Here is a 72089-nt window from a genome sequence, read left to right on the forward strand (position 1 = left end):
AAATCATTTAAGGCATGACAGGCCGCTGAATTTCCTACAGCAGTTGGACTTAATGCACAATACACCATCAAGGCATGCAAAATTTGACACCATTAAAGCGGTGCAAAAGCATTTGGCCAGCTCTAAAGTGTCACGCACACACGCCTCTTGTTTTGTCTCCAGATAGCCAACGACACCTAGCAGTAGGATTATATGTATAAAATCAACTGAAGGAGATTAAAGCATCCTAAGGTCTGTCTTCCTGCCCTCTGATCATGCATGTGGCTCTTCTCTGCACCCTCTCAAGCTTCTCCACATCCTTTTGAATTGTGGAACCCAAAACTGGATGCAGTACTCCACCTGCGGCCTCACCGAGGCCGAGTACAACCGGAGAATGACATCCCGGGATCTGCTTGAGAAGCATCTATGTATGCAAGCCAGTGTTTTGCTCGCTTTACTAGCTGCAGCATCACACTGACATCAACCATGACCCCCAAGTCCCTTTCATCTGCAGAGCTAACCAGCGTAGCACAACCGAGCCTATATGCATGGTGCAGCTTTTTCCTCCCAAGGTGGAGAACCTTGCATTTTTTGGTGTTGAACACCATCAGGTTCTCATCCACCCATTTCATGAGTCTGTCCAGATCCCCCTGGATCACCCCCCTGTCCTCAGGTGTGGATGCTTTACCCCAAAGTTTGGTGTCGTCGGCGAACTTGGTACTCCAGTTCTGACACCAACGTCCACCTCATTGATGTAGATGTTAAACAGTATAGACCCTAGGACAGAGCCTTGTGGGACCCCACTGGTCACAGCACACCAAAACGATTGGCTCCTGTCAACCACCACCCTGCCGGGTCCTACCACGGAGCCAGTTCCCCAGCCAGCGGATCATGGTGACGTCAAGGCCACAGTTAGCCAATTTAACCAAGAGGTGATCATGGGATACCAGATTGAAGGCTTTTTTAAAGTCAAGGTATATGATGTCGATCTCTTCCCCTTTGTCCAGATGATAAGTCACCTGGTCATAAAAGGAAATGAGATTGGTCAAGCAAGACCTACCCGCAACAAACCTGTGCTGGGTACCCCTCCGGATATTGCCTTCAGCTAGTCTGTTAAGGATGGCCTCCTTGATAATCTTTTCCAAGACTTTCCCCAGGATAGAGGTCAGGCTGATGGGTCTGTAATTTGCCGAATCTACTTTCCTCCCTTTTTTGAAGATAGGCATGACATTGGCCCTCTTCCAATCATCAGGCACTTCACCAGAGCACCAAGAACTCTCATAGATCCGTGTCAGGGGCTAAGCTATGATGCTTACCAGCTCCCTGAGTACCCTTGGGTGTAAGCTATCAGGGCTGGGTGACTTGAAGGTATCCAGCCTGTCAAGGTGTTCCTTCATGAGGTCAGCTTCAATGGAGGGCAAGGAATCTCCCTCACTCGGGCCTCCCTGACCCATAGTGGGCAGGGCCATCCCATGTGGCTAATGGAAAACTGATGCAAAGTACCCATTTAGCAAGTTAGTTTTTTCCTGGATGTCAGTTGTCAGTTGCCCCATCTGGTTTAGCAGGGGTCCAATGTTGCCCTTGGTTTTCCTCTAGCTCCCCACGTATCTAAAAAATGAATTTTTTATTTCCTTGATATTTGTAGCTAGCTGGAGTTCCATCGCAGCCTTGGTTTTCCTGATTTGCTCTCTGCAAGTCCGGACTAATGAAGAGTATTCTTCCTTGGTGGTGGTTCCAGTCCTCCATCCTTTATAGGTCCTCCTTTTAAGATGCAGAAGGTCTGCCAGTTCCCTGGAGACCTTATGATGAGAGGCTGAGAGCAATGGGGCTATTCAACCTGGAAAAGTGCAAGCTCAGGGGTGATCTGGTGGCCACCTATAAGCTTATCAGGGGTGCTCATCAGGATCCGGGGAACAAATGTTCACCAGAGCCCCCCAAAGGATGACAAGATTGAACAGTCACAAACTCCACTGTGATCGGTTCAAGCTGGACATAAGAAAGAACTTCACTGTCCAAGCCCTCAAGGTTTGGAACAGACTGCCACCTGAGGTGGTTCAAGTGCCCACTTTGAACAACTTCAAAACACATTTGGATGCTTATCTTGCTGAGATCCTATGATCCCTGCTAACTTCCTGCCCCTGGGGTGGGGGGCTGGACTCCATGATCCTCCGGGGTCCCTTCCAGCCTGAATGTCTGTGAAATCTATGATATGAAATCTATGAAAGATATTCCCCACCCTTTTTTCATTATTTTTACAATGTAATTTGCTAACCCCTTGTCTAGTCACCTTTGCTGTTTTGTTAATGGTGCTCACCCTTCCTGGCACCTTGAAAGAGGCTTGCCAATAGCAGCAGCAAAGCTGAAATGGAAAGTGAGCTGGCAGCAAACACCACTCCAGTGTCTGCACAGAAAGAAGCAAGTTTTTTTTTTTCCCAAAAGACTTCAAAACCTTTTCCAACCATAATTAGGGCATCCAGACGAGTATGGACGTGTAGTGTGCAGCACTGTAGACTCGTTTGCGGTGCTACAGGTTGCACAAGCTGAACACACAGGCATTCCACGTGCTGCTACTTTGCTGTGGAGGTGGGGGGCTGGGTGGGGGTGAGGGTTGACTGGGAAAACCTGAGGTCAAAAAAGCCCACACCTAAAAAAAGCAAGGCGGTGCATGTGGTAGCAGCACACGCCACACAAACCCAGAGCCTGGCTGGCAGGAGCCACACTTCAGCTTCTGGCCAGGCTCCATGCTGCAGGAGTGATGTGGCTGTAGCTCCCCGAGGCCCCTAGAGCCCCATGTAAGGCTGCTGGGGCCAGCACTGTTGCTGGCTTCAGCCTTCCCTGTCCCATTCCGGGCAACATGCCATACAGCAGAGCATGTGTGGCATGGGTGTTTCCCAAGGAAAAGTAGCTTTTGTCCCCAGGGAAATGCACATTCCCACTCATGCGGACATACCCACTGGGTCCATCTACTTCAGCAATTAAGGTGAAGAAATAAACTCTGGCACAGTTTCTACCCATGTCAGCTGCTCCTGACATGCATCTGCATGTGTGCCCAGGACTGCTGCAGTTTAAGCCAGGGGGGAGGAGCACCTGACTGGCAGCAGGCTTAGGGGATCAGCACTGGGTTCTGGGTGGTTATGTTGGAGGCAGAGGAGCTGGTTGGGCCATGAGAATACTAAAGTGCAGATCTGTGTGGCAGGCAACCTTCATACTTTAGCACCCTTGTGCCCCAGTCAGCCTCTGTCACCGTCTACACATGCATTTTATCAGAGTAAGTAACTGCCATAGGATAGAACTGGGACAAAACTATCCTACGATAGAGTTAATTAATTTACTGCACCCTAATACCCATGCACGAGTAGACAGCAGTGCTTTACAGTGGAACTAATTATTCAGCTCCTCAGTAAAGCACATGTATAAGTGAACTAACTGTGGTTGTGATTAATTTGATGAGAGCTTTCTGACTGTTTTCAGTAGATTCAGTAGGTTCATATTCATGTTCACAAAAATTGTATCACAGAATTCACATCCTTAGATTAGAAATGCTTGCAAATGCTGCCTGTGAAATTGTCTGGGGGCATTTTGTGGTGCATGGCCTTGGATTTTAGTTTGTGCAAACAGATAGCATGCAAGATTAATGTTAAGGATTTAAATGCCACAAAATAATAATCATATCTGCTAATGATATCCAAACTGCATATTGAAAAATGCTTTACTCTTACAATTGCTTTTTCTCAGTAGCAACCTAAAAAAAACCCTCAAAAAACCCACAACCCATGACACAAAAGCTATACAATTCTTACAGAGATGATATAACACCTAAGGTTCATGTATTTTAGGGGAAAAAACATATAATCTCTTATTCACCTACATACAATTTAGAAATTTAAACTCTCCCTCTGATCAAATAATGTCTTTATGAACCATGTATATAGATGTAAGTAATCAATTTTTGTTCTCTTGGTATTTTTGTAAAGAAATTCTCCTGAAATGGTTTAAAATCAGTTTTCTTCTTCTTCCATTAAACTTTTGTACCCACTTTTACTGAGATAACAACCTCTGCTCCTCTGCCTCTCCTACAGTATATTTAATCAACCCCTAGCCCACGGAATACAGACATATACCTCATTTGTTTAAATGAAAAGAAGTATTTCATTCCCGTTCCTTTTGGCATTAACCTTACATATATATGCACCAGTATGAATTCCTATAACAGGTGGCATTTCATTGCAATCATTGGACTCTGTGTGACATAAAGAGCTGCACTGGCACATCTGTTTGCAGAACTGGGAGCTATGAGAGAAAGAATGCATGACTTCAGCCTCATATTAACCAAGGTAGCTGGAGAGCTCTTCATCAGCCTATTGAAAGTGTCATGTAGCAGCTAGCTTGTATGTGTCAAAGGCAGACTGAACCTTTTTGTTAACCTAAACAAGGATCACTTAGTAAAGAATGATTCTCAAATTCTCATGTATTCTTGCTAGGCTATTGAACTTTGGTATCCACAACATTCACTGTGGCATAGTTAATATATTCTGCTTGGATATGACTGCCCTGACTAAAAGAAACAATCATTAAATACAGAATTCCACCATTAGTTATTTGTTTTGTAATGTAAATTCACTATAACATAATTTCCGCAAACACTCAGTTTCCCCATTCTCTGCCCTGTAGTTTACATATCATTCCTACAGACAGTGGTATGTATCAAACTGCACAATTTTAATTACAGTAAGTGGCTGGCTAGCCTAAGTTTATCAGGTTAGGAATACTATAAGGCTATATAAGAAGCTGACAAGTTTAATTGATGAATATATTACTCATATAATCAAGTACTGTAGCCTTAAGCAACTATATAATAATGTAGGAACAAATCTCTAAGGAGAGTATTACCAGGCTAATATATCATAAATAGAGATTTGTTGACAGAGTGGATCTGACCTAATAGACCTGAACTCCAGCAAAAAGAGCAATGTAACATAAAACAGGGGCTGGAGTTACTCTGGTAAGACTGCCAGACAAATTCTACTGAAAATATAGAGATCAAGGGGGAAATCCTGGCCAGGATGTAGTAAATATCCAAACTATGGATTTCAGTGGGGCTGGCATTTCACTCTAAATAGTCAGAGCTCCATTACAGTTTTGCAACAAAACTGAAAATATTCTAGCCTGTATGTTCAAAACAACAGAAAACAGTAATACAGGACATGTTTATCCTGTGAAAAAGCTATGCTTCTGGGGATTCCCTGATAGAGATTTCTGTCTTCAGTGGTGCTATAGAACCTCTAGTCACATGGTATTTGGTTTTTCCAGAAGTATTTCACTCACTGAAGGCTCAGATAACAGCAGTGGGCCCAGATACCACCATCAAGTGGCAAGAAAGTAGAAATGAAGATTAATTAAGGGCACTGACAGAAATGATATTTGTCATGCAATCAGCCCCTTGAATGCACTCTGCAGCCATGCCCTGACAGAAGTACACAGCTGCAGAGAACTTTAAAAGTCCCCAGTAGCATGACAAATAAACCCTTATTTAATGAAGGTTCAGATGAAGGCACTCCAAAGCAGAGCAACTTGATTAACTTTTGTTTTGTCCCTGTGTGTGACAACCTTCTGTTTTGGCCCTGGGCTGATGCAGCCCAGCCACGCCATGAGCGCTCTGTGCAGGATAGAAGGTGGGATGAGGGAAGGGAGGGAGCTCTGGTTTGGGATTTACCCAGCCAGGCCCCTCCCATCCTGCAGACAACACTGGAGCTGGAAGAAGGGGCTACAGATACGCAATCCCTCTCCCCTGGATCGGCTTCAAAGTTGAGCTCAATTCCTCCCCCCCAACCAAATAGCAGATAAGTTGTGGGGGAGGACGGGGGTTGCTGTAACTCTTGGCACTTTCTGTGAAGCTCCAGGAGATACAGCAGGGAGCTGCAATTCTGTCACCAACCTAAGTGAACTTGTGTGAAATCACAAAAAACCCCAACAAAGATTCAGGTTTCCTAAAAGGGATAGAAAGATTGGATTGTTCTTCTAATTCACTCAGCTGGATTGAAAATTCACCTATTAATAGGCAGTGTTTGTCCTAACTTAGACAAGTTCTAAGGTTCACTATATGCCCATGCAAGTGCCCCCACTGCTATGCCACCTACCTATGCCCCCTGCTTCCTACCCTACTGCTGCACTGCATTCCTGAGCACCTCCAGGCTTACCCTCAGCTTCTCACACTGCCCGAACCCCAGGGATGAGGGCAGGAAGTGGAATCTAGAGGAGGGAAGGGGAGCCTGGACTTCAGCTGCCTTTGCAGCCAGAGTGATGTGGGATCCAGCTGGGCAGGATCCCCAGGGCTGGAGCCTAACCTCTTGCAAACTGCATAAGGTGCATGGACTGCCACTTGGACAGCCCTGTCTAATTCATAATGAAAGGCCAGTAATGGAGATTCCACTGCATTTGGCCAGTGAGTTATAGACATTTTCAATGAATGTATTAACTGCAAACAGTAGTTTATCCACTAAGCCAAACAAAACAAAACAAAACAGAAAGAGAATAGCTGGCTGGGAGCTGAAATTTTCATGAAAAATGTTGAGTTTTTTAAATCTGTTTTTCATCCCAAATTGGGAAAAACAGGAGGAACCTGAGCCAGAAGACCAGGCTTTCTCTGCAACCTGCCAAGTGGGCTGCTAGAGAGACTTTCACAGTTTCACAAATTCACAGAAGTTTAGGGATGGAAGGGACTTCGACTTCATTGGGTCCAGCCCCCTTTTTCTGGGCAGGAAAGACTGTTGGCGTCAAATAACCCCAGCAAGGTATGCATCCAATCTCCTTTTGAAGATCTCCAGGATAGGTGCCTGCACCACCTCCACTGGCAGTCTATTCCAGAGTCTGGTAAACCAAACTGTGAAGAAGCTTTTCCTTAAAAAAAAACTTTCTTCCCTACAGAGGCATGGGAATCACAAGTCTTAACACAGCCCACATGGCAAGCTGCTAAGAAACTGGGGAACTTTGGAGCCAGGGCTCCTAGGCCTACATGGAACCTGAGAAGCCATTTCTCCTTGACATTGCACTTGTGAAACTATTCAGAAACCCTGGAAGCAGAGATGTGTGCTGACAGGTAGCCCATAGCATAACTAACAGGGGCTCTTAAGAGGGTGACCAAGTTAGAAGTTCTAGACACCACCTTTTGGAGGGACTGCAAAAATAGTTGCTGCCCCAACTGGCAGCTGGTTGAACTAGCATCCGTCACTAGCAATGGGGCAGCCAGTGCTGCTCCAAGTGCTGCCATTGCCCAGGGCACAGAACTGCCCTATTATACCTATGAAGAAATGATTACTGCCCATCAAAAGACCTATCAGAAGTCACCTTATTTGTGCTGAAGGTGTCAGTTGTAATGAATCAGTACTTTCCAATGAAACGCAGCTGCACGGTAAAATTTACAGCTATCTCTACCCTGACATCATGATGCAAAGTGAAGCACCTATGGTCTTTCTGTGTTCTCTGTTTCTCTCTCCCCCTTTCCTTCCTCTCTCTCATCCCACAATCATTGGCTATGGATCTTAATAAAAAGTACTAATATCCTAGATTCTTCCTCTTGTTCACAGTTTTGATTGTTCATTAACAGGCATCAAAGTGATGCTTTCTATGCTTCCTTTCATTTCAGTATTTTTTCCTAAATAAGGGCCTTGTTAAAAGGTAATTTTAGGTGGCTCCTGGAGCCCTTAATACCTGTGTCGTCTGCATATTAACATCTGAAATTGGTTTTAAGCATTTGTTATGCGGCTCAAAATTATGCCACTCCAGGGTAGGATTATCTCTGATCCACGCTATCCAGATCACGTTGCATTAAGATATAATCACTCCTTATACCTTAGTGTAAACACTGCACCAGACCTCCCCCCCTTCTGGACCAGATCAGGCTGACTGCCCCCACCCCCAAAACCTCAGATCCCTGTTCACTGCTCCCACCTTCCACCCCCTTACTTGCTTTTAGCTGCCCCTGTCTTTTGGGAGCAAGCAGGGAAAGGTTAACCTGCTTGCCCAGCCACTGCCACTGCTACTCTCTAGACCAGCTCAGCTCAGAGAAGAGCGACAGCCAGGCAACAGCGGCTGGGCAGGCAGGTTAACCCTTCCTTGCCTGCTTCCCTGGGACAGACAGCCAGGAAGCTACAAGTAGGTGGGGACAGGGCAGGACCAGGGGAGAACCTGGCTTCTTGGTTGTTGTAGCAAGCTCTGTGCTAATGCATTGGTATTATTTGGAGAGAAGAATTATTGTTTGGTAGTTAAGGAACTAAAATTAGATTCAAGAATCCTGAATTCACTTTCTTACATGCCTTTTGGCCTGATGACTTTGAACAAGTCTTTAAGTTTCCTGGCCTCTGTTTTTCCTTATGTAAACTGAATAAACTGTGAAATAATGAAATCTACCCTTCTTTGTTCTATAAATAAAAAATCCTAAAAGTTTATTTAATCTGATCATAGCTAGAAGAAGAAATTATCAAACTTAAAAATTAGGTTTAATTATGATCTAAGTGAATCATACACTTAATTAAACCAAATATATCCAGTAAAAACAATGTTATGAGACAAATTTGAACTATAGAAGCCAATTAATTTTTGCATGGTATTCTGTTGATGACATTCCTATTAAAGTCATAAAGTCAAATATCTCAAATTTTGTTAAACCATATAAAAATGAAGAGCAAAACTTTCAAATGTGGGATCATAGTTATGTTTCTAAATCAGTTTTCAGGGACCTAAGTTAATATGGCCTTGTTTTTCACAAATATTGAAGTCCAGTAAACCCTAGAGACCTTAAAAGGGATTGGATGTACCAAGAACCTCAGTAGCGTACAAAAATTTTACTTTGGTGCCTACCTATGAATGTGAACATTTTGGCTACCTGATTTTACTGTGAATAGGTATTTTCATATGCTTAGGTGAAAATGGCAATATTTAAGAAGATCATGTTATGTCTGTGGTAGAACTTTCAAAAAATATCTTCTGGAGTTTTTACTTTTAGTTTATTCAAGTTTTACAACAGAAGTTGGTATATGTATGCTCACATATATATTTTGATCTCCTTTTCTTTTCCCAGTGACAGTTAAAATTATTTGTATATTGAGAAAAAAGATGCTCCGAAGTATTTTATAATCCCCAGATTGTAGTGATGGAAAATCAAAATGTTGCAACCAACTGCCTTACCTGTAAGGCTCCATAGGACTCCTGGCCCTGTTCAATATTTATATGCAAGCCCTAGGAAAAATGGTGAGATTTAATGGACTCAGATATTTCCAGATGCTATAGTATTCTACAAACTATAATAGCAGCACTGTCATCCTCTTATTCCAATGCCTAGTCGAGACCAGCGCATGAGTGAAAAAGATCTGGCTGGAGATAAACCCAGGAGCACTGACATTTTCTAATGCTGGAATAAAGAATGTAGGACAAAATTTTCTTGAGGACTAGCCCACCTCTAGAACTAATTCCCACAAATCTTCACAACTTCCCAGTCCAAATGTGAAGTACATTTTTGTGGCCCTATGTTTCCATAAAGCAACACCTAGACATCCATTTCTGGCTATAGGACAAACATTCTCACAGTTTTTTTCTACTGGAAGAAGAAACAGAAGGAAAGCTGTTTTGAGAGGCCTTGATCTTTTTGAAGTTTTATTTTGGTTTGATTTGTTTTGTTCTGTTTTGAAAAGATGCTTAGATACCCAGGAGAAGCATGTGGTATAAGATTTGTCTAGAAAAGAATGGAAAGAAGAATTTGCCTTACTGTAGACTGTGGTGGGTGTGGAGAGATTTAATTCCAGCACTTTTATTTGTCCAATCTGAGCGCTGTACAAACACATAAAGTAATGTAAGGAATGCAGCCTTCTGCCATGATTTATGATTAGTGCTGTCATCACCTCTTGCCAGAGAAGCAGGAGCCAGAATTCAGGTATTGACAGGTAAAATACCATTCAGATTACTTTTAAGATGTGATGTTGCTTCTAATCTGATTTTACTTAGATCTGTCTGTAGTCTGGGAGACAGCAACCCCTTCTCACTGTTACCATCCTAGGCAAGAACCTAACTTGAAGCAGCTACTAGTCCTGCAAAAATAAGCAATATCTTATCTTCTTGTACTTTAAGATGGTATCAGGTAAGAAGCAGCAGTTTTTCATAACACAAATCTTGTAACGGAAGTACCTGTATAAACAAACTTGTCTTCCCATCCCTTTGCAACTGGCTTGGTCACTTGACACGCAAAGTACAGCTACACTTTGAAACATTTCAGCTGTTATATCTGTCCTACTGTTAGTCTCTAACAGATACTCACCAAGCCCATGGTGCGCCTGACAGTAGGTATATTGCACCCATGCTGCCATGGCATTTACAAGTGGGAGGGTGTAACAGAATTTATCCTATGCTCTTCATTCACATGATGCTATGAAAACTGGCATATTCAAAGCATCAATTTTACAAGCCAAAAATTGAATAGTGGCAAATACACATGATAAACTATGGCTATTAAACAACCCCTCCAGGAACATGTGCAAGGAAGTGTGGGATATGTGTGACAATCTACAAACCAGACAAATCTTGGGTACATGTCACCTGAATGTTCTTGCAGATTTCTGAAGATATGAAGACACCTAAGTGCTATTGATTAATGGTAACTAGATGCCTAAGGGCCTTTTTACACATTGCACTGTAATATGCTCAAATGTGCTAGTTTCTCTGGATAGGACTGCATAGAAAAGCTGTTTTCATGGAATGCTGACTATAGTTAAATTTCCATGAGGACTTTCTTCTCATTGCAGAGCATCTGGACAAAAACAGGGTGAATAATCAGACCAAAATCAGCTACACCTTGTTGTATATTGAGAACAGTCAGGACTCTGTAACTTTGGACTGGAAGGATTTCTAAAGCAAAGAGCACACTGGGGCATGAAATGTGCAGACAGCAGGTTAAGTAACTAGGTGTGACAGAAGTTGCATCTTGATTATGACACAGGTTCTCTCCACACTTTATCTTAACTGGGAGATTTTCTTACACAGTCTAATAATGCAAATTTAAATCCTGGTTCCAGATGGACCAGGAAGAAGAGTTGGAAATGGCATCTTAGCCAGAGATTTTTTATGTAGTTCCACACTTGTTTCTATAGTGACTTTAACAAGAGATCCTCATGTTAAAACAGGGCTGTCCAACATATGAGCCCCCCAAAGGCCACATGCACTGGGGGCCACACAAGTCAGGCCTGCACCTGCAGCAGCCACAGACCACGTGGGCAGCTGCAAGTGTGTCATGTGAGGTGCCCTCCTTGCTCCTGACTACTGCAGTCCAAGCTCATGAGAACATCCCTCCCCAACACTGCAATCCCCATGGCACACAGCCCCAGTTCCTTTCCTGCCCCCTATCACCTGGTGCAGCCCTAGACTCCCCAGCATCCTATCCTGCCACCTTGCCATGCCCCCTAAGGTGAATACATGAAGCAGCAGCTAGAAGAGGGAGCCTGGAGTCTCCAGCTGCTATTACAGCTGGAGAAATTGGGGGAGTGACAACTTGGTGAGAGCCCAAGGGCCACACATTAGCCCCTTTCAGGCCACCAGTTGGACAGCACTGCGTTAAAAGTGAAGCCTAGAAAATTGTAATCTGCTCAAATGTTGATGGGTGTTAGTGCTAGCTTGGGTTTGGAGCAGTCACATGTTCAGGCCAGCAGTGGCCTGGAGAACTGAAAGGTAAAAATCCCCATGCCCCAATCACAGTCTCAGCTTTCTGCCTGCCCTCTGTCCCCCAGGGATCCCCCAGTCAGTCTCTGTGGAAATTTATACACATACCGTTTCATCCCATGACATGCCGGAGATCCGTCGCTTCGGATTAATTAATTCTGCTCTGCATGTGAGCCAATGTAAAATGCACTGCACAAGGCATCAGCACTGAGAAAATGGCAGTGGTGTGCTTTTGAACTAAAGCACCTCCAATGTGTTTTATTTCAAAAGCACACTGCCACTATTTTCTCAGCGCTGATGTGCATTTCACTACTTGTACAACTGCATGCGTCACAGTGTTGGGCACTTTTCAAAGAGCCCTCCACTGCAGCATGTGCATGTGTATAAATGACTTATAAATGATGGAATATACTAATACCAGAAAACACCTTCTTTGCTCTGTATATGCCAATCAATTCACAAGCCAAGTGAGTTCCACCTTCCATCTTATCCACCCAACTTAATTACTTCCATTAAGAAGAGTGAATGTGATTAAATGCATCCAACTTCATAAGCCCCTTAGGGCTAATTCTGACCCAATGGCAGTTGGCCAATGTAAGGCTCTCTCTTTTCTGTAAGCTCCATGACGAAACATGCTTTCACACTTGCATGGCAGGAAATTAATGATTCCCCATGCAGGCTGAAAAATAGTTTCACAATAGTGGAGAAGAATGCTGGTGCTGCCTATATAAAAGGTAGAATGCGACATCCCATTTTATAATTTGGAATTTAAAGCTTTGTAATTTGGTCACATATATCGGGTGGATTCTGCTAGTCATGTGCTTCCTGTTTAGACACTTATATGAAATATATTTGTCTGAGCTTTATCCAGAAAAGATTGAATGTGACTTTTAGTCCAAACCTGTTTTGAAGTGGTTAGGATCCTGTTATTCAGAAAAAAAGGTGAAATGATTTATTAGTTGGTCTATGGCTTTCTACAAAACACCATGCTGTCAATACATATCAGAGATCATTTCTGCCAAAATCTTATCTTTGACACATGAAGATATTTAGGTTTTAAAGCATGTAAAATTTACAGTGAAATTCTATGGACATACCTATAATTCAAAAGTCAAGCTTACTTTAGTTGAAATCATGTATAAAATAATAAATGCTCCTAAATCTTTATATTCCAAATTATATCTGGGAACCAATTTTTATAATTAAATTCTAAACTCTGATAAGGGTTTATAATACAAACCATTACTAAAGTCAGGCCATTCCTACAACACCATTAATTGAACTTAGGGTTAGGATGGGGCTCCCACCCTCAGGGGTGCAATTAGGAGCCCCATCAACTAATCCAGGCTCCCAGCCCTGGGGACATGTCATGCAACCCCCAGGCTGGGAACCATCAGCTGATCTAGATGTACCCCCATCAGGGCTCCTAGCCTTGGGGCTCCTGCAGCTGGGAACCCAGATCAGATGATAGAAGTGCATAATGCACTCCAGTAGCTGGGAGTCCCATCAGCTGACAGCTTCTTGTCAATACAGACAGAGTCCAGGATCATGATCCTGAGCTCCTCCTATACCCACAATAAGGTGTGATGGGATCTGGTTCTCAATCCCACCATCACACCTCCTGCCATGCAGATGTGGCATGGAACAGGAAGTGTGATTGTAGGATTGCTCATTAGATCTGATCACACCTTTAATTGCACATCTGCCAGGGGCCCATACACATATCTCTACTCAGCTCTTCAGGACTGCAGATGAGCTCCAGTAGACAAGTATCACCCTTCACAGCAAAATCTGTCACAAACAGCTAAGCAGCTCACTTTAATTTAGCAACTCACTGTGGATTAAGCAGGATATGAATGACTTCAATATATGTGATTCAGGTTCTACTCAGTTATAGCACCTCTCCATTAGTTTGGGGGAAAGAAGTAATAACCTATTTGCTGTGAGCTAAAAATCTACCCTGGGATGAGCATGGACAAAGTATACTTTCTTTGGTGTCATTTTCCCCCCACGGTAATTCTATACAAACTTGAGTGAATTATGCTGGTTAGAATTGTACACTGTTGTCTATCCCCCTTTCTTTATACCAGTGTAAAGGCTAATTACACAATGATATATATGTGACAAGGCCCTGACAGAATAAGGGATCCAGGCACTACAGTAAACTAAAGAAATCATTGGCAATCCCTTGATGTTAAGGATGATTGTCTTCCATGATTACTTTATCTGCGGGTCCAAAGATGGCTGATAAGGCCAATCTGGGATCAACAGATTACATTACAACTCAGGCATCTATGTCCATGTGGGGTGGGTGGCTCTGAGTTCTTGATTTGGTTCATGAGATGCTGTTTCTGCCTCTCCTGGTTTTCCATGTCTTTATGTCATAAGGTTTCAAAATACCGAGTCCTTGCAACAGACTCTTCCTCCATTCGGGTTTGTCCTGGGCTACTGTCACCCACAAGTTGATGTTTATATCACATTTTTTCAAGTTGGCCTTAAAGATGTCCTTGAAGTGCTTTCTTTGCCCTTCTCTTGAGTGTATGCTTTGACTGAGCTGGAAGAATAAAACTTGCTTTGGGAGTCTGGAGTCAGACATCCAGATGATGTGGCTGGTGCAGCGAAGTTGACGTTGGATGATCATTGCCTTGATGCTTGTGGTGTTTGTTTGAGAGAGGATGCTAATGTTGGTATATCTGTCTTCCCACTCTGTTCAAAGGAACTTCTATAGGCAGCATGGATGGTACTTCTCCAGTGACTTGAGATGTCCCCTATATATATATATATGTTGTCCATGTCGCAGCTGTGTACAGTAAGGTAGGGATCACGACTGCTTGGTAAACAATTAGCTTGATTTTGGATCTGATGTTACAATATTTGAACACCCGGTTCCTCAGGGGTCTGAAGGCTGCACTTGCACTTTTAAGACAATGTTGGAGTTCTTTGTCGATGTAAGCCTTCTGCAAGAGATTGCTTCTGAGGTATAGGAAATAATGTTCTCCAGAGAGTCTCACCATAAATCTGAATTACCAGAGCTGGAGACTGCTCATTAAGAGCTTGTTGATGGAAGACATTAGTCTTAAGCATCAGTTCCATTTTCTTGTATGCTTCAGTAAAGACATTGATGATTACCTGATGGTCTGTTTCTGAGTGAGCACACACTGCAGCAGTTTCAGTGTAGTGGAGCTGAATGATTGGTGTTAGGGTGGTCTTGATTGTGGCTTGGAGTTTTCTGAGATTAAACATTTTACCACCTGTTTGGTAGTTTAACTCCTGTCTAACTGGAACCTTGTTGATTGTCAGATATAACATTGCAGTAGGGAATATCAAGAAAAGTGTTGGATGCTCTCAAATGTTGGATGCCTTGCTTAACTCCTGTCTTAACCTCTAAGGGATCTGTGATACTGAAAACCACCACTCTCATACTGTCATGGAGCAGGTAAAGAACAATGACAAATTTCACTACACATCTGTACTTCAAAAGGATCCTCCATACAACTTCTTGGTTGACAGAGTCAAAGGCTTTTGTGAGGTCAAAGAAAGCCATGTAGAGATGTTTATGTTTCTCCTGGAACTATGCCTGCAGCTGGTCAGCTGTGAAGATCCTATCAGTTGTGCCTCTTGATGTCCTCACTGATATTCTAGGATGAGCACTTCAGCAAGTAGAGGGAGATGGTTCAGGAGGGTTCTCACAGTGATCTTTCCTGTGGTGGACAGCAACATGTTCCCTCTGTAATTTCCAGTCTGACCCATCTCCTTTCTTGAAGTTTGTCATGACTATTAGAATTTTCCATGAGAGTATGTTCCAGATCCTGAAATGGATTGCGTATCTTTGTTATTTTGACTGCAGTAAAGGTGACCCCACTGGATGTGGTTATCTAGTTAGGAAAAAGGTAGGCAGACTTTGTTTAGGGCACCTTTTCTAGCCCTGTCTTTATGTGGGGTGAGCAGAGTGGATCCTAAAGAAGGCTCACCATTTCCCACATCTTTGACTGAGATTATGTGTACGCGAATAGTTACAGTCAGTCTTAGTCACCCTTAATCCTGTACCTGTCAGCCATCCATGCTGTAAGGCTCTTTAGTCACAATTACCATTGCCTAATCATACTCCTGCCTCATCCAAGTGGTAGATGACTTTCTATTAACTGCCACCTTTGTGCCTGTTTGTGGCTAGGAGCTTCCAGGCTTCACAATCCTGCTCCCATCACCACTACCTGTTCACTAAAGGGCTTGAAAAATATGCTGAAAAGGCCATGATCATGGAAGATGCCTCTGCATGATTTCTTTTATCATGGAGAAGCTACTATACATCAACTTCCACATAGTTCTTGATGGAATGGGACCTTGATCCAGTGGCAAGGCAGCCTAGACAAAGAGAGCTCATTCTGCTGCAGCCTTCATCTGCTAGGACAGCTGTTAAGATTCTTACATCTTCTTATACCTGCTCTGTCATTGAGGACTTGTAGATGCATGGCTGGGGGATGGACAGGCTAACTATAATGGTGACCTGTATTCACTATGCCACTGCACCGTAAAAGGATATATCTGGCTTTTCAGGTGGGAAAGCATTGCCATCTGCTGTCCTCACCACATCCTGATGGTGCTGCTGCTGCTTGGTCCACAGCTGCTTATTTGTCATAGTTACCCATGCTTATTTTGCCGATAACCTTCCCTAAAGGTCATTCCACTATCTGCCACCTGTGGATATGCTGCGTAGCAGTACAACTCTGCTGCTAGTGAACAAATATCTCTTGGTGGATCTGGCTACTTCAGACTGCTACAAATCTTCTTGGGTTTTTTCCCCTCATTAGCTGAACAACTGAATTATGTCTTGAATCACTGATCAAGATGGGGTTTTTTTCTGAGGAAAATAAATATGGTATAGTTCTCTTATATTTGTCACAGTATTTTTGCATCATTATTAAAGGAAAGGTTTTAACTTTTTGACTTATTCTTTAGTTAGTTTACGAGAAAAAAATGGCTTTGCTAAATTTTTTTAGGTGCAGGGTCACATAAAATGCCAATCTGTTGTTTCCATGTTACTGTTACAGGAAAATGTCTGATTCAGTCCCAGTAAACTGGTAGACTGGAGGACTAAGTGTGTACGTAGTTGGCACACTACCCTTCTGAGCACTATTTCACTGGAGAAAGAAATAGTGAGAAAAAGATAGGGAAAAAGTTCTAGATAAACCATTTCCCACATCTTTGACTGAGATTATGTGTACGCTGATAGTTACAGTCAGTCTTAGTCACCCTTAATCCTGTACCTGTCAGCCATCCATGCTGTAAACTATTAAGTTTGACCCCAGGTAGCAATCCAACCTCAGCCTGGAAGTTGAACGTGCAACTCTGAGAGGGACCCTACTTACCTGCTAGCCCATCTTTCTCTACAGTGTTTGAAACTGATGAAGGGTAATAGTACCCGAAAGCTTTCAAAGAAGAATTTGTCCAACTATTTGAGTTGGTCTAATAAAAGATGTTGGATTTATCCAAAGAACCTTGTCTACTTATGTCCATAGACCAACATGGCTACAACCAACACTCCTGGAATTTACCCACTCACTCCAGGGGGCTGAGCAGTAATCCCATAATTCCCCATCCATGACTTTTAGCCCTCCTGCACTCCCTCCTCCACCCTTTTCTCTCTTTTGCCCATGACTTGAACCAAACACAGCAGGAAAGAAATGTCATTTAAAGACCAGTTCCTAGAAGAACTGCACTTTACGGACATAATGTGGACAGTTTTGGTGCAGGTTGCCATGACTCATCTGGCCCTCTGACTGCTATCCTATCCTGCTCATCCTTGTGAGTATTAATGATGCCAGGAGCAACTCTGAGCAGATCAAAAGTAACTTTATGGCTCTGGGCATGAGGCTGAAGGGGGACGGGGGTTGAGGTGGTCTTTGATCTTAGAAATCTAGAGTTAGGCTCAAAAAGAGGCAGACACATCCTAGAGATCAACAGATAGCTGTGTAAATGCCAGCAGAGCTTTGGCTTCTTTGACCATAGGGTCACAGTCCAGAAAGATGGACTGCTGGGAAAAGATGAGGCCCACCTGATGAAGAGAAGGAAGACTGTCTTCACACACAGGATTGCTAAAGAAGTGAAGAGGGCTTTAAGCTAGATTTACAAAAATCCAGAGGTAAGTAAAGAGCATGGACACTTTGAAAAAACTTAGTAAGTAAATGCAGTAATGGAAACCTTAGCAACATTCTTAGGGAGAGGATAGGCTAGTCATATACCTGAAATGTTTATACAGTAATGCAAGAAGTATGGGAAACAAACAGGACAATTGGACGTCTTAGTACAATCACAGTATTATGATGTAATTGGGATTACAGAGACATAGTTGGATAGTTCATATGACTGGAATATGCATATAGATGGGTATCATTTTTTAAGAAAGATAGGCAGGGGAGAAAAGGAGGATGTGTTGCCCTATATATAAAGGTGATGTACACATGATCTGAGGTGCAGTACAAAGTGGAAGGTACACCTGTTGAAAGCCTCTTTGAGAGAGCAGCAGGGGGGGATGCCAGGATGTGTGGATGCTACAGGCCTCCAAACTAAGAGGGCAAAATAGATGAGATCTTCTTTAAACAAGTGATGAAGGCTCCCAAACCACAGGCCTTGGTTCTCATGGAGAACTCTGGGACATCTGCTGGGAGGAAAAAATAGCAGTACACAAGCAGTCAACCAAGTTCCTGGCATGTGTTGGCGATAACTTTGTGAATCAGAGTGTAAAAAAGCTAATGAGGGGGGAGTCTTCTTGACTCACTACTCATAAACAGGAAGGAATTGATTGAGAATGTGAAGGTGGAAAGTAACTTGGGTGACAGTGCCCATGAAATGAAAAAGTTCAAGATCCTGAAGGGAGAAAGGAAGGAGAGCAACAGAACAAGGACATTGGACTTCAAGAAATCAGAATTTTACAAATTCGGGATCCTTTGAGAGACAAGTCTGAGGGGAAAAGGAGATCTGGCTTTGCTTTAACAAGGCTCACTTAAGGGTGCAGGAGTAAGCTGTCCCAATGAGGCATAAAAATGGGAAGTGCAACAAGAGACCAACCTGGTTAGACAGCAATCTCTTCATGGAGTTGAAACTCAAAAATGAATCCTATAAAAATGGGAAACTTTGTCATGTATTAGGGAAAAGTATAAACATATAGCACAGGCATGCAAGGAGAAAATTAGGAAAGTCAAAGCATAATTTGAGATGGCATATAGAAGGCAATCCAGTTACAGATGATGCCTTTTTCACTTCAGTTTTCATAAATAAGGGCAGCTACAAGATGACAAATGCACTTGGCAACAGAGATAGGGAAAAAGACGAAGTGCCCATCTTCAAGAAAAAGATAAATGAGGATCTGGAGGACTGCAGGCCAGTAAGCCTGACCTTTATGCCTGGAAAGATCATGGAAGAGGTCCTCAAGGAACCCATTATAAAACACCTAGACAAGAACAAGGTGATTTGGAACAGTCAGCATGGATTCATCAAGGACAAGTCATGCCTGACCAGCCTGCTATCTTTCCGAGATAAAGTCACAGGCTCTGTGGATGAGAAGAGAAAACAGTGGACATGGCATATTTGACTTGATCTTTTGACACTGTCTCCCGCAACATTCTTGTTAACAAGCTAAGAAAATACAGACTATATGAAAGTTCTGTAACACAGATACATAACTGGTTGGATCACCATACTCAGTGAGCAGTCCTCAATGACTCAATGTGTGACTGGGAGGAGGCATCAAGTGGAGTCCTCCAGGGGTCTGCCCTGGGCTCAGTATTGTTCAACATCTTCATTAATTATTTAAAAGATGGGATTGGATTGAGTGCACACTTATCAAATTTGTAGATGACATCAAATTGGGAGGAATTACTGACACTCTGGAGGGCAGAAATAGGTTCCAGAATGACCTGGATATCCTGGAGGAATGGTTCACAATCAGTCACATGAGATCCAACAAGCAGAAATACAATGTCCCATATTTGGGATGGAATAACCTCATGTACAAATATAGACTAGGGAATGATTATCTAGGATGCAGTCTTCAGAGAAGGACCTGAAGGCTATGATGGACTATAAACTGAATATCAGCCAACCACAGGCTGCTGGTGTAAAAAATAGTCAACAGCATCTCCTGGGTTGTTTGAACAGGAGTGTCACTTGCAGATCAAGGCAAGTGATTCTTTTCCTCTGTTCAGCACTGGTATGGAGTACTGGAGTCTACTTTGGGCCCCACACTTCAATAAGGATGTGAACAATTTAGAAAGAGTCCAGATTAACAAAAATAAGCAGAGGCCTGGGAGATAAGACTTTCAAGGAAAGGCTGACAGAACTAGGGCTATTTAGTCCAGAAGAGAAGAATGAGGGGGGATTTGGTAAGAGTCTTCAAATACCTGAAGAACAATTATAAAACAGGTGGAGATAAGCTTTTCTCTGTGGCTGTAGGGGATAGGACTAAGAGCAAGCACCTCATGCTTCGGTAGGGGGAATTTTGGTTGGAGATTAGGAGTAACTTTCTGACTACAGTGTTAGTCAAGTGCTTGAACAGGCTACCTAGAGAAGTTCTGGAATATTTCAAAAGCAAGTTAGACATGGCAGGGATGGTTTAGTCAGAGATGAATCTACCTTATAAAGAATCAGCTCCTAATTCATATAACCATGATACTTCCCTGATTTAAGCAGATACTCTAAATTCAGGCAAAAGAGTATAAAAAGAAAGAGGATTTATGTATGACTATGCCCATCCCTAGTAATATAACTGTTCACATTACCTCACTGTCTTAGGTATAGCATCTGACAAAATAGGTTGTTGCCTATGAAACTCATGCTTCTCTAAACCAGTTAGTTCCACCTTTCAATACTTTCTGCTCGTCTTAGGACATTATTTCTTTGTTTCAGGTGTGGAAAGTGATTTTTCAAAATCTCCAAGACCACCTGTTATGTCATTAAATTGCAGCTTCCTTATACAAACACATTCCATTCCCATTTAATTCAAGCTAGGCATACACACCTGATTTCCCTAGTCCACCATTGTCCCACACTTCCATTTCTCCCAGACATTTTGGTTTCCTCTTTGCCTGATACTTGCCGTTTGATTTCTCACTTTGACTGTGACCAAACTCTCAAATCCCACTTAAACTGAAGAGGTATGATTCCATTAGAAAAAGCAGAATCTAATCCATTAATGGAAATAGAATGTTAACAATGCCATATCGGTGGAACATGGATCCTGTTGTGTCTAGGCTAATTTTGATTTTTGGATCTCCGAATTCTGCCATCTAAAGAGAAGAGATAAAAAAGGCTTGACCCCAATATTTACAAAAACAAAAGGACCACAAAACTTGTATAATATTCGTTCCAGAGAACTTACTAGTTTCAGCGTTTTTCTAGACTTTACATACTATTGCTAATACATCAGTTTCAACACACCAAAAATCTGTATATTTACTAATTCCAGAAAGTCTATGACTCCTATCTCTGAAGCCTGCATATTGCCTAACCTAGTAGTTTTGGACTCTCAACTCCAAACTGCATAATCTGAAGCAGAGATGGGGTAAATGTTTGACTCATATAAATTAGCATCATTCAACTGATTTCAGTAAGCTATAGTGATTTACACTAACTGTAGATCTCCCAATTTATAGTATAGCCTGTTAGACAGCATCCCAAAATCCAGACCTGATAAACAGTCATATATGTATAACCCAATCCAATATTCAGATCTTGCTAGACACTGTCTTTTTTTTCCATTTTCTCTTAACTTCCTAATTGTCCAGATCTATAGCTATCACCATACACCCACATCTTGCATTTTGACCTACTTATATTCAGCCAAATTTAATCATACATCCTTGCAAAATGTTGTAATAAGTAAAATTAGTATTCTGAAGTCAGATGGAAAGTTTATTGTCAAATCAGATATTGTTCAGCTCATGAACTAGTAATACGCTTTATGTGATGTATATGTCAATGACTGGTAGTGAAAGTTGTTCAAATGAAATGCTGTTTACCATTAACGTAATCTTAACATATATTTTAATTGTTTAAACACTGTTGATTTAAACTGCTGTTTTCATACTTTAATTCCCTTCGACTATATAATGTAGCCCAATATCTAGTGATTGAGTTACTTCACAACTTTTTAAAATAAATCCAGTCCCAAATTAAAAACTCTAAGTAACAGTTTGCTACATTCTTTCACAATCTGTTCCAGAGTTTCTGAATCTTATTTCCAATCTGAACTCCGTTGACCTAATTTCCAGTAAATAGATCCTGTTATGTAAATGAGTTTTGAGTTTTAATATGAAAAGGACAATCTATTTACTTTAAACAGTAAAGTTAAGCTTGCCTTTCCCATGTACCATTGGAAAATTAGCTTCTCACATGTGTGGGACAGCAGTTGTGATTTAGCAGTACATACTTTTAAATTAAGGAAAGGAAATACTAAAAGTAAAAATTGCCTCTGTATGTGCATCAGTAACAGAAGAAGCAGGGAAAAGTGTTCAAGTGTTGTTATTTGATTACAAGTAAGAGACAATGGTTTACCTGATGAATAATAAGGCCATTCAAAGTAGTACCTTAGGAATCAGTAGCACATCTACTTGTACAACCAGCATAGAATTATAGGCAATTGTGTAACCTACAATTCCTTTGTGTAGACCTACATGTGCTTTTTATTTTCAAACAGTTTACCAAAAACCCTGAGCAAGTGATTAGTTGAAAACAAATCCTGCATTTTTTGTAAAAATAAACTACTAAAAAATGCTACTTATTCAAAATTACTTCTCATGCCAAAATTACTTTTTTGTCATTGCAGTTTGAAAATATATGAATTGGGGCCTTCATATAGATCAAAATGCCAAATCTTTTCCCTGTAAATTTATTAGATTCAGATTTTATTGACATACCAAAACTGACTATAAATAATAGAATTTGGAAGGGCAGGAAAATTTGATAGAATATGGTATAGTAGCAAGCTCCAGTAAAAATTGGATTCTGCATATAGTCTTTTCTATTACTTTTGGAAAAGGTTGAATAGTATCAATTGTTCTCCACAGTGACTAGAATTTTCAAAAGATTTCAGCTCCAGTTTAGGCACCAAAAATATATGGCAAGATTTTCTAAATAGTTCCACAGTTGAAAATGTGGCTCTGACCTCATATTGAAGTTTAGCTCATTTGTCTGATTGGAACACACAGTTTTGGGCTCTGAATCAAAAGTTGTCTAGATCCAGATGGTATAGACAGGTTTTTTGCTATGCTGTTGTGGTGGAGTGAGTTGGGGGACCAGATTTTTTTCTGTGTGTTTGCAAGAGCCACATCTGTTGTATGTTTGTAAAATATGATTAAAGCCAAAAATTGGTTCATACAGTAAGATTCAGGTGTCAAAGATGATTCTTTTTGTGGCATTCTTTAACAGGTTAAGTTAGGGTCTAGATTTTTATGAGATAATGGCAATGACTATAATTTCTTTTTAAGCAATAGAATTTGAGAATTCAGAGCCAAAAACCTGACTGGATTCAAATGGCTCAAGATGTTGCAGACACTTCTGCAATTCTCTTATGTCTAATATACCAAGATCTGTGTTTTTTCTTGTGTGATGGTATCAGCTACATTTGATATCTGTAAAGGAGAATGCTGGGATTTATCTGACATATATCACCTGAAATCAGATAGATGATGATGATGATGATGATGCAAATTGGATTTCCTGGTGCAGCTGAGCCATGACAAATGATGATCTGGAATGTCTGACAAGATTGACATGGGCTGTTGTCATTGGGCACATCCCAGATGAATGCGCATGTGTGGTTTACTGTGCCTCAAAGAAGTTTCAGGTGCTGTAAACTGCATGCAGTGCACATGCATCCACTTGCCGTGTTTTTTGATCCTAGTGTAAAAAAAACCAAAAACCACTACTAAAAACAATGGCATGGCGCATGCAGCAGCAGCATGTACCACCAGCATGCATCACAAGAAAGGCAGCTTGGCTCGCCAGAACCAGCCAGCCTCCAAGTAGCCTGCTCAGCACTGTTGCTGCCTGGGGAGGCCCCCAGGAAAGCAGCTGGGGCCAACACAGGTGCTGGCCCCAGCTTCCCTTTCCCACTCTGGGTCACTTTGCTGAGCACGGGAGTGCAAGTGCAGGAGTGTTCCTGGGAACAAATAGCGGCGGCACAAATATGTGCCACTATTTGTCCAGCAGGAAATGTGCGGCACTGCATGTATGCACTTGTCAGGATGCACCCATTGTGTATTTAAATAGCAGGATATGGCTGGATCCATATCTTTTGGATAGGGTTTTGGGGAGGCTCTGGATTTTTCCAGTAAGACTGATGTGACTATGTTTGTCTATGTCTGTGTTAGAGACTAGAGATTCAACTCCAAACACTGGCTGGTTCAACAGTAGGTGGCTTCTAGTGCCAACTTTTTTTCCCCTAAGCTGTTACCACAACATGATTCCATTACCAGACATTTCTGGCTACTGTGCTGTCTATTTCTATGGTTATTTCTCTGGCTTTGTGGAGGAGTTCCAATCCCTATAGATTTAACTGGATTGAGCAGGAGCTACACATTGGATAGAGTTCCCTGCAATGAGTCAAACTAAATTGGGTTTGGATGTCTGGGAGGGTTCTGCATACCTAGTTAAATAACAGAAATAAGAGTCAGACAAATCTCAACTCTCTGCAGATTTTGGTGTACATTTGACAGTTGCTTGTGCTAGGAGGAGCTGGAAACTAAACTCCACCCCTCCCCCTGCTTCCTTTTTTTTTAGGTGTAATGGCAACAACTATTTGTTTTGCCTAAACAGAGGGTGTGATGTAGCATCCTAAGGTCAACAGTTTGTTGGACTCAGCACGAGGTGCGACCTTTTGCATTTAAGTCCCACTACAAAAGTTGGGTCCGCAAGAAACTGGTGTAAGGACTGGAATGCAGGGGGCAGGGGTTGAGTTATTTTACTCCAGGCATCCGCCTCGCCCCAGATGAGTGGGGCTCCCCAGCAAGGGCTCAATTCGCTCGGCAGCTCCCTCGCTCAGCTCCCTCCCCACCAGCCCCTCTCTGAAGAGCCGCCCACCGAGAAAGAAGAGAAGATCAGCTACTCCCCCCTACTTCAAACCGCGCCGCACAAGCAGCCGGGAGGCGGAGGCGGAGCCGCAGCCGGAGCAGGGCATTGCTTGCCCAGTGCTCCGGGCGCTGTCTCCCCATGCCGATTGCCTGAGCTGGGTCTGGCTGAGGGGGCAGACCGCCTCAATTTCACCCTCGTCCGTTTCACCCTCTCAGAGCTTCCCCAAGTGCCTGTGAAGTGACCGGGCGGCGTGAAGCGACTTGTGTTGTCCCATCTTTTCCTCCAGGAGCGAGAGATCCCTGGATTCATTCTGCTACCTAGAGATACACATAATATCGTATGTGAGAGAGAGAGTCTATACAGAATATATTGCGTCTATTCTATATCTCTCTCTATCCAGCAGTTCTATGGAGGGGCTCGCTCTTCCGGAGCCGTGGATGATGTCCCACCTGCCAACTGACAAGGCATGAAGAGTCCCAGGCCGGGCTTCCTGGGGCTGGGGTGAGCTCCTGGGTCTTGGGTACCCCGAGAGCACGCGGAAGGAAAGCGGCTGGAGGGGAGGGGGGTTGCGCTGAGACAAGCCCCGCCGAGCCGGTGCAGGCTGTGGAAAGCCTTCTCCCCCGCTGGCAGCCCGTGAGGAGGATGGGCGCTGCGGACACAGCGCTGTGAGCCCCTTTGCTGCAGGTACGTGTGTTGCATCGCGTCTGGCCTTGAAGGGCGGGGGGGGGGAGGGGGGAGATGGGAGGGATCAAACGGAGGGGGCAAAAAGGGCTGGTTCCCCAGCACGGTGCTTCTCGACTTTGTTTGGAACCAGGACCCCTGTGTACATGGGTGCCCCTTACTCCCGACCCACTGCCCTCAGGCAGCACCTCAGGATGCTGAATCACACCCTCTATTTAGGCAAAGCAAACAGTTGTTGCCATTACACCTGAAAAAAAGGAAGCAGGGGGAGGGGGGGATCTAGTTTCCAGCCCCAGCCCCCCAGTGTGTGGGGGTGCGGGCAAGGGAGGCCCAAGCAGCCCCTTGCAGGCTGGGACGGGCTGCAAGAGAAAAGCCACCGTTTCCCGCACTTTTCTCCTTTAAAGGAGAATTCATGTTGAAAGTTGGTTCGCGACCCGTTCGTGGATTCTTGCCACCCGCCTTCGGGAGGTGCCCACGGGGCCGAGAGGCACTGCCCTGGCACGCTTGCAAAGCACAGGGGCGGGGCTGGAAACCAGCCTGGTGTGGAAGACTGCTCGGGGGCTTTTCTTTCTTGCTTTTCGCTTTTCGCTGGGGGGTGTTTCATTTCCAAAAGCCTGGCGCTGCGGAGGTGAAGTGCTGACTCAGCTCCGCCGCGGGAGGCGGGGGGTTGCAGTCGCTCCCGTTGGGAAGGAGGGCCATTTCTCCCCTAATGGAAAGCATCTGTCTTGCAGCACAGTGGAGGGCAGAAAGCAGCCCCCACCCCCCCTGGCCGCCGCTGCAGGAAGCCGGCTGCTTGCGGGGAGTGGAGCTGGGGAAGTCATCGGCAGCATCCCCCTCCCGGCTCCCCACTGCTCAGCAAGCTTGGGGCCCCCGCGGGGACAAGCGCTGGCTTGGCATCCTACAGGCAAAACCAGAACGAAAGTAGCGGGACAGGCAGCGGGAGGGGAGAGCTGCCAGCCCGGGCAGCCGGAGGAGGGGGGCTCAGGGCAGCCCGCCCCGCAGCAGCCGCGGCCTCGGAGCATCCCCCGGCGCTGCCGCCCGGCATTGTCCTTGCTCCCAGCGGGCCTGGAGGGGGGGGGCGGAGCACCTGGCGAGAGAAGCCGATTGGTTCCCCCCAGCTCCCAATAGTGGGAAGCAGCCAATCGCAGCCCCCGGCCTGAGCCGCGCTGCCCGCGGACACACGGGCCTGCCCCGGGGCTGGAGCGTCCCTGCCCGGGACGGGGGAGCGTCGTGCCCTCGGGGCGGGCAGCCTCCGGGCCTCTCCCTGGGCATCCCTTGTGCTGTGTGACTAGTGAAGGCTAATCCGGGAAGCGATAGCGATAGCAATAGCAATAGCTGTGTGACTGGGGGGGAGAGGGGGTGGCTGCACATCTCAGCAGGGAGTTGAGGGTTGTTGGTTGCAGCCCTGTTGGTCTAAGGATATAGGCAAACAAGGTGGATCACATCTGTGGGTAGATGTGATATGTTTTTATTAGACCAACTCCACCCTTTGCAAAACAAAATTGTTCTTTGCAAGCTTTTGGGGCACAAACACCCTTCTGCAGGCACCAGGAGACTCTCCCTACGCCTGAAAAAGGGTGTTCGTGCCCGAAAGCTTGCAAAGGACATTTTTTTCCAACTATTTAGTTGGTCCAAAAAAAGTTATCACATTTACCCAAAGAACCTTGTTATCAGGGAGCTTACCTCCTGGCCCCTGCTCTCTCCTGCTTCCCTATTCCTTGCCCCTGCTCTCTCTGGAGCCTGATGGCAAGTGCTCCAAGGGCAAGGAATTGAGAAGAGAGCCTGCATTTGAAGAAGGCTGAATACAGTTATTCTTTTTTTCAGGGGGAAATAGCATTTTTTTCTCTCTGACTGTTCTCTCCTCTCCCTTATATCCTGTCTCTTTCCTCTTGCTTCCATGAACATGCTTCCCCATCCTTCTTCTCTGCTATGCATCCTTCTTTCACACTGTCTACACTCCACTGGCCCTGCTGCCTGGTGAAGAGACTTACAGTCAAAGGAAAGCAGGGCTGGAAGGGGCCTCCAGAGGTCATCTAGTCCAGTGGTTTTTAACCCTTTTTATACCAGGACCAGGGACAGCACTAGGGGATATTGTGGGGGGGGCTATAGCCACCTCAAAATTTGCCTTAGCCCCTCTGTAGCCACCCCTCCCAGCGCTGTCACCACCCACCTACCCTGCACAGCTGAGCTCACTCACCTACCCCATGCAGCTAAGCTCACAAAAGTGCTATGCTCCCAGCAAGGGCAGTGCCAGCCTCTTCCCAGTGTGGAGGCTGGGCCGGGGCTGGGCTTAGAGTGGGTGAGAGCAGGGCAGGCTTGGCTGCATGCTGGAATGGGTGGGTGGCAGTGGTGGAGGTGGGAGGAATGGCTATGGGGAATTAAGATGAATTTTGGGGTGGCCCTGGCCCAGCCCCCCCCACTAGGAAGAGGCTGGCACCGTGCCTGACCAGGACCCATTTGTAAACAATGATGGCCAATCCAAACCCAGTGAATACTTTAAGTAGAAAACAGCCCCTTGGCCTTGCTGGTGCCACATACTCCCGACCTGCTGCACTCCCTCAGGCCCCAGCCCTCCAGTGTGTGGGGCACGGGGTGGGTATATGTAGGGTATGGTGGGGCCCAAGCAGCCTCTTGCAGGCTGGAACTCTGCCAACCTACAGGGGAAAAGCCACCATTTCCAACATTTTTCTCCTTTAAAGGAGAATCAGTTTTTAAAGTTGGTTGATCATTTTTAAAGTATGATCATGAACCTTTCATATATTCTGGTGATCCACTTGTGGGTCATGACCCACAGGTTGAGAAATGCTGATAGTCCACATGTAGATGTGGCCAGAGTTGAGGGTACTTTTATGTAGAGTTGAGATGATGGTTGTATGGCATGTTTTGATACGGATGATCCACGTACTAAATGCATACACAAGTACTAAATGACTGTGCAGTAACTGGAGTTATTGCATAGTAGCGTCGCTGAATGGCTTTTAGGTGATGCTGACTGCACAGTAGCTTGTTACTACTCCACAGTAGCATCGCATCATGCTTCATGCCATGCAACACTACTTACTACACAGTAGCTACTGAACTACTGTACAGTCAGTGTCTCATATAGGCGTAGCCCCTGGCAACATTGATTTAACATCCTGCCAAAGCAGGGGAATCATGACAGCTCCTATGCATGGGTTTTGCTTCTTCTCTTGCTCCTAGGAACATTCTTTGTTGCCTACTGGTTCTCCTCTCACCTTCTGTGTACTAACCTATCCCCTTCTACCCAACTCTCCTGCACATGCTGCTCATATGCCTGCTCCCCTTGGCATGTTGTTTAGCTGCTTGGTTTTATTCTCTCTGTTCCTCTGAACACTATAATCCCATTATTGACTCCTGCTGGTAAAAGGCAACTCCACACTCATTGGTATTTCCAATGCCTACTTCTGTGTACTATTAGAATAATAAAATCCTAGAATCATAGAAAATTAGGGTTGAAAAGAACCTAAGGAGCTCACCTAGTCCAACCCCCTGCTCAAAGCAGGACTGTTCCCAATAATGTCATGCCAGCCAAGGCTTTGTCTAGCCGGATCTTAAAAACCTCTATGGATGGAAATTCCACAACCTCTCTGGGTAGACTTTTTTTAATGCTTTACTACCCTCCTAGTGAGAAAGTTCTTCCTAGTATCTAACCAATTTGTCCAGTCTTCCAATGTGTTGAGGTCTCTCTGAACCTTAGCACTACTCTCCAGTGCATCTACTACTCTACCCAGCTTGGTGTCATCTGCAGACTTGCAGAGGATGCACTCTATGCCATCTTCCAGGTTGTTCCTGAAGTTTTTGAACAAAACCAGCCCCAGAACTGACCTACTATATATATATAGTAGATGCCAGGGGTCAGTCCTGAGGCCAGTTTTGTTCAATAACTTCTTCAACGATTAAGAAACCTATACTATATATGTGTGTGTGTTTGTGTGTTTGTATCTATATCTATATCTATAGATAGATAGATATATGTGTGTGCATGTATATCTATGTATATATATATCTATAGAAAGATATATATAGATAGCTATATCTAAGTGTAGGTTTACTTAGGAAGGTGCTTCCTGTGCTTGCTCATTTGCTTTGCCTAACATTTGATTCTTGGAAGGCATGTCAAATCCTCTTTCAGGTCATGCAAAAGGAGTGGTGCCTCTTTCAAGACTTTACTTTCAGTTTCCTAAACTTAAGTATCAATTTCCAAAACCAAATGTTCCATTTTCAATTGTAGATTGAATCATGGAAATCTTTTGATTATTTCACTTCTCATAAAAAGCATACATGTGAGTTACTGATTTAAACATCATTTAGGGAGTTTAAGTACATTGCATAAACCAGAGTTAATAAATATTAGGTATGAATTTGGAATTTTTCAGCTTTCCATAGGACTGAGGAAACTTTGGATGCTTCAAACATTTCATATTACCTTCCCTTTTTCCCTACATGGGTAAAATATTTGTCCAAGTTTGTTTTGGCATCATAGAGCAAGTTCTGATGATGTCACTTCTGCAAGAATCATGAAAAAGGAAAAATAGTGTTAGTATTTGATATTTCAGGTTGGTAATTTTCATTAAAGAGAACAACACCTAAATAAGTATATAGTTTTTACCCACAAAAATAGTTTTTTGTTTGTTTGTTTGTTTTTATATAATCTTTTAAACTTAACCACAGGCATTTGAGAAAAAACTCCATCTTGGTTAATCCTTTCTTTGAGTTTTAATGGTTTGCATATGAAGTTGGTGGAAAAAATCCCGAGTCTTATTGCTTCCAGATTTAAGAAAGTTACATTTAAGAAATTTGACTTTTATACTAAAATAAAAAAATAAAATATTAAACATTAGATTTTAATGTAGTCATAAACATGTCACAACAGAACTGCAAACATTGCCCTCATTGTTATGCTATCCTGTATAATAACAGTAGGAGTAATAATTATATACTTTTTGTTATACCTTTCATCAGAAGGCCTCAAAGCTCTTCATAAGGTTTTAAAATTTAGGTCCAAATTTTTGGTAACTTTTTTCTCAGAAACTAGGCCATTTAACTGATACACTTAGCCACTGAATTTACTTTCGCAAATGCTTGGTACTTAAATCCAGTGACATTCTCAATAGATTTTGTACAATGAGGATATTTATTTGTATGCTTAAATATGAATTTAGATGTTTAAAATATAATTTTGAAACTATTGGTTTAAATATTATTTTTGGTTACATGAGTTAAAGCCAAATTTTCACATTTAGGGGCTTGTTTCCTCCTAAATCCATATTTAGGTTTCAAAATAATGGTCTAGATTTTAGAATTCCTCGTTTTCTATAGCTCCCATTGGTAATTTTGTCTCAAATGACGTTGTACAATACTATCTAGTATCAAGTTGAAAGTTTGTGGTATGCCAACAACCACTTACACAGATTTCTAGTTCTCTGAGATAAACTGCCAGAGAATGCCATATCCTGTACATATTATCCACATACAAATCCAAAGTAGAAAATGCTTCACCATAGATAATATAAAATTGGTATAATACTGGAAAAATAGTTACTGAAGGGAATAAGAAAAACAAATTACTCTGAAATAGGAAATAACCTGAAAGGAAAATACTGTGTTCTACCAGGTTTTTAAAATTTTCCTTCCAGAATGTATAAATTTGTAAAAAGCCTCTTCTTCATTTTTTTACCCCCTCTGTATTAACTAGAGCAGCCAGAAAGTCTTTTATGTAATTTAAGTGATCATGGTAAATAACTGTGTTTTGACAACATTTTTCTTTTATGAATAAAGCAGGTAAAACAAAGAAGAAAGCTGACAAGATGCAAAAGAGGGCAAATTTTGTGGCACTCTCCGTGGTGCTGATTCTGTCTCTGGGGCTTCCACAAATTGCATTTCCATGTCCACACTCATGTGCCTGTTATGTTCCCACTGAGGTTCACTGCACATTTCGGTCATTAGCAGCTGTTCCAGGAAGACTTTCTAAACATGTGGAAAGAATCAATTTTGGGTTAGTATTGCAATTTTACTGAATGGTTTTACATTCTTTGTATATAATGCCATATAGATCTGTACGTATGCTACATGGTGAGAGATGTGTGTCCTCCTTAGATAGCTTTGTATTGTGAATGATGGTCGATTAGTTGTGGAGTTAAAACTAATGTCTCAGTCAATGGTAAAAAAAATGTTCTGTCCAACTTTAATTGTCAAACATAAATGGGCATTTTTTATCATAGGAGTTATTTTTAAGTCTTTTCATAGTATTTTATAAAGAGGGTAAGTGCGAATCTTTACCTTACGGTCAATACAAATGAATAGAATAATTTATATTACATATGGTTGAGAGATATCCATTAATATAGTAAAAGAATATTTGGTACCACATCTGGAATAAATAAGACATATTTTAAAAAATGCTGTACCCATTGAGAAACTGGTAACTGTGATGGTAGCCAATATGTTTGCAAAATAAGTTAGAAACTGGAAAACGTTCTCTGACTTGTGAAGGATGACTCAGGTTATTGATATATTTGTTCAACTAAAGTTAAAAAAATTCTACATCTTTTAGACTAATCCTGTATAACAAATAATACACCTTTTTAAAAAGGGAACATTTCTATACTGCATCATACTATAGTATGAAGTAACTAAAAAGCATTTGTAGATTTTGAGCCTTCATTGGGTCTCATTTGAAAGCAATGAAACTATGGAGTGATATATATATAAGTACTATAATTAGCCAGGCTAGTTCAGAGTTCCAAATTCTTGTCTGGGGTATTTCTGATCATTTGCTATCAGCATCATGTTATAACAGTACACATTTAGAAAATAAAATTGTATGCACCAATACATATGAATGAAATGATAAATCTAACAGATAAGATACATCAGGAGTCATTTGAGTCTGTTGTCTCAAAGTTATTGCTAAGCAAGATGCAATGAATAGAGACCAAACTCTATCTTGAGATGTTTGCATTTTTCTAACTGGCCCTACATCTTTGACTGAAAATAAAAGGTATTGAATATGAATAGGAGTCACTATCCTAGCTGAAAAAAATTGTATAAAAATAAAAACAGTATTAAAAGAACATTGATGTTGAATAGTCAAGAACTCAAAATTAAGGGAAAATTCAAAACTAAAGTTGCCACTGCAAATGTATTTGCCCCTCTTTTGCGTTGCTTAATTAGCCTAATTTTTCATCCTCTAGAGTCTCTTCAAAGAAGGCGTTAAATACTTATGCACATGACTCATGTCCCATTTCCATCCTGCTGTTTTGAGACATATACAAATGACATCTAGCCTGATTTAAGTCAATGGCGAAACTATTGTGACTTAACTGGCCTTAGGATGTAAACATATAAAAATATGCAAATCAGCATCTTCCTTTGGTCTTCTTATCCTTGTTAGTGGATTTCTTTTAGATTATAAAATGATCTTTATTCATTATTAACCATCTATATCTATATATATCTATATATGCATATATATGTGTGTGTGTGTGTGTGTGTGTGTGTATGCATGTATATATAACCTACCCTTTCAGAAAAAGTAATTATAATAACTACTACCCCAGAGGATTCCAATACACAGAAAGATTCCTTCTGGAGATTAACTCAGGGTAATGGCTGTTTTGTGATACCAAAGTCATAAAAGAGCACTAGAGAATCAGACTTGTTTTTAAACTGCCAACTCAAGTTAAACGAAAAGAATGTAAACGTTTGAATAGCTAAATTAATGCCTACAAACAGAATTAAGTGCCTCTTTTTTACACGTCTGTCTAAGATGATTTAATGAGCTATATTCATCAGCAGAGTCTTACTGTTTATATTGCTGTAGTAATATGAACTATTTGGGAATCTAGATTAACTAAATGAAGGAGTTAAGCTGTTCCACATCAGGCTGTCTGACCTTGATGTGTCATTTTTGTATTAGTTTTATGCTACTGTAACTTCATTTCATGGGGATTACAATGGTGTAAAATAGTACAAAAGCCCACTACTTTATTTCTAACTTGCATATCCATCTCTCTCCAAATAGAATATAAAATTTTGGTTTAGCTTGCTTTTCTTTCCATAGGATGCCAGGTATTCATTTATGACAAAAAAGATCAGCCAACTGTAATTTACTACCCATTTACAGTATTCCTTGATTTAACCACCCAAATAACAGTTGTGTGTACATTTAAAATGTGTATGGCCTGCCTTACGCTTTGTACCCTTCTCCACTGGTGGCTAGGTTTAATTCTGCTATTCTCTCCATTTGTCTGTACTTTTTAAATTTTGTTTGGGGTGGGGGTGTTAATCCATTTTAATCATTTATCCTTTATCTTTCTCTTTTCTTTTTTCTTTATAGCCGGGACAGATTGCAAGCATAAATGAAAAAATATTAAGACATATTCTTGCTGTGTTCTTTATGTCTGACACCGGCTACTTAGGAAAATGGATGTCTCACATAAAATTACTCTTTCCATGCAGACATTAAGCAATTTTCTTCAGGGGTTCTCAGTGTTAGTTATGGCAAGTTACTAGGCTACCAATAAATCCAAGACATTTTTGGTAGAATTTCCGTAGTTCCATCCATGAGATCACTGAATGTTTTTCCACTTCTCTGACCACATAGCCACCTCTTGCTTTCATCCTCCTGGTGCATATACATCTCTTAATCAAGTTAATCTTCAAAGGTGTGTTTACACGTGCATTTACACTATCTTATATTTACCATGCAATAAGTTACTGTGCAGTAAGCAGGAATAGGCTGGCATGTATACATGCACGCTTTACAATGCATTAACACTGTGTGTGGATTGACTTGGTGCTATTTTTACTTCTAAGCAGTCCATGCACATGGTGTTACTGCACAGTAAGGCAACTACACATGCATTACTCCACAATAACTGATTGGGTGTAAATTTGATACCTGCATGATGCAGGTATCAAATTTATGCTCAAGTCAGTGTAAGTCACCATATTTACTCTGCAGTACAGGCATGTACATGTAGACATATGCCTGTTCTGCGCAATAATTTTGGTTACTGCACAGTAAGTGTGCACATGTACACATCCACTGATTAGGTACTACATGACTCTGATGCAGCCTAGTCACTATGTCTCAATGTACCCCTCACCCTGATCAATGGCTAACTCTTGTTTTGATACTCCTTTGTCCCCTTTTCTCACTCAGGCTTTCTCCCTTTTTCTTTACAGACAGAATGACATTAATTTCCATGTACCCTTTTTTTCAAAGCCTTTCTGAAACGTTCTTTCCATTACCTTTCCACAGCCGTGCCATTACCTCTCTGTTGACCTATCTTATTCTCAATTGCAATTGCCTGATCTTTCAAGGAACACATGGGATATGTACTCCCCTTCTCTCAGTCTTTTCATTTCTCACCCACACCCTTCCCTTTACTTCTCCATAGTCACATCTACATGTGCATTAAGGCACTTTTTCTAATGCACATTAAATTTAGTACCTCCAATATGAGGTACTAAAGAAATCTGCATTATACTGCCTTATATGTAGTAACAAATGTCCATAGTTTTTAAATGATGCTTAATGCGCAGTTGCCCACTACTGTACATTAGTGTAATTAAACACTTTTTATGTGATGTTTTAATAAGCAGTAAAATAGGCTATTGCCTATTTTAAAGTGTACATGTAGACATTCCCAATATTTCTCTGTGAAATTTAGATGTTAAATTATTTGGAACATGGAACATGTCATTTTGTTAACTGTGATGCAGATGCTCTGTTTGAAAAATATTAAGTAATAATTATATTTTGGCAATGCCCTCATTTTAGAGGCATTTTCTATTAAAAACTACTGCCAGGAAACACTGTGTTTAAAGCTCAATAGTTGGCACATAATTTGAATTTGCAGACAATTCACCCATTACATGATTGAATTGTGCATGTAGAAGAAATAGGCACAAAATAAACATAAAATAAAAAAAATGTTTATGTAAAAGGGACTTTAATGTAAAAATATTTTTATATAAGCAGTCCTCTTTCATGTCTACAAAATATGTATTCCTTTTATATCATTTCTATTTAGGCAGCCATTTTTTATGAGTAAAACTTGTGCTGTCATGCTGTATGATTTGGTCCTATAAATCAGAGAAAGCATTTCCAGAGGTTGCAACATGACTTATAGAACATAAGACCGATTTAAAAAAAATTCTTAGACCTTTAGATCGTATCTTCAATTTTGATATAGAATTCAATAGAAGTGAGGCAATAAAAGTGCTTTCGTTGAAAATCCTAGAAAAGTACCTACCTGCTTAACTACCTCTGAAATTATAGACATAAGGTACTTTTGAAAACAGGATGTAGACCCCTAAATCATGTTGCTGTTTTTGAACATACTACCCTAAGGGTGTGTCTACATGTTGCCATACAGCAGTGTTGCTGTGCACCGTGCTTCTGTTTTTCCTTTTGGAAGTAGTAAAGCATGGCACAGTAACTGCCCATACTGCACCATGTGTGCCATGTATGGTTAGATTTCACCTCTAAGTTACTGTAGCGGTGCGCTATACTGGGGAAGCGTGCCGCTATGGCAGTTCCGCTGCTAATCATGTAGACCCACATGATCACTATGTCACTGTAGTGTATCGTACGGCAATGTACTGTAGTTTTTTTTTTTCCATTGGCATAAAAGATGTTTTTGTAGGCTATACAACTTGTGTTTCTTTGCTGTCACATTTGTTTTCAGACTAGAAATACATACTAGAATTTTTTCATAATAGGCACAAAAAAGCAATGGAAGTATATCGAGCAGGCTGTTTTCTTAATGAAAATGATTCTGAAATAATGAAACAGAGGGTCTAAAAAGAGATAATTTATGGATGTTCCTTCAGCCCAAATGGCTCTATGATAGGATTAAAATGGCATTAAGAAACAAGAACAGCAAACAGAAATCTTTTGTAAGCTCCAAACCCATCAAGAACACCATATACTGTAAAATCCAAATTCATCTTCTTCGTGCATGGGGCAAGAATATGGGTTAGATTGCCTCTCAGACCCCTTCCAGACTCAGTGGTCTTTGATTCTCTACTGATAGTTTAAAACTCACCCTGAAAAATATTTTAAATGTAATTCACAGCTGTTAGAGGCCAGATCAGCATGTACACTTGGCCTTTGTGCCTATGTACTGGGTGTCCAAATACAAAATTGGGCATCCAAACTTAAGGCTTCTATGTTCACAGATGGCTCTTGACATGCCAATCCAGAAAGTAGAAATAGCAAATAGCCTTTCTGTCCTTTATGTCTCAAAATAAGTTTCTAGACTCAATTTTTATAACTGAAAGTCATTCCCTACATTTTATGTCATTCATTCAATGCCCAATTTCACATCATGAGAATAAGAGAAGCATTTCAGCTAATATGTGGTTTTCTGAATCAAGCATTGCTTGGCAAATGTTTGTTTTTAAAGTTTTCTCCACAAAACTTTATTCATTTATTGTTAGTGGCTTTGCTGGCAACACTATTCATCCTCTGGTTTGCCAGTCTCCATGCCATCATAGACTGGCTTCATGCCATTCCTTGTACCATTCCCACAAAAGTTAGCTTTATGGAAAAGTATACTAACCAACAGCTCTTAAAATTTAAATTCTCATTTATTGCGTCTACTTTTAAATTATGGCCAAACTATCATAAATCAAGGTAAAATAACATTAATGTAAATATGGGCTAAGTACACTTGCCTTGTAAAAATGTATAGTGAGTTTTGGTCCTTCAGCTATACATATTAGGATTCATCTGCAGTTTCTTTAAAATGTAGATTTTATTAATTTATATTTAGCTTTTCATAAGAGTCTGTCATGAAAGAAATATAACCAAATGTTATCATGTTTTCCAGGTTTAACAGCATACAATCTATATCTGAAAACTCATTTGCAGGGCTTACAAAACTGGAATTGCTCATGATTCATGGAAATGACATCCAAAATATACCCAATGGGGCTTTAAAAGATCTTGTGTCTCTACAGGTAATGCTCAGGTATTTCTAAATATTATAAATTGCAAGTTATTCACTGGAAAAAACAAGTAGGATTTTTTTTATTGTCTAGTGGGAAGACCCTTATACTCTTAAATATATTAAAAGATTTTGAACCATACTAATGTAATGTCATGATAATTTTTATTAATGACCATTTAAAAAAAATCTTTCTGCTCTGTTTCCCTGTTATGAATAATAAGTTATTTCTTTCTTGGTCTTTTTAGGTTTTCAAGATTAGTTACAATAAACTGAAAGTCATTACAGGCCAAACACTTCAAGGACTTTCAAGCCTAATGAGATTGCACATGGACCATAACAGAATTGAATTCATTCACCCATATGCTTTTAATGGATTAACTTCCTTGAGATTGCTCCATTTAGAAGGAAACTTAATTCAGCAGCTGCATCCCAACACATTTTCAACATTTATCGTTTTTGATTATTTCAAACTGTCAACAATAAGACACCTCTACCTGTCTGAAAATGCCATTAGGACACTGCCTGAAAGGATGTTTCAGAGAATGCCACTCCTGGAAAATCTTTATCTTCATGGAAATCCCTGGTCCTGTGACTGCAACTTGAAATGGTTTCTTGACTGGAATGAAATGTCAGGAGGTAAGGAAAAAAAGAGTGATTTATTATGCTCAAGACTATGGCAATGTCTTATTAATTTGCCATGCCTCTGCTGTCCATATGAAACCCTTCAGTATCCTCTGGGCTGTACTGCTTATATCTTGTAACTTTCCTAAGAGCCATTGTGTTTTTCTCACTATACTAAAAACAAGCATCTTAATTAAATTATAACCAGGAATTTAATCAAGAAGCAATTATGAATCTTTAGCTAAATTCAGTATCCTATCACAGGGTGAATCATGAATCCTTTACATTAAAAATGCAATAAAAAATAGAAATGAAAAAGGTTGGTGGAGTCATAAAATATATCCATGGTGCAAGAGCCAAAATACTGGCTTTTTTGTTATAAATTCAAATGAAAGTTACCTAGGGCATGTCTACATGTGCATTAATATGCAGTGGTTACTGTGCATTTAGTTAGTACCTGTTATTACCAGCACTACTGAACAGTAGCAACAGCACACACCCTTTAGGTGATGGTACTGCACAATAAAATAATTCTACTGCGCACTAGCACATTAGCATGGTTTTTTCCTGCCATACTGACATGTGGTAGAATAAGTCTACTGCACTTGTAGTATCTCATGTAGATGTGCCCCCAGAGAATTAAAAGCTGTTTCTAGGAAGACATTTGGAGAACTGGAAGCAATACATTCAACTCTAGAACAGAGAAGGGGAAAAAAGGGAAGAGGGGGTTAGGACTAGGAGATACATCTGGAAAGTTGCAACAATTGGGAAGGAACATATGTGATTATGGTTTGCCACAGTTAATCTATGAAGATCAATATCTTCTAAGTCAGGATGTTTAGAGCACACACACACATTTGCAGGACCCAATCTACAATGGCACAACTTCCTTAAAGCCATATGATCATAGATCTGGTCGTGCTTATACACACATTTGCTGGTGCCAGTAGCTATGGCAGGAACACGGTCTCAATCATTCTAGGTGGGAGAGGGGAGGACAAGTTTAAGAGTGGGGCTGGCAGGTCCATGGGAGGTTTTGATGAGTCTGTGGGGGTTTTGGCGGACCATGGGGGGGGTCTGTGCGGGAGGAGTAGTAGGACTATGAGTGTGTTTGGTAGGGCTAAAAATAGCATAAGGAGTGGGGGGTGGGGGTGGAGAAATGTGTAGGCCAAGGGCTAGGGTGAGCATCTGGGCTTTCCCAGCCCTGGGCTCGTGCTCTGAATATGTATACACCCTTAGTTAGATTGGGCACAGGTTAGCCTGATCTATGTAGTGTACCACCTCAGTTGAACTAATTTAGACTGGGCCAGCCTTTTATTGCCTGATTTAAACTTCCTGAATATCTGTACAGTTCAGCACTTAATTCAACCTAACCTTAACTAGGTTTATCTGAGAATAATGTGTGCACATACCCTCAGTTATGTTCAGAAATAGCAATGAAGATAACCTTGCAAAGTTCAAATGATGAAATGATCTTTATGTTCAGTTATTTTTATAGGATTCCTTCATCCATTTTATTAGAAACTCTGTACATGATAGGGTATGATCATAAGTAGTGTTTTTAACAATGATTAGTCAAGACTGTTTCTCTCTGGGAGACAGTTCTCTGTTGAATAAGCCCTGAGGCTGATAATATTTCATTTTACTTTAAAACATCATACTTTGACTATCTAGAATTTGATTAATTCATTTAATTAAATATTCCAAATCTCAATTAAGACAAAAATCCCTACAGGGAAGAGGGGGTGTCAAACTAACAAGTAATATTTTAATTATAAATGAAATTTTAACAACAAATATTTTGGTAAAATGGAAATACTTAATTTTGATTATTTTATATTATATAATAAAATTTTAATACAAAGTATAAAGGGAAAGTGTTTCAAATGAAACAACCAAAATGCTTTGTTTTGAAAATGGCAAAGTAGACTTTTTATATTATGATGGTGTTTTGTTTCAATTTAATCAGTATAAAAATGACATTAAAATCAATGCGTTTTCTTATGAGTTCTATCCCAATAGTCTAATGGATAAAGCACAGGTATTTGGAGCCAACAATCATTAATTCAAGTCCTATCTTTAGTGAAACCATCAACTGTTTCCACTGATTGTAAAAATTACTTATGCTTCAAGGCCTCCCACATAGTCTAGTTGGTTAGTTATGGGAAGTTTCATTTTTAGGATGTGTTAGTGACAGTGGTGGGCATAGCTATCTTCTAAGCAGTTGATCTGAGTCTGATTCCTAGCCAATGAAACTCAAGCCTTTGAGTTAAGGGGTCTGGACAAATTGACCCTTTGAGTCCCTTCCAATAGTCATGATTTTATGACATTTTAGTTTTGATGAAAATATGTTTGCTGATGGAAAAATGGCATCAGAAAAACGTTGAAAAGATCTAATACTTACTCTTTTAATGCCACAGTGATAGAAATGTACCTTTTCAAACACTGAAGTCTATATTGCTTCATCATTTTTCCACATACTTTATTTTGCAAACTAAAAGGTAACTCTTCAAGCAAATAGGAACGTATTTGTGCATCATAAATAAGGGTCTGTTTCCCTGTATGTTTCTATTCATTTTATGGGTAAAGCAGTGATACGTTTGAATAAAATGGCCTGGACAATACAGGTGATGGTTTAAAAAGTGGCCTTCCATACCTATACTTCTTGAGGTCCGGCCTGTGAAATGGTGAGTCTGATTTTCAGAAGAGTTGAGCATTGAAACCTCCTATTGAAGTCAGTGGTAGCTGCTGCTGCTCAGCACCTGCCTCAGCTGGAGATCTGGAATGGAAAAAGAAGCTCATAAGTCACTTCTGAAAATGTGACTTATGTGTGTTGCTAAAGCATTTATTAAGATGTCTGGATAGTGTCAGACTTCTGTGCCATAATTTTGTACAGCTTCCTAGAATGTATGCTTTTTGTGTCTCTAGGTGTCTTAAAGTGCAAAAAGGATAAAGCCTATGAAGGAGGACAGCTCTGCTCCAAGTGCTCCAGTCCCAAACACCTGGAGAAACAAGATATTCAAAATTTAAAGGATATATCATGTAGGAAACCCATTATACAGTCCTCACTGAAACAGAACAGCAGCGTTGATGAGGAGGAAGATGGTGATAGTTATGAGTTTCCTATGGAGGACTTTCAGTCATCCACATGGAACATTACTCTGAATATGACTGACGAGCATGGAAACATAGTGAACCTGAACTGTGAAATCAAGAAACCAACAGACTCTACCAAAATTCAGTGGAACCAAATTTCTCCTCAGGAAATTGAAATTAATGCTACAATTTCACTGGATTTTGAATGCACAATGAACCGAGAAAACTATGAAAAACTCTGGAAGCTTATAGCTTATTACAGTGAGGTGCCTGTTAAATTAGAAAGGGAAATCATGCTTAGCAAAGAGCCTAAAATAAGCTATCGATACAGGCAAGGCTCAGATTATGATGCCTTTTATTACACAGGTGTCAAAGCTCAAATACTTGCTGAACCTGCTTGGGTGATGCAACCTCTGATAAACATCCAATTAAACAGGCGCCAAAGCACAGGGAAAAAAGTAGTGCTGTCTTTTTTTACTCACTTTTTCCAGGCCATTCAGACCAAAGACACAAAACCTCAGAGAAGCAGTTGGGTAATGATAGAGCAAAGTCAGAACATAAGGACAGCCCAGAGTGTGATTGAAGGCTCAGACTGTCAGCTGAGCTGCAATGTGAAAGCATCAGAGAGTCCCTCCATTCAGTGGGTGTTTCCAGATGGGAAAAAACTGAAAGCTCCTTTTAATGAGAAAGAAAGCAGGTTTTCCATCCTCAGCAGTGGCCAGTTAATAATCAAAAGAGTGGACTATGTTGATTCTGGATTGTACCACTGTGTTGCTCAGGTGCGAGATGAAGTAGACCGAATGGCCTATCGAGTTTTAGTGCAACCCCCAGTGATTCAACCAGCTGACTCTGATGTCATGAGGGTTGAAAAAAATGTTAGAGAGCCAATAGTTGTGCCTTGCAGAGCAGTTGCTGTACCAGATGCAGAGCTGAGCTGGATCCTTCCAAATGGCCATGTGCTTAATCATTTATCAAACTCATCAAAAGGATACATGTTAGACAATGGCACGTTGTTCATTCCAAAGAGCCATACCAGTGACAGTGGCTATTATAGGTGTGTGGCAGTCAATCAGTGGGGATCAGATCAGTTTGCTGTTAGGGTTACAATAAGTAAGATGGTATCTGACAGATCCTTTAAAAGGGTAAAACTGAGGAAGCGTCCAATTTCAAAAAGCTCCACCAAGAGAAGAGGGGGTATAACAGAAGATGAGGGAGGGTCAGGTACAGAAGAGACCAATGAGCCCCCACGCAAAAAGAACCACCTGAAAGACCAGGAAGTATCAGTTAAACAAAAGAATGACCTGGTACCTGAGGCTCAAATTAAAAAAGGTAAAAAAGGCAGGAAAAAAATGAAATTCTGGAAAGCTGCAGATAGAACCCGAGAAAGCAATGTGGCAGAAGGCCGTAGAGTATTTGAATCTCGAAGGAGAATTAATATGGCAAACAAACAGATCAATCCACAGCATTGGGCTGACATTTTGGCAAAGGTTCGTGGAAGAAATCTGCCTAAAACAACAGTAGCACCCACGCTTTCTTTAACAACTGCATTGCCCTTAGTTATGCAGAAAGCCACAACAGCTCCTTCTCCAGTGGCCACTCCACCCCTGAAACCAGCATTGGAGACAGAAACTGATGTAGAAGAGTCTTCAGCAGAGGCATCCCACGTGGGTGAGAATGAGCTGCCCTCAGTCACGATTGCCTCCACTGTTATAGGACAGGATTATAACCAAGATCACAGACCTTCAGGTCAACCCACATTAATGAGCACAGAGACAGAATACAAGCATTTTCAATCACCTACAAGTATATACACTGTAGAAAACCCTTTTGCATGGGTGACATATGTTTCTCCAGCCTCTTCAACCTTAGTAACACAAGATCAGCAGCATGGTAGTCAAAAAAGGGATTATTTTCTGACATCCAAAACAAGCATGAGTACTTACACAAAAGAGTTTCTTAATAAAAAAATGATAACTAGCATGCCCCATACTCAAAGTAATTTGTTCATAGCAGAAAATACAGAGGCAACACCTCCCTATTCAGCAGAGGAAACATCTGCTTCTGCAGAGCTACCAGAGGATGCTGCTCTCCCTACTGCATCCCAACCTGTAGATTTCCTTACCAGTGTGGAGACAACTTCACACAGCACTGAAGTGAACCATGTGCATGCTGACTCTGTACATTCTCAGAAGAATGAAATCAGCTACATAGACTTAGTACCCATTTATTCATCCGCTACTCCATTTAAAGGTTTTGGCACTGGAGACAGCAGTTTCATAAAGCATCAGCATACAGGGGTACCAACAGGTCAGACTAAAATTGCAGATGTTGAGTTAAGCAGAAATGATCAAGTTTTCACAGTAGGTAATGGCAAAACCGGTGAAGAGCCACAGATTAGCAAGGACATAGAGACTCACATAAGAATGTCTAGTAGCAGCCAGGAGAGTTTCAAGAGAGATGCACATAAAAATGTGCCTGTTTCAAACCTATACCCTGCATCTACATTGGCAAGTACTATCACTCCTCTTAGAAAAACAGAGCTGAGTATAATTGCTGCTTCATTTGGCAAGCTGACCACTATGGCAATGGTGACAACTCCATATAGAAAAACTACTTCCTCTAACTCATTGGTTACACAGCATCCCAGAAAAAGACCTTATGGGAGGAGAAGATTAAGACTCAACAGATTTCGACAAAGACCAAAGCCTATTCCTTCTGCTGCATTTACCACAGAGAGAATACCCATTGTTCAAAAAACCCCTAAACCAGAATATATTATTAGAAGTACACCTGGAACTCTGATAGGGGAGGATCAGAAAAATAAGGCTAAGAAACAAATTGAGAAAGATAAGCAGTTAGAGATGATTACTTCTTTAGTTACAGATGCAAATGTTTTAGAGAAATCGACTACAGATTTAGCCTCTTTACATTGGCCTACTTCTTCTCAACTTGAAACCACAAATGTGACACTTTCTACTACTTCTGAAACCTTGGTAGTTCCTGTGACTGCTATCACAAATACATCAAAATATGATGGACTTAACAGAGCTTCTGTTACAATGTTAAATGTGTCCCCTGAAGCAGACCAGGAGACATCAACATACCATACCTTAGGTATTGTATCTGAAGCAGGTTATGAAGTTACAGATGGTAAAGCACAGGAGACAAGCACTGCGGTATCCTCTGAGCATATCTATAGTTTGGTATCATCGGCCAGGCCCAGATACTCAGCCATTCCAGAATTTCAAGAAGAATCTCTTCCTGTTGGCTCAAAAAATGAAGAGAATGCAATCAGTCCTAGCATATTCCAGTCCACACCTGCCACTGTGCTGCACTCAAGTACTCCTGGTGACTTCGTGGAAGATTGTAAAGATCTGTCAACTTCAGATGAACTGCAGGAGTCTTTAAAACCTTTAAAGACAACAATAGTTACTGCACCACTGCATCAAAGTGAAGCAACAACCTTATCCTCTTCCTACAGCACAACAGAATCTCAATCTCCTACTTCTACAGAAACAAAGAAATCTATTACTATACCAGTACAAACTGAAATAAAATCTTTTCTGTGGAGCAGGAAAGAAGACACATTACATGCATTTGATAATGAACCTATTCCTGTACATACAAGTCCTGGCTCTCCAGCTACATCTGTTACCCCTTTCTCATTTACAAAACCTACCACTCCTCCTTCATCTATTTCAAGCAACTTACATGTGTCTGTTCATTCTCCTACAAAAGAAAATAACATATTTAAGCAAATAAGATTGCCAGAGACCAAGAGAACTGAAGCCGACAGTGTAAGAATTACACTTAGCTCAAGGCAAAATGCTTTTTCTACTCCATATTCAAACCAAAACAGAATTAATGCACAACCCAAGGAAGAACAATTTAAAAGGACCTATATTAGCAAATCAAACAATAGTTTCCTGCTGAATTCAAACTTTCCCCATCAGCCAGCAGGGAAGATACCAGTCTTAAACCAGCGACCAGTTATTGTGCCTCCAAAGCATATTCCATCAAGGGGCACAGTGAGGTCCCCGTATCTAATCACACAGGGCTCATTTCAGCATTTTGTAACTCACCAGCCCCTCCACTATACTAACAAACCAGAGATAACAGCTTATGCAGCACACACAACACAGGATAAAAATGCCCCTCTTGCAGAACCAACCACCACAACAGTAGCCACTCCATTGCACAGAACTAATTCCCTCACTCCAAGCAGGTTTAGCAATCAAAGTCAAAACAGATACAATATCCACTCCAGAATTTTTGGCAATAACTATATTCCTGATAACAGAGGCACATCTGGGAGACTTCCAAGTCAAGGAATTCCATATTATCCTAGTCTTAGAATTCCATTCATCTTTAATAGAACCAGGATATTCCCACATATAGGAATTAATCCTAAAGCGGTGGTGCCTAGTCCATTTCCTCCAGAAAATACAAATGAGAAGAAAATTGTCCAGCTTTCACCTACCAAGAGTACAGTAAAAAATACTGCCTCAGAGTCCCCAGTGTTTCCAGTACCTCCACAATTCCACATCTCAAGCACCACACTACCTGCCACAACTACTTTGAAGATCACCTCTCCAGCACTTATCTCTCAGAGCAACACACCTCAAATAACTTCTACCATTCAGTCCTTCAGAAGCATCCATTATAATAATAAAAAAGTTCCACTTGTGCCGAAACTGGGAGGAATTCTGACACAAAATTCCAGTGTAATTCAGGTTTCAACCAATTTCCGAGGACTTGGAGAAAGACCTAAAATCACCACAAAAGGTTCTCACAGCTTATCTATCCTTGCTGAAACAGATGCTATTATTCCATGTGAAGCAGTGGGAGAACCAAAGCCTTTAGTGACTTGGACAAAAATCTCCACAGGTGAGTTATTCAGACATTTATTTTACTCTATGCAATTATTTCCATATAAGAATACAGTAGAATAATTTGTATTGTACAACAAATATCCAAAACACCAAATTACACCTTTGTCCCACTTAGTTATGGGATCACTAGGCTTTATAAGGCTTTATAAAGACTGCCAATGGATTAGAGAAAAACCTCCAGTGTTTTACTGAGAGATAAAATATTTTTTCAGTCTTTTGCAAATGTGTATTCTGAGGGTCTGATCCAAAGCTCATTGAAATAAATGGAGAGACTTCATAGTTTTCACTACATTTTAGGTCAAGCCAAAGTGTAACTTATTGTTAATATTAAAAGTCATCTCCAGGGAAAATTGTGAATTGCAGTATTTTGGTAGCAGAAATACGCTTTTATTCCTCTATCCTGCAAAGCCTCCAAGAGTGAGCTCTTGCCTGCATAAAAATTTATGGTGATGTGCCCTATGCTCAGGATTGTGCTCTAGAGTTCTTTACATTGTATGTCCAAATATATCAGTTCCTGAAAATCATGCAGTTGAAGAGTTCAAGTATAAAGACAGCATTACATTCTGAAAAAGTTTTCTCTCTATTTTTTAAGTATTAACAATGGAGATATAAAGGCCAAATTTTTCAATTAGAGCAGGGGTTGGCAAAATATGGCCTGAAGGCTTGATCTGGCCCACCAAATGATTCTATCTGCCTTGAAGTTGGTCCTCTGAAGAAGAATTGTATCTGGCCCATGCCTATCCTGGTTTTCAGTGCCTTCCGCCCTTTTTCCTTACCTGCGCCATAGCTGGCTGCTACAGCGGAAGCAGCTCCAGTGGTCAGGCAGCTACTCCCCTCCCTGCCCACCTCCCCCACCCCCAGCACCCAGTGTATGCTCCAAGGCAGGGGGTGCTGAGCTCCTGGCCATGCTTCTTCCCTGAGAGGCTATCTGTGTACGGCTCTGACCCTGTGGCCATTTGCAGACCAGACAGCCCAACCTCTGGAGAGAGTCAAAGCTCAGGTCTGGTTCTCCCTACTGGCAGAGGAGGAGGTGCAGGGCAAAGAGGGCCAGGAACCATGAGTTATGCAGGCTCAGCTGGACTGGTCCAAGGCCTGGTAGGGGCGTGGGTGCCACTAACATGGTGCTGCACTGTTCCTACACATGATTTTGGGCCATGCCATATGGGTGCAGCTGGAGTGGATGGTGTGGCTCCTTTCTGACCATGGCATGGCTTCTGCCTGACCCTGAGTTCAGGCAGGAGCCAGACACTTCAGTTGTGCCCCTGTGACCTGAATCAGTGCATAGGAACACAGCAGAACATGAGCCTGGCCTGGCTGCATGCCGGGGATACAGGGCAGGGAAAAGGGTACAGGGAGAAGTGGGGAACTGACTCAGCTGGGCCTAGATAACCCACAGATCCCACCCCCCTTCTCCCTGCACCCCCTCCCTTGCCCTGAGTCCCCAGTATGTGGCTGAGCTAGTGCTGCACTGTGTTCCTGTGTGCCACTTCAGGCCACATAGGTGCAGTGGAGCAGCTGGTGTGGCTCCTGCCTGACCTGTCTGCATGCTAGGGAACTTGGGGCGGGAGAGGGGTGCAGGGAGAGCTGCTAGAAGCTAGTGTGTGTTTGTGTGTGTTTGTTTGTGCGTGTGTGAATGCATGTGTTTGCATGCGTGAAGCCCTCAACAGATCAACAAAACTTGTTAAGTGGCCCTCCAGCTCAAATAATTGCCCACCCCTGGACTAGAGTCAAAGGCATTATTTGGCTCAAATGGATCATTCCTAACTGAGGGTCTGTTCTCTCTGTCTATATCCACTTTTAAATTCTGCTTGGTTTATAAGTATTTGGTGTTGAATAAACACAAAGTTTTAAAGATCCATAAGTGCCTTTATCTGTAATTACATATGACTTAAAAACAAGCCCTTCAGCTTTTTTTCACCTCTTTCCAGGAGCTCTGATGACAGCCAACACAAGGATACAACGGTTTGAAGTCTTGAAAAATGGCACATTTATTATCCGAAATGTTCAGCTTCAGGACCGTGGACAGTATTTGTGCACTGCCCAGAACCTGCATGGTGTCGATAAAATGATTGTCTTGTTGACAGTAATTGCCCAGCAGCCCAAAATACTAGTTTCGCGCTACCGAGATATCACAGTTTATTTTGGAGAGACAGTGGTCATGGAATGCCAGGCCAATGGGATCCCAAGCCCACATATTTCATGGATTTTTCCTGATAGGAGGATATTACAGACAGTGACTACTACTGAAAGCAGGATAATGCTGCATGAAAATCGAACTATGACCATCAAGGAAGCTACCTTTACAGACCGAGGAGTGTACAAGTGCATAGCTAGCAATGCGGCAGGAGCTGACAGTGTAGTAGTGAGGCTTCACATTGCAGCCTTACCTCCCATAATCCATCAGGAAAAACAAGAAAACTTTTCTTTGCCTCTGGGACACAGCATTAACATTCACTGCAGTGCCAAAGCAGCACCCCTACCCAGTATTCGCTGGGTGCTCCTTGATGGCACGCAGATCCGACCATCTCAGTTTGTTAACGGGAATTTCTTTGTTTTCCCCAATGGAACCCTTTACATACGCAATGTCTCCCCGAAGGACAGTGGGAACTATGAATGCATTGCAGCAAACATGGTGGGTGCAGCCAGGAGAGTAGTACAACTCCATATAAAGAAGCAGTCATCTAACGCCAAGATCACTGGGAGTTCTCCCCAGAGAACAGATATAACATACGGTAGCACCCTACGACTCGAATGCAGTGCTTCTGGGGACCCCTGGCCCCGGATATTATGGAGGCTGCCTTCAAAGAGGATGATTGATTCTTTGCACAGGTAATTCCCTATGTATAGTGTCATATACAAACTACTTGAACAATAGGAGTTTTTTCTTGATTTCTCTAGGCTTTGAATGGGGCCTTAAATCTTTAGGAGAATTTAATCTGATAGAAGATTCCAAAGTAAAATCTATTTTAAATAATGATAATAATGAAAAGAGGATAGATTGTTACTACTTGTCTGTTAAAGCTACTCTCCAGGTATGCTAAAGAACCTAGTGGCAAAAAAGTAATGATATATGCCTCTCATTTCAGAAAAGCATTTTTATGGCCCCTAATTGCATAATATGTGTAGTACAGGAAAGAGACCTGCCTATAAAATAAGAAGGTTTTCCTCTGAGGAAACGAGACTGCTTTGAGCAGGATTTATAGAATGACTTGGATATTTGCATCCCTATTGCACAAAACTGCAAAACACAATGAAGCATTGTCAAATCTTGAATGAAAAGTGTTTCCGTCTCCCAACTAGTACATATAACGGTACTAATAACGAAGGAGAAAATATGTGGAATTAAAATATATATATATATATGTTTACAGATTTATGAACCTAGGGAATTTTCCCACAATATGTGATGATATATACATATACAGTAAAACCTTGTTAGTTTGATATTGAGTAGTTCAAAGTATCAGATACACTGAAGCTATTGTCATTCCAGCACCCAACAGATAGGCTTTTGTATGCTTTAGGATTTTTTATTTTTATTTATTTTTTAGTTGTAGCACGCAAACTTAGAAACTGGATCAAGAAAACCTCCTTACTTTGAAATCTGAAGTCCTTTTATAGTGCCTTGATACAAGATCGCTAGCTATGTCATCTATCATTAAACTGTTGTCAGAAACAGCATGGGATCACTTAAGAGAACCAACTACCTACTTGGTTGAATACAGCCCATACTGAGCATGGCCATAGAACACCCAGCACAAAGCCAAGGTTTACATTTATTGTCATTTGAAACCTACCATAAAGGTAACTAAGTGCAGCTCATCTGAATAAGACATAGTACTTACTGTTCCCCTCAGCACTGACCCTTTTTCAAAGAATAGTCAACTACTTCATCAACTAATTTTCAAATTCCTCTTTACTCCCATGCTGAGTGCCTTTTTTCTCAGTTCCAGTTATTCCTATTTCTTTAGTAGCCTTGAATGTCCAACAAACTTCACTAAAATCTATGGAGATGAGAGGCTCTGTCACTCCCCTCTCTCAGCCTGCAAGATATGATTAGTGTGGCCCTACCCTCCATGAGGTGGAGCCAAACCAGGGGACCCCATGCCTCACCTGTATAAAAAGATTTGGAGTGTCCCAGAACTTATGACGAGAACACCCTATTCCAGTAATAAGTGAGGGGCTTGTTAGAAAGTGAATCCTTTGAGGAAGGGTATCTGGAGTACACACATATGCTGACCAGTTCTAGGCTGTGGGGTAACCATGGCTTGAAACACTGTTAATTCTTCCAGGGGCCCAGCCCCATGCACCATGTTATAAATCACAAACCTTTTGGCTTTGAACTAACATCTATTAACATCTTATATAGCCGGTACTTTGTATAAATATGCACAGAAGTATTTTTTGAGAGAGTGTTTATTTTGTGCGGCTCAATACTAAGACTAAAACAGTGATTGTGCAATAGAGATTTTATGTTAAAGTTTTATTTAATGCCTCCATGATTTCCTGCACAACTGAGTCTGTACATACTACACCAATTTGCATATATGCAAATTACTTTAAGTACTGTTACTTTAAATCTGCTTATTTGGCAGTTGCTATTTTTTGGTGTCCTGAGTTTTGAATTAATGAGGTTCTTCCTAGATAGATAGATAGATAGACAGACAAACAGACAGACAGACAGACAGATAGATAGATAGATAGATAGATGGATAGATAGAGATCTCGCTCTCTCCCAATATATACATATATATGTGTGTGTAATATATAATGTAATGATAGAGTGAAAAATCTCTTCAATGCAGTTGGGATCTATGTGAGCATCCACAGCTACAGTCAAAAGGAGTTTCAGATGTTCTAAGCTTAAGTAAATCAGACCCTTTTTGCATAACCATCACTGTAACTCATTTTTACACATAAAACTTTCCTTCCTAATGAGAGAAAATTGAACATCATAATGGAATGCATACAGCTTGTCTTATTTACCTCATTTCTCCCTTCACTCTTAATTCTTTGTACCATGGAATGATTGGGGATCCCAGCAGAGGTGGGTGAATCTATGAATTTTGTTCCTTCCCAGACCTATTTGATATATAATACCTTTCTGTTATATCACTATGGGACAAATTCAACTATAGCCCTATAATTGTTTATTTCAACTAAAGGTAGGCATTTTAATATTAATAATGTATTGCATCTAGATCAGCAGAATTTAAAGAGATAGTTAAGAGGAATCAATTTATAATATTTGTGTGATTGTCACACTACAATTATAAGAATCCTTCTCATGAAACATAATACAGTACTTACTACTAATAGTTTTTTTACTCATAGTTTATTACTACCCACAACTGCCACTTCCACCCCCTTCCCCCAAAACACAGACAATTAAAGATCTATAAATTGTCCTTCACTCACTGAGAAATAAGAGGTGTATCGGCATAAAAATCCTTAGTTCCTGGTAATAATTGTCACTCTTTTGCTGAGAGCATTCTTGACTGTTGAACAACCTCATTATGGTTTAAACTCCATTGAAATATTAGATATTTATGCAGACTGTGGGCAATATTGTATCCACATGTTTATAGCTTTCAGCAACAGCAACAGAATAGCTATTCATATGGTTTGTGTTATTGATAGTTTTTGTTTCTTTCTCATCTTTCAAAAGCTGTGCAAACTAAATAATCAATGCTTATTTCTCTGAGGGAACTGTATGGGAGAGAAAAGAAGCTTTGAACCCAATGTCTGGAGTTTACTTAATGAACTGGATGGAAATAATAGTTTTACAATCTTTTGAACACTGCTCAACGCTTGAGCCATCATAGGCATGCCCTGGCCAAGATGTTCCCAAGCACACCCTGCTCATTCATTCCCACACCCTTACAACCAGGAAAAGCACCAGAGAGACCACTCCAGGGCTGTTTCCACTGGCCACTTTTAAGCATATTAAATCCCACTGGCACATTTTCAGGTTTGGAACATGTCATCAAGAGTGGGTGGGCACCACATGCTTGGAAATAGTCTGTCCTGGGCATGCTGCTTCTGCTGCAGTGTTGACATGCGCCATGACATACATTGAAAGATGTCTCAGTTTGGAAACTATATAGAATCTTTATACTTGTTCTTTGGAATTGCTCTGGAGGTTTAAAAAATATTGGTTATGAATCCCTAAGAAATAGCTTATCTTGATTAGTAAGTGCTGTGAGTAAAGTTTCTACCTCCTTACAACTATGGTGTACATAGGCATGTATATAATTTCTTACCATATTTAAACATTACTGAGAGCTGCAAAATAGATTAAAATGGTATAAATTCAGGATAGAATTGCCTGGAATCATCATCATCATCATCTCCTCTATCTCCTTTTAGCTATAAATACTAAACATTTCTATGACAGTATAATTGTGTAATAGTAGTGATTCCAGTATTTTTTTCATGGAAGTTTTCTTTAAGTTGATTTTGTGTCTCACATTATGTTCTGTTTTCTTTCCTGACAGTAGCTGGGAGACCAGAATCAAAGTGTTTGGCAATGGGACTTTGGTTGTCAACTCAGTCACCGATAAGGATGCAGGCGATTATCTTTGTGTGGCCCGCAATAAGGTTGGGGATGACTATGTGGTTCTTAAAGTGAATGTGATGATGACACCAGCCAAGATAGAACATAAAAGTGTGCATAATCACAAAGTTAAGTATGGGGGGGATCTGAAAGTTGATTGTGTAGCCACAGGTTTGCCAAGCCCAGAAATCTCCTGGGGCCTCCCAGATGGTAGTATGATAAACACCTTCATGCAGTCAGATGACAGTGGAAGCCGAGCAAAGAGATATGTGGTTTTCAACAATGGAACGCTGTATTTTAATGATGTAGGCCTGAGAGAGGAGGGGGACTACACGTGTTATGCTGAGAACCAGATTGGAAAGGATGAGATGAGAGTGCGGGTCAAAGTACTAGCTGAGCCTGCAACTATCAGGAACAAAACCTACTCTATTATTAATGTTCCCTATGGAGATGTTGTCACTGTTACATGTGAGGCCAAAGGTGAGCCAACCCCCAAAGTGACATGGCTTTCACCAACGAATAGACCTATTCCTGTCCTATCCGATAAATATCAGGTGTACAGGGATGGCACCCTCCTCATTCAAAAGGCCCAAAGATCAGACAGTGGCAACTACACTTGTCTGGTACGAAACAGTGCTGGAGAAGACAGAAAAATAGTCTGGATCCTTGTCAATGTTCAGCCCCCCAAAATTAATGGGCATCTCAATGCAATAACTTCTGTAAAGGAGACAGCCATGAGAGACAGCCATAAACTTATTGATTGTAGAGCTGAAGGTATCCCAACTCCACGGGTCCTGTGGGCTTTCCCAGAAGGGGTGATCCTGCCTGCTCCCTACTATGGGAACAGAATCACTGTGCACCGCAATGGCACCTTAGACATCAAAGGTGTGAGACAAACAGACTCAGTGCAGCTTGTGTGCATTGGGAGAAATGAAGGTGGGGAGGCTAGGCTGATTGTGCAGCTTCTGGTCACAGATCATGTGGAGAAACCATCATTTAGGGACCCAGTCAGTGACAGGATAACTGCAATTGCTGGGCACAGCATCAATCTGAACTGCTCAGTGCAGGGTAACCCTGAACCCAGCACAACATGGATCCTGCCCAATGGCACAGAACTGCAGAGTGGCAGCCACGTGCAAAGGTTCTACCACAAAAGGGATGGGATCTTGCACATCAGTGGCCTCTCCGCAGGGGATGCAGGAACTTACCGGTGCACAGCCAGGAATTCAGGTGGCTATGCAGAGAGAACTGTCTTCCTAAAGGTGGGACTCAGGCCGGAAATCAGCAACCAGTACAACAATCTTGTGAGTATCATCAATGGGGAGACTTTACAGCTCCACTGTATTACTCAGCCCAACCAGCGGTCACATACCTCCTGGACATTGCCCAATGGGATTATACTAGATGGTCCCCAAACCTTAGGCCGCTTCTCCCTTCTGGAAAACGGTTCACTTACTGTACGTGATGCCTCTGTATTTGACAGGGGCACATATTTGTGCAAAGTGTCAACCGAGTATGGCATATCTGTTATGAACGTGCCAGTCATAGTGATAGCCTACCCACCACGGATCACCAGTGAGCCAGCACCTGTTATCTACACCAGGCCCGGAAATGCGATTAAACTGAACTGCATGGCTATTGGGATTCCTAAAGCAGAAATAACATGGGAGCTCCCAGACAAATCACATCTGACAACAGGAGCTCAGTCCCGTCTGTATGGAAATAAATTCCTCCACCCTCAGGGGTCGTTAATCATCCAGCAATCTACACAAAGGGATGCAGGCTTCTACAAATGCACTGCTAAAAATATCCTAGGCAGCGATTCAAAAACAACTTATATCCACATATTCTAACATTTAAGCAAGCTCTTCTGATTAGACACTAATGCCCAGTTTACTGCCTAGCAAGTACAACAAAGAAAGTACTGTTTGTAAACAGTCAAGCCTACTGAGGTCAGAAAAGTGAGATTGTACATCTTATTTTCATTAGCAGTACATCATTGCCTTCATATTGACCTTTGACAGTGCAAAGCCTCTTGATATTCCAAAGCTACTCTTTGGTTTAAGAAGCACCTTAAAAGATACCAAAGAAGTATTCCCTGTAATAATACTATTATTACAGTTATGGTGATAAAACATTTCATTATTTTGTTGGAGAGACATAATATTTTTATCCCCTGCAGTGCTTCTGCATAATCTAGCCTTATAGAATATGATTGCTAACCTTTCTGTTAATTCTTCTATCATCTCTTCAAAATCCAAAGATTAATTCAGCAAATAAGAGTGATCTATTTTTAATAAAAGACATTCAGACATTAGTTACTTTAATCTGTGAACAACCCTTTTACAACTTCTAAGGATGTTCCTGTTGAATTCAATCATTATATATTTTATATATTTTTAAATTAGACTATGAGGCTAGAAAAACTTATCATGATTTTGGTCTCATTTTATAAATTATTGGTCTTTACAAGACTCTGACAAGTTACTGTGTTTTATAATGTTAAGGTCAGTATACTGTACGTTTTATAATAAAAATATTTTCCAAACAACTTTGTCACAGTGTTTTCCATAATAAATTGTGGACATATTTCAGTCAAAACACAAGTAATGTGAAATAACAAAATAACAATGCTTTTTATATACCAAATCAAGTAAGGTTCCTTTGAATAACTAAGCTGGAATTCATTTTACATACATTTTAAAATAAATTCTCAGATTAAAACTCTTTTGCTCATGATCAAGTATGAGTTAATTGAACATTTTGGTGTCATCAGTACTTGACTGGGCCCAGATTTTGAGTCAACAAGCCACAATCAGAGTATAAAATAAAAGGTTGATTTAGCTTTGGATGTGTAATCCTAAGTTCATACTGTACTCTAAAGGTGATGGATATTTGTCAGCTACACAAACAAAACCTAAAATTTGTTATTTAAACTGTTAAGGAGAATAAGCAATTTTCTTGATTTCTGTTATATATACTAGTCAAAATCTTAGCAAAATTAAGCAAAATTTTGTTTAGAAATTCCCTTTTTTGTCAAAAGTACAAATGAATGCTGTGTTTTTATCAGATAATATTAAACTATACAGTTGGTTTCATAGAACAGATCACAAAATCCTTGGGTCTTGGACATTTCTTGGGTGAGCACAGCTACAGCACACCAATCCTACTACTGACAGGTTTAAAGTAAGGAATATATGTAGGTACCTTGCCTTCCTTATATATGAGGGAGGGGAGTAGTGCTAATGGTGTTTATCTTTACCACTTAAACAGTTAACACTTTTGAATCCTGCTTTTTTAAAAAGATTTTAGTTGATAGCTGAAAAGTTATTATTCCAATCTGCAGCACTTTCATAGAAAATAAACATATCAGATATTTCTTTACTTTTTATTCCTTAGCTTATTTTTTGCCACTTTTTATTATTATATTTCTGGGCAAATGTTCATACTAATTTTAATACCAACATAACTTCGAAAAGGATATGAAGTTAATATTGGAGCCTTGAAATAGGAAGTAGGCATTTTATCAATTTTAGCTGTCTAGTCTCCAGTTAAGAGTCATAGGACATTGAATGATTCTCAGATTTTTCTATTGGGCAGCACAGACTCATTTAGAATAAGATAAAATAAAACAAAATCAAATATATCTGAACTGTATAGCTCAGATACCTGATTATGTATACAACCAACATTCCCATTGATAGAAATAGGAGCTTTTGATGGACAAACATGGAGGATTTGGCTCCAAATATTTTTTGTGAATGACCTTAAGATATACAGGCTTGTGAAATTCCTAGAAAATCTGACTTAAATTATGTATTATGAACTTCAGGTCATTATCTTTATCCCTTCATAACAGAATGCCACAAAAGATCTATAATACCTGTATTTCTCTCATGTGTATGACAAAATTAATGTAAATTAAAAAAAACACATACAAACTTTTGCAATTAATAAGTATAAGGACATCAGTGTTACTCTTTTTGCCATTCTTAGCATCTTTCCTCATGTGAATACATAGGTTGAGAAGGGGGCCAAGCTTTTGCAGGATTAGATTGCTTAAATCCAAATCCTACTGCCCAAATTCCAAACTGCTCTATCTACTGAATCTTCCAATCAGCCCATGAAGAAGCAGTTAAAAGTTTGTAGCTTTTGATTATGAACACTTTATTTACATACCTCTCTGCAGGTTGCCTAACACATTTAGGACATAAGATAGAAAATACATATTAACAACAGTGCTTCTTCAAGAAAAATCGTGAGAAAAAAAATTTAAAAATATTGATTACCTCTCCATTACAGCTATTAGCTTCTCCATCAAGAAGATGGAGGGCCCATACCTGCAGCCTTTACTCAAGGCCAAAAAGTGACTAATCTATAAACCTGGATCAGGAAAAAGCAGCTCTGCTCTACAGCTTTGGAGAAGAGTCTCTTATAAGGACACCAACCCATCCTCAATGACCAAAAGAGAAATTTGTAGACACTCTTTTCACTGAGCTGTTCAGGGAAAGATTAGAAATTCATAAAGCAAATCCCTCCTGTAGCTACGTATGCAATTGTATACTTTTGTCCTGCTATCTTCAGTGCCTAAATGCCACAGTTTGATTAATAGTGGGATTTTCATTCAGTACTGAAGAGCTTTGTTTGAATTCACAGTATTACCATTACAGTGATGAAGTCTCTGCAAAACAGTAATAGGAAAAAAAAACCTACAAGGAAAAAAAGTATTTCAGATTCTGTAGTGATGCCCCCATGAGACTTTCAGTACACCTCAGCTTCACCTGTTCACTCAAAGTGAAAAAAATGTATTAATTCTTTTTTTCTCTTGATTTGGGAAGTTTTCAAGATTTTAACTTAATGAATAAAATAAGGCCCTGGCTGGTTTCCAAGCAAAAGATAGCTTGTCAATACTATCTGACTTGAAAGCTAAGAAAAACAGACTTGCTTGACAGCTTTCATATAAAAAAGGCATCTAAGCTCAGCAGTTCCGCTCGCAAGTTGCCAAATTTATCTGTCTTTTTTCCTTCAGGCTTCACAATAAGAAGGTTAACTATGACCAGATGCTTAACTTAATTGCCATTAACAGAGAAGGGATAAGGAGGGAGGCCAGAATGGGGAAATAAAAGAATAAAAAATATTTAGATAAGGCTGCTAACGAATGTTTATTTAAAGGTGTGATGGAATCTGATGCATGATCGCAACAATTGGGCCTCCTGCCTTGGCAGTTGTACAGGATGAAGGATTTTGAGATTGGGCATTAGATTCTAATCTCACCATATTTGCTAGTAGACAGGGAGCTTGGGATCATGATCCTGGGCTCCTCCTGCACCAATCTGATAGTCCAGTGTCCACAATCAGCTGATTGTCATCAGGGCTAGGGACAGACGTTCAAAAAGCCTGAGCCTAAATTGATTTAATATTTGCAGGTTAGTCTAACGTGGCTAGGTTGAACTGGTTTGTAACAGACAGGCATTCTTTCTGGACTGAGGAAATTCAGGCTTATGCCCGCAGTGGTGCAGGCTAGAAGCCAGGGGGAAAGGGGGTTGGGTGCTAGAGCAACCCTCCCTTCCCTTAAATAGCACTGACCTAAGGGGTGGGGAGGGCGTGGCCAGGCCCTGGCAGGACAACTGCCTGAATCATCCCAGACGTTTCCCCACTGGCTGCTCCAGGCAACACTAGGAGTATTGCCAGACCCTTGAGGCTAGGGGGTGTGCAGTGCATGCATCTGTTGATGATACAGAGCTTTTCAATAATCTCCCTCCCTGCTTTTTATACTGTCTGCAGAAAACTGACAGGCAACCAAGCCAGCAGGGAGCTGATAACAGTGGTTAATATCTCATTAGCAAAACAATAGCCTCTCTCCATTAGTTAAAACTCTTCTTAAACAGCTGACCTGTTGATTAGGTCCAAAATGCCCTAAGTGGTCATTGTTCTGTCTGCTTGTCCCAAAAACTGGAAATTGGAGATACACACAGACACCTCTTGGCATTAGCTAGCATACCACATGCCTAGGGTCCATGGGGCTGGGGTCTGTGCTGTGGGAGATGGGAAGGAGGAAGGGGTGGGGTTCCTGCTTAAGCAGCAAGCAGTGGGTGGGGGGACAGGGGTAGGGCAGGGGAAGCCAAGCAGACCCTGCTGTGCCTCCAGTCTGTACCAGAGCTCCAGCCAGGGAGCAGAGGGGAGGGGCCAGCCCTGCTGTGGAGCAGACAATCCCACCCAGTCCAGAGAGCATGCCAGGATGCTGGGGGAGTTTGGTTTTACTTAGTCCAGTAAGGGGCCTGAGACAGACATTGCATAAACTGGCTTGACACAAATCGGTTAAGTCTGATACTACATTCAACCAGGTTTATCTCAAACCAGTTCTAGCCATTTTCAAAATGGTTTATGTGCACTGAACATCTGTTCTGTTACAGGTTTAAATCAGTTTCTGATCTCTTAAACCAGTTTATGTGCAATGTCTGTCTCTAGCCCTGGGGCTGGAGTTTAGAAGCAGCCCCAGTCTGGTCCCTGGCCCTAACCAACAATCAGCCGGTTGTCAAAATCCCAGTGAGGAGGGATCACATGCAGCTTTTACTCATCTCAGGCCATGGGGACCCCATGATCAGGCTGTACCACCCCAAAACTCAGGTCTCCATGCCCAGGGCTGAGTAAAAATAGTATGCACTCCACAGCTGGATAGCATATATGCTCTCTATAGGTCTTAGCACATGTGAACTCCAGAATTGTTCTGCTGCAGTCCCTGTGCCTGGGCATTAGTAAAAAACACATATGACACCCAGCGGGGTGGCACACATGGTTTAATAGGTCTCAGCACAGGGGGACCCTGGGATTGGGCTGCAGCAATCCATTCCAAGGGTCCTTTTGCCTGGGGATGAGTAAAAACCATGTGTGCTTTTACAGGTCTTGTTGCACTAGAACTTTTAAAAACCATGAGGTGAGCTGCACACAGGGTTTTTTGACATTCCCAATGCCTGGGTACTTCAGGATCAGGGAGAAACTTAGGCTCCAGGGCATGGGGTCCCTGAGGGCTTGGAATATTAGAAAACCACATCCACAACTCAGGTGCATACAGATGTTTTTTAAAGGCCAAGGTTTCAGTGAGCCTGTGATCAGGGAAGATGCTCTCTAACATTGTGCTTACCGCACCCCCTTTCTGCCTCCAGGGGTTTGGCGGGGGTTTAGGGACTGGTTGTGTCTCCAGACCAATTAGGTATAGGAAAGCTTTGTCCTGAACTCTGGGGCTGCACCACACTGGATCTTGACACTCAGCTGAGTGTCAGGATCTGTCGTGGGTCAGCTCCAAGTAGCCACATGGTTACATTTTATATGCGGAATAACTTTGTGGCTCATTTACTGTATTATCATGCCTGAAAACTGACTTGAACTTGTGGCCAGGTTATTATTTAAGATTCAATTAACCTGTTCATTATGTCTTAAATGTAATGAGTGTTAGGAGATTCTGTAACATGCATTCAAGTAAACTGGGCTTGTTGGAATTTACCCCAGAGTGCTTAAGCTGAAGCAATCTGTGAACTGTTGTTATTCATCTTCAAGAACTGTTGGAAAGCCAATGAGTTTTGAAAGGACTAGGGAAGGCCAAGCACAGTTCCAGCCTTTAAAAATGAGAAAAAAGAGGACCTGTGAATTATAGATCAGCCAACCGAACTTAGATGCCTGGAATTATTCTAGGATTTTTATAAATTTATTGACAGTTTGTGAATTATTAACAAGCAATTTCTAAGACTGATCTAGAGGCTAAGAAGCTGATAAGAAACAGCTAGTCTGTATTTTTTCAGAACTATATCTAGTTTCATTCCTTATAAGTGGCCTAGGTGACAAGGGGAGCTTGATAAATATATGATGTATTTTGTCTTTAAAAGGCCTTTTGACTCCATCCCACATGGCACTCAGATAAAATATAGAAATATTGCATAGAATAAATTGCTGTAATGCTATCAATATTTCACTGACAAAGTGGCAAAGTGTATCAAGTGGCATTCCATAGGGTCTATCCTCTATCTAGGACAATTTGATATTTTCATTAACAGTTTTCGTGATGACATACAGCGTACATTTATATAATCTGCTGATGTTGCCAAGCAGATGGGAAACTGGATAACAGTTCAACAATTTCATGAAACATGAGAAATGATCTAAAATCAATAAGGTGATATTCAGCAAAGAAAAGAATGCAAAGTCCTGTGTTTAGGAAGGAAAATAAAATTCACAAATACAAAATAGATATTGCCTAGTGAGGCAGTGGCACTTCAGAAAAGGATCTGCATTTAATAATGGACAAAAAACTGAATGAGTCAATAATGTGATATGACTGCACAGAAGGCAAATGTTCTGAAATGTATTATCAGGAGAGCTAAAAGTAAGGTATGAGAGAATCATTCTTCTCCACTCTGTACAGCTGAAGCCTCAGCTTAAGTAATATATCCAGTTCAAGGAAGACAAGGTGGAGTTGTGCGAAGAGTACCAAAAGTTAGAATTCCAGTATGATCTGTAAAGGAAGTCTGAATGAATGTTTTTTGAGTTTTTTTTAATGTTTAGAAGAAAAGTGTGAATGGGGCTATATATGTCTTCAATATGTAAAAAAATAAAAAGTGTTATAAAGAGTACAGTGATCAGTTAATCACAATGTTCATTTAGGGGACAACAAGAATTAATCAGGTAAATTCTCAGAAAAGGTGATTTGAGTTAGGTAGGGAAAAAAAACAACCTGTAATGCAGTTAGACACTGGAATAGATTACCTAGGAATGCTGTCGAATTCTCATTCTTAGTGGTTTTGAAGAAGAGGAATGAAAAATTTCATTCAGGGGCAGAGGTGCTGTACTTGATTCTTCTTCACAGAAGAACAGTAAAAAAGACAAAATCTGGAGGTCCTTCCAATGCCACATTTCTATGATTCTTTGATTTTAGTGTAAAATTTTGCCTGTGTACAGGCTTTCAAAAGTGCCTGGCACTGCAATGCTTGCAGTTGAATAAGTGGTGAAATGAGTGTCAATGCTAAGAAAATGGAGGCAGCACACTTTTGAACTAAAACATGTAGAAGGTGCTTTAGTTCAAAAGCACACCACCACCATTTTCTGAGTGCTGACATGCATTTTGCCACTTATGTAAGTGCACACGACCCAGTGCAGTGTGTGTCAGCTTGCATGCAGAGCAGAATCAATTAATCAAGGCTGTTCTGGAGCGATGGATCTCCAGTGTGTTGCGGGACCAAAAAGTATGTATATAAATGCCCCAGGATTGCTAAATTTAGGCCGTGTAATAGTTTATGTTAGTTTCAGATGATGTATGAGAAAGATGCTTATTGCTTCATAGCTACAAGTACACAGAAATAATTTTATAAAAGACATCATGTAAAATCATACAAGGTTGGATTTTCACATGCATCTAAATCTCTTAGGCCCATCATTCCCAAAAGTATATGCTTGCCTGAAAATGCTTAGGATTGCACAGAGAAGAAATGAAGTGTGATCTAGTTTTCTGAGCTGTATTTTCTCTGACCTTTTCTTTAGGTATCCCTAAATGTGATTCACATTTTCAAATAGGTATGCACAAAAATGTGCATTTATTTGGGAGCATATTCAACTTCTATGCAGACATCTCTCAGTGCACAGAGCTATGTTATGCATATATGCTGTGGAACCATAACTTTTAATTCGTTAACAAACTTGCAGGATTACAAAAATTATATTTTACCATATAGTACTAAAAAACTATATAACTACTTCTGCTTTTCGAATAGGATGCTGACCATTTTGGAATGTTAAAACAGTCATGTTACTCATCAGAAAACACTTCTAAATCAATTTATGTGTCTGCTTGGATTAGAAACTCAATTGGCATGAATGTATATGATCACTAGAATTATACTACTGTGCATTTGCTAAGGGTCCAACCCATGAGCTATGTAATTTTTTACAACTTGGTACATGACTTTTCAAAGAATTTTAGCTTTCTGAATATTTGAAAAAAATTGTTTTGCCTACTATTACATAGCACATTTAAGACAAATAGATCTTACAGGAGGATTGTTTTTCAAACTATCATTTTTAATTATGTATCATTTAAAAACACCTTCAAAATTGTATTTATTTTTTCACATTAAAAGGAACTGAGCACTGACATCTTTAGGCAGTTTAAGTGCTATTTGTCATGTTAAGGAATAGAATTTTCTTAGGGATAGGGATTTATTATTTGCTTTCTCTCAGAATACAAGAACTAGGGAGTCATTAAATTGAAGTAGAAGGCTGTAAGTTTAAAACTAACAAAAGGAAGTTCTTTTTCACACAGTATTGTGGAAGCTACTAGCTTAATCAGATTCAAAAGGGGATTGGACATATACTTAGAGGAAAAGTGCACCAGTAGCTATTGAGCATGAGAGTTAAGGGTACAGCCTCTGAATCAGAATGTCATAGATCTTAAATGCTGGAGACTGCAAATCAGAGACAACAGTGGAAAAAACCCTGGGTATATCCTGTTCACTCTCCCTTTCAGCATCTACACTCTGTCCCCCTGTGACACAGGATACTGGGTAAGATAAAGTTATGGTCTGACCCAGTAAATGACATTTCTTGTGTTCTAAAAGCTCATGTTGTACTCTTTAATGGAACACTTAAATAGGTTATTTGCCTTTTCATCTTAGCACCACAGGAGGAAGAGAAGACCTTTCACAACAATTTTCACCTTTTCCACAACATATGTTTTAAACTATGTATTCCATGGGCTCTAAAGGAGAAACATTTTGGACTAAACTTGAAGTGAGTTTGAACAGGAGGGAGAAGCTGTGCAAATTTGAGCCTGAATTCTGAAAGGCTTGACCTCACACAAACAGCATCCCACTCAGTTCTCAGAAACTGGCAGGACAAAAGAAACATTAATCTGCACTCCAGTCATCTCAGTACACTGACCATGCAATTACATTAAATCATGGCCACAGAACTTAACAGTAATGGGAAAACCAAGTGTCTGAATAAAACCTCCTTTTCCCCTCATTACCAACTACTTAGAGTGCCCTGGGAAGTACGGTAAAGTGTACAAATACAAGAAAAGACCACTTCCCCCACCCCTGAACTTGCTTTGTGTATCATGCTGTGACCTAATCATAGTGTTGTACCTCAGATAAAGTGGCTTTTCCAGCTCTGAGATCATAGACACGATAATAGTTTAAAAGAAGACAAAGGAATGTGTGTATGTCTTGACATGTCACATCACAATGCGCTATTAAAGACTTAGGGGATACATTACTTAGAATGTTTTGTGTGTGAACTCTCTCAGCATTTCCAGACACACTGTGTGGTTTTCAGAGAGAGTCATACACTAGCTTTAAAATAAAAGCAATGTTTTAGACAACAGTGCTACTTATCCAGCTTAATTTTTACACAGTCATTAGGTCTAGCGTGGTATTCTATTGATGAGTCACACAGTAAATCAGAGGGAGATTCCCAAGCAATGAAAAAAATCCCAAATCAGAAACAAGTTCATCTTTAAATAAATTTATTCACAAGTATTGTATGATGAAAAGTGAGATTTTGGTTTGTTAAAATGGAATAGAGAAATCTTCATTTTGCTTTTCTGACTAACACTATTTTGTGTCAATAGTGATCACCTTATGTACAACCCTACAATAAGTAAATTTAACTAATGTAAAACACTTACTTATTAGTAGGCAAATATCCAGCTTGATGCTCCCCAGTATAATAAATTCTTCATATTGGTCAGAATTTGCTGTCAGTTATGCCTCCATTGCATAAAACTGAGTTTACCTGTCTCTGAAGTTACGTAGCATAGTAGGGCCCTTTAAGTGGAGCAGTCAGCCTGGGAGTAGGAGCCCAACTGTGAGTGATTAGTCGGCAGGTAAAACCCCAAAGAGGGAAACAGCAAGGAGCTTGAGCTGGGGAAGGAGCAGTTTTTGGGCAGGAAACAGAGTGAATCTAGGGGAACTGATCTTTAAGAGCCAGAGCTAACAGGTGCTCTTGTACTGCCTAAAGAAAAGCTACACATTTTCTTTCCTTGTTTGTTTGTTTGGATTTTTTGTGTACAGGGACTGGCTGAGGAGCTACTAAGGGAGCTCAGGGGTACCCAGATTTTTCAGAGCTGGGAAAGGCTGAATTACAGAATGTAAGAGCATGATTGCATGCATTAGCACATTTTAGTTAATGCACATTAAATCTACTACCTCCATTGTGAAGTACTAGGAGACTGTGCATTAGCCTGTCTTAATGCACATTAACTAAAGAGCATGGGGCATGTATAGGAGTCCTTGGAGGGTTGGCGCTTTAATTAGAGTGGGTCTGGGAGCTACTCTAATGAAAGTGCCACCACATCTCCTGTCCACACACTTAAAAGTGGCAGCTGGAGCACTTGAACTGAAGCTCATTTGACAAACTTTAAGCACCACTGCCACCATTTTTGAGCACAGGGACACTAAAACACAAGACACAGGAGACTGCTGGAACATGGCAATTGCCACACTCCAGCAGACTTGATTAATCTGAGGCACTGTAATTCTAGCACGTTGGAGTAGCCTCCATGCTTGTATATAGCTGGTGCCCATGGTTTTTCAGTGATGCTTAATGCACATTAAAATAGGCTAATTAAAATAGGCATTAAAGCACACATGTAGATGTGCCCAGAAAGCAGAATTTAAACCACAAAAAAACTCAATGGGACAAATGCAGGACCAGATTTTACCAACTGTATTCATGCTGACTATTACCATACTTTGTAAATAGTCCCAAAAGTACCAGAGGCTGTTCGTAAGGTCCTCTTAAACATTGTTGTTCTGAGGCACAGGGGGTATTTTCTTGGCTGGTGTCACTGCTGTTGCTTTTGATATACAGACTGCTGGGATGTGTGTGTTCTGGAAGGCAGATGCCAGCAAGGAGTCTTCCAGATTCCAGAGGCAACACAGAAAAAAACTACTTCAATTTGTGTTTGGTGGTGAAAGCTCAGAAAAAGGTCATTGTCCACAGACAATATACCAGCTGGTCTGGTTAACAGTCAAACTTAAGTGAAGCTTGCTCTTGACAGGTAGCAAGGTAGTATGTGATTAGTGCTACCTGAGGTCACTGTGAAAGACAAGCCTTGTAACTCCTGTATTTATATGTAAGTACCCTAGGCTCATGCCAATTTTTATCCAACCTTTTGTCAAGATGTCTATTTTTACCTGTTTCTTTTACAAAGTTTACACACCTGCACTGCAGTGTTTGTTTTTTCTGCCTCGTTAGTGAGTTCCTACTTTTTATATTCATTCTCAAATATTTAGCTGCTGCTTTATTACTCCTTTCTTTGAATGAGTGTCTTTGCTCATTATTTTGGTTATTTTGTTCCTTTCTTATCTGCTAATCCAGCAGCCATGAGATACATCTCTCCCAAGCTCTTTTTCTGTGCCTTAGCTTACTAATCATAATCACTGAAGCCCAGCTAGTGTCTACTAGCCCAGCTCCTACTACTTAGGATCCAGTTCTGTTAACTTACATTAGGTAGAAGTTTCACCCACTGTATCATTTCAAAGTCAATATTGTAATCTAATACTCTTCTGTATTTGAGCTTAGGGAACTATGGATCATGACTGTGATGTCCAATATTCTATATCTGTTTCCATGCATGTACAGAGAAGAGCTTAGAGTCACAGGGACCCAATAGCTGACTTTACACTCACTCAGGGCTGTGTAACTTCTGAGTGGCTAGGGAGCATATCCTACAATCATAGGAAGGGGAGCTGGAAGGGACCTCATTTAATTCAACCCTCTTGCTCAAGGGGAGGACACCCCTGATTAAACCATCCTAGCCAAGTGTCTGGCTAACCTGCTCTTGAAAACTTCCAAGCATGGAAATTCCACAATTTCTCTAAGTAGCCTGCTCCAATGCCTCATAGTTTGAAAGTTCTTCCTAATCTCTAACTTCAATTTCTCCTGCTGCAACTTGAGGCCATTGTTCCTAGTAAGGAGGGATTTGAGCTAGGTTCCACAGGGGATGGTGATCAAAAACCTCCAGCAGCAAAGCACAGAATCCAGAGGGGAAAGGACTCCAAGAAGCAACTGAAAAGGGGCCACAGAGCTACAGGACTGTAACAAGTGTCTGGACCTTCACACCAGCAGGCTTTCAGGGACTCCGAGAGGTTGCGGACTTGCAGGCTCTCACACAGGCACATGCAGACACACACAGGCACAGACTCCATCTTCTTCCCCCTCTCCAACTTCTAGGAAGAGCCACAGTTCTCAGGAAAAGCATCCTTCTAGCACCATTCAGTTAGCAAGGACACACTCAACCCTCTGCAATCTCTCCATTAACACTTTCCCTGCCAGACCAAACCCATACAAAGGAACCCTTTCAACATATAACATCCAAACAATACAACAACATAACTGTCACAATAACCCAGTATGCTATTGGCATTTTTTAACAACAAGAGCACACTGTTGGCTCATATTCAGCTTATGGTCTGTTGTATGTAATTTCCACAGTTTTCTCTGTAGTACTGAAGCCTATTTCCAGACTGGAGAAATTGTTTATAATCCAGGCCATTCTGCATCTTAGCTCTACCCTGCAAAGTATCTACAACTCCATCTTCGTGCTGTTTGCAAATTTGCTAAGTGTGCACTCATCCAAATCATTAATGAAGATAATACTCGACCCATGGGGAGATCCCTGGAGAACTTCTCCCAGCTAGACATTGAGCCACTGATGACTACTCAATGGCCATGCCTACACAAGATGCTGACTGTGCAGTTGTTATCCAAGTACTTGCATAGCCAAGTACTAAGTGACTGCACAGTAGCATCACACCATGGCAGTGGTGACGTGTAGGGGCTGCATGGGGCTGCACGTGCACCCCCTGAGAGTGATGGTGTACCCCCTGACAGGCCATGCTCCTCACTTAGGCAAGGGGCAGGGTGGCAAGGGGGCAAGGAGAAGCGCTGGAGCCCCCCCTGCTAGTGCTGGCTGGGGAGTGGGAGTGCCTGGATGAAGCACCACAGCCAGTTCTGGGAGCAGCGGCCGCTTCCTGGTGGGTGTAATCAGCCATGAGGGGTGGCCCTCCTCCTGTCAGTGACATTGGCCACAGGGCACCCCCCCGATTGGTGAGATTGGCTGTGGTAGGGACTCCTCCCCCAGTCACTGACTGGTCGCTGGGGGGACGCTATGGTGGCACCAGTCGCCCATGCATCATGGTTTGTGCCCCATGATGCTACTGTACTAATGAGCTATTTCACAGTAGTAACAAGCTACTGTGCAGCAAACATCTCATGTAGATGCAGCCATTGAGTACAATGATCCTACCAGTTATGTATCTACCTTACAGTACTTTCATCTAATCTGTATTTCTTAGTTTGTTAATTAGAGACTGTCAAAAACCTTACTGAAGTCAAGGTATATTACATCCACTACTCTTCTGTCATCCATAGAGCCTGTCACCTTATCATAAAAGGAAATCAGGTTGATCAGGCATGACTTGCTCTTGTTGAATCTATGCTGACAGTTCCTGATCACCTTGTTTTTCTCTAAGTGCTTCACAGTAGATTCCCTAAGGACCTGCTCCATGATCTGTCCAAGTACTGAGGTCAGGCTGGCTATTACATAATTCTCCAGATTCTTTCTTCTTTCCTTTCTTAAAGTTAGGCACTGTTTGCATTTTTTTCCAGTCATTCAGGACCTCATCCAACATCCACAAATTCTCAATTTCAGTGACTCTGAAACCACCTCATCTAATTCCTTCAGCACCCTAAAGCACATCCCATCCTGCCCTGCCAATTTAAAAGCATCTAGCTTCTCTAAATAATCCATTACTTACTCTTTTTACTACTCTAAGCTACTTGTCTCTTTTCCTATCTTTCCTATCTTTGCTGCCAATGTCAGTCATCATCTGGTAGCTGCCTGTATTTGTGAAGACTGAAGAAAAAAAATGACATTAAATGACCCCAGTTCTTTCCTCTGTCATTCAGCCAGTGAAACCTCCTCACCCCACAGGCCGTAGCTTTCCTGGGACCATCCCATACATCCAGTGTGACTGACTGCTCCAGGATAAGGAAAGAATAGGAAGCAGAAATTGGAGGAGGAGGGGGAGCCCAAAAATGTGGTAGCAGTAGCAGGAAGAGCAGTGGAAGAAGTGGTGAGACAAGTGATGGACAGGTAAGAGCCCATGGGCCAACAGCTGTACAATCCTGCCCTAACTGAACTGACTTGCTGAAATGAAAATCCAGATCTACTGCAAAATTTTAAGTCTTGCAAAGGTAATAAAACATGAACTCTCAGCCTGACTCTGGCCTAAAAAGTTCTTTTGGCAGAGCAGTACCTCTTAGGAATGTGCAACAATCATATCCAGTAGCCAATATACTTTTGCCTGCTTAAAAACATAGTGTGTGTATGTATATATATGTGCATGTAGAATATATATACTCTATTGATCGAAGTTTGCTTCTGCTGGCAGAGATTCTATTGTTCAGGGGACCTGCTATAACTTTGATAACAAATTAGTCATGCTATGATAGTTGAAGTAGCCCTCATTGTATAGCCCGGCTGGGTATTCTAGCTATATTCCCCTGCTAGGCCAGCAAGGCTATATTTGGAAGGTAATGGCCCAGCTGTAGAGTCCTCTGTGAAGCAGTGGGTCCTCCAGCATTGAGTTCTTCCTCATTCTAAACACAGTTTCCAATTCTGGAGACCCTTCTTCTGGTTTTCTGCTACTAGGAGGAGGCAGGAAAATGTTCCAGGCTAAGCAACTTTGCTGCTAAGTGAATGAGATCTAAAGATTATATAAAATGACTGTAGCTAAAGTGCACAGGGAAAGTTTTTTGTTTTTGTTTTTCTGTGATATCTTTGAACTAACTGTATAGTTCAGTTAAAATTAGAGCTAAAATGAGATATTCAAAGACACTTGCTCTGATCCTTGACCTTGATTGTGTTCATGAAGATTGAATCTGAGATGGAAAAATTTACACTGTGCAGTCTAAAGCTGATTTCACTAAACAAAGTCAGATTGTAAAATAAATTAATAAAGTTTAAATTACTATGTGCTCTGGTGGCAAACCCCAACTTCTGTTATGAATACAAAACTCCTCAGGAAGAATTGTCCAAACTGCCAAAACCTAGCTTTAACACAGTCAGGGTGAGACACCGACTGTCAAGATCATACATGTCTGGCTGACTTGTAATATTTATATAGCATGTTCAGTTTAACATTTCCTCTAAACTAATCTTCAAGAGCTCCTGGAAAAGGCAACAAGGAAGATTACAAGAGAAAAAATGTAAGGCACTAGTAACTTATTAAAAAAAGTATTACTGCTATAAGGCTGTTGATGGAAGATATAGACAAGTGGCCAAATTCTGTTCTGATGTACACTGATGAAATCCCAATGACTTTAACAGGATAAAGAAGATAAGAACATAAGCAAAGACTTAGTTTGGAAGGCATTAATTGATGTGCAGCTGACAGACAAGCTGCTACACCTTGCAATGAAACAATTTTAAAGCAAGACCAGGGCTCTACAGTGGAAAAGAAAAGGCGGTTATAGCAATCTAAGTGTCTCATCTAAAATATATCAAAGCACTGATTATTCAAATTTCTTTTCTTTTTTTAATTTGCTGAGTTTAGTGCCAGAAATCCCCCTCTATTTTACCATCAGAGCAACTGGAAACATACAAAATATTCATCATATTTTTCACATGCAATTTTCAGATCAGTGTATGGTAGCTGGCAGACTTCAGTACACGAATAATACAGAAAACTGCACCGCAAAATTGTTCAAATATATTTGTAAAAGAAAAGAATGAAGAAGCATATATGAAACTAGGACACTACCAGAAATGGGGTAAATTCATCAAATAAAAATGAGAAAACCTAAACTCGAACACTGATTTACCTTTTAATATGGAAAAAGGGATCATTCTGTTCCAGCCAGGTCAGCAGTTTAAACTTGCTGGTGTCTGACTGTTTTATTTGCATTTGCTCATGTTAATAATATTCTTCTATTGAATCTTAATTTTAAATAAACATACCAAGAAAGTGCAAACAAGTAACCTAGTAACCACAGTTTTTATATAATTTATTTCTATACCAACTATGTGATAGGTAAAATTGGCAGCTAGACCTGTAATTAAGTTTGCCTAACATTTTTTTCCATTGTAAGTCCCAATTTTTAGTTATTTATAACTGTGCCAAAGTAATTGTTTGGGCCAAAACTCTCTGTACTTGCTCTTTGATGCTGGCTTCCTTAAAAAAATAGTTTCAGTAATGACTGGTTCAGCTATATCTAAGAATGAACATAGGGAAAAATTAGTCATTTTTCCTGTGTTAAAATTTTACAAACTGTTTTATTGAGGCACTCTAGCATTGCTGTATTTTGAAGCAGTAGTTTGATGTTCATAAGACACGTAATCTTGGGATCAGAGAGATGCCTGTAAGATGAATGTTTCTGATCCCTTCAGAGACACCTAAATATCCCCTTATGCATTGTAAAAGGAACCCAGAGACCCCTTTAAACCTTCTGGATTTTACACCAGTACAGACCAGTGTCTAGAAGTGGGACATTGAAATGTGTTTGCTTTGTGCCTAAATGTTAGTGCTCTGGCTCCAGAATGGAATCCAGAACCCTGTGTTTAAGTACCTAGCCTTCATATATGGTGCATGGGTAGAATTGGGAATCTCAAAACAGGGTCCAAAATAGCCAGCTGGAAGAGCGGGGAGCTTATTTAAGGTAACCAATACAATATACAAGGTATAATGATGTATCTGAAAACCTGCCCTTTTCCAGAGCATTGATACCTGATCCAGAGTTGCAGGAATGTGCTCCTATCCAATCATGATCAAGACTGAAGTACATCCTTCTGTGTGTAAGACTACAAGTAGTTTTTCAAAGAATAAGGGTTTTAGTGATGACCTTTTAATACATAATGCAAGGTATGAAATCATAGTGGTTACAGTACTTTCCCAAAAGTAACTTTGTTTCAAATCAGTCTAAGGGGATTCATACCTGCAACCTCTCCTTTCAAAGGAGGACCTTTATTATTGGACTTTAAGCAATACTTTTAGCAAGGATATTCTTCAGCTTTCATGCTAAAGCAATGCTATTTTTTCAGGCAGGATTTAACTATTCATTGCTGATACAGAAAGAGAAAGAGAATGTAGGAGGGAGGGCATGATTAGTGTAGCCTAGTGGTTTAGACACATATCTGGAATAGTTCTGAATTTCAGCCTCTGAACCCATCACTGTCTTTGTATTTTACTTCACATGTTCATGCAGCACATTACAGAAACAGTTTCAGGACCATCCACTCCCTGGTAAATGCCCTAAATAATCAGGGAGTACTGTGACACACATTTTATTCTCTTTCTCCCTCAGCTCATTTTGAATGGTCTGCTACTTGGTGGCATGGCTTCAAAAGAAGGAAAATGCTTCCCCTTCATTCAGCTTTTAGCAAACCGGTTATCATTAGGGATCCAGGTTTTCCATTTGCCATGGAAAAATACAGTAAAACCTGGATTTTATCATTTGAAGTGGGAA

The 72089-nt window shown here is 40.9% G+C and overlaps 1 protein-coding gene across 4 annotated transcripts; it reads left to right on the plus strand.

The window, feature by feature from the left end:
• Positions 1–24792: 24792 nt before the first annotated feature.
• Positions 24793–55125, plus strand: MXRA5 (matrix remodeling associated 5). Of its 4 annotated transcripts, none has more exons than XM_090064106.1 (7): positions 24793–25428; positions 31225–31441; positions 37290–37419; positions 37655–38045; positions 40959–46013; positions 47947–48847; positions 52516–55125. In XM_090064106.1, the coding sequence occupies exons 2-7, from the start codon at positions 31254–31256 to the stop codon at positions 54425–54427; spliced, it is 8577 nt and encodes a 2858-aa protein (XP_089920232.1). In that variant the 5' UTR covers positions 24793–25428; positions 31225–31253; the 3' UTR covers positions 54428–55125. The 4 variants fall into 4 exon arrangements, with proteins under 4 accessions (XP_089920232.1, XP_089920249.1, XP_089920238.1 ...); XM_090064123.1 differs by having other exon boundaries at positions 52519–55125; XM_090064112.1 differs by having other exon boundaries at positions 31228–31441.
• The last annotated feature ends 16964 nt before the right edge of the window (positions 55126–72089 follow it).

The sequence above is a fragment of the Crocodylus siamensis genome, chromosome 1 (genome assembly GCF_052110815.1).
Source record: "Crocodylus siamensis isolate JL-2025a chromosome 1, ASM5211081v1, whole genome shotgun sequence".
Taxonomy (NCBI): Eukaryota; Metazoa; Chordata; order Crocodylia; family Crocodylidae; genus Crocodylus; species Crocodylus siamensis.

Bases quoted from the DNA above. Each gene is read 5' to 3' on its own strand.
- MXRA5 (XM_090064106.1), top strand. From the start codon at position 31,254: ATGCAAAAGAGGGCAAATTTTGTGGCACTCTCCGTGGTGCTGATTCTG. The intron at 38,046-40,958 runs GTAAGGAAAAAA...TTGTGTCTCTAG, and splicing joins CTGGAATGAAATGTCAGGAG to GTGTCTTAAAGTGCAAAAAG. The intron at 46,014-47,946 runs GTGAGTTATTCA...ACCTCTTTCCAG, and splicing joins TTGGACAAAAATCTCCACAG to GAGCTCTGATGACAGCCAAC.